We start from the raw sequence: 72,089 nt of genomic DNA on the forward strand, positions 1-72,089 counted from the left end.
GTTCTGTATGTTGTCCTACGGACTAAAACCCTCCGGTTTATATAGACACCGGAGAGGGTTAAGGTTACAAAGTCGGTTACAATGGTAGGAGATCTACATATCCATATCGCCAAGCTTGCCTTCCACGCCAAGGAAAGTCCCTTCCGGACACGGGACGAAGTCTTCAATCTTGTATCTTCATAGTCCAGGAGTCCGGCTGACGGTATAGTCCGGCCATCCGGACACCCCCTAATCCAGGACTCCCTCAGTAGCCCCTGAACCAGGCTTCAATGATGATGAGTCCGGCGCGCAGATTGTCTTCGGCATTGTAAGGCGGGTTCTCCTCCAAATTAAGTGTACCTGTTGAATAAAGTCCGGTTTCTTGTAAATGTTGCGCTCCTTGGCTTCTATGCCCAATAATGGCCGTCTCCCACGTGTCAAGCGAATATGAAAAGTTTGGGTGTTTTTTACATCCACACCCCTAGCCGCGTAAATGAGCCGCCCATTTAAGGGGACGAGGATTTAGATCCAAACCACACCTTCTCCCTTTCGCGAGTGTTCATCAGAGCGCATTCGACAACGGTCCATTCCACCATGGCCAGCCGTCGCAACTCCTCCTTTCGCCCTTCCAGCCCTCAGCCTGGATATTGGGAGAGATTCTCCATCCCGCATAGCGAGCTAGTGACGCTCCAGACCAAGGGATTTCTCCCCCTGGCCTATATGGTCCCGGTTCGAGCCGGTCTTGCCATCTATAATGGCGGAGAGCAAGCGGAGAGTGCCCCAAATCCCTCCAAAGGAGAGCGGGTATGCCTTAACCCTTATTTAATAAGAGGGCTCAGATTTCCAATCCATCCGTTTCTCCGGGGGCTCCTGGAGTTCTATGGCCTCCAGCTACACAATCTTACGCCTGCCTCCGTATTGCATATCGCGGGCTTCATAGCCCTCTATGAGCTATTTTTGGGTGTTGAGGCTCATTTCGGGCTGTGGAAAGAGCTATTCTGCCTTGTGCCCTGTTCTCAGAAGGGGTCAATATATCAAGTGGGAAGAGCCAAAGTGTGGTGCATCGCCGGGACCGGATATCTATCCGGAACCCCAAAGAAGGCGTCCGAGGACTGGCCTTCAAAATGGTTACATAGAGGACGTCCCGCTGCCGGATCCTGTCCGGATCGGCCTCCCTGAGTTCGACAGTGCTCCACTAAAGAAGCGCCTAAGTTGGCGTCCATAGAGCCCTCAGAGGGAAAGTGACAAGGACGTCCTTTACCTGATGGGCCGGATAAGATTGTTAGCTCATTCTGGACTGACCATGATCGGGGTTATGGCCGCATGCATCATGCGAGGGGTGCAGACGCTACAGTATAGAGGCCACGCCATGTGGGACTTCAACGGGGAGGACGACGCCACCCGCTACGGCCGTAAGGGACCGGATTCGGCTGCAGCTCTAACAAAGACCTTGTCCGCTTTGTACAAGGGAGAAGAGGAGGAATTTCTCCACGTCAACCCACATGGTGGATTTTCTATGTACAATCCCCCAAGCTGGGTAAGTGGTCACATTTACTGGCCCATCCGTTTTATATTCCCATTGTTAAATATTCTGTCTAACGACTTCAACGCAGGAACTGCGCCAGGCTGTTAAAGAAATAAAGAGCCCTCCTCCACAACCCTAGGACCCAGGACGGTCCCTTGACCCGGCCTCTCAAGAGGATCCGGACTTATCTGTGGAGCTGATTGATGGAGTGTTCCATCAATTGAGCAAGGACAACGCCTTGGTGGCCATTATGGCCGATTACCCAGGGCTAATCCCGGCCTCCCAGGTAACTGAGATCGAAGTCCCAGTACCCCGAATAGGGGTCCGCCCTCTCGTGTTTTCAGTTTCCTGATTACAACCGAGCTTTGCAGGGGAGGTTTTTGAGACGGGAGGCCGAACCTACGGAGACAAGCCAACGAGGGGCCGCAGGGCCCCGTGGGCAAAAAAGAGGTGCAGTCCGGGATCGAGGCGTCAGCGCAAAGGTATGGCGCGCCCCCTTATCCCAGGTGTTATACATACAAGGCATATTAACACTCGTGCTCTCTTCATGATAAAGACACCTCGCCGGACTATATCCGAAGAGGCTGCCAATCGCGCCTCCACCAGCCAGGCTCCAAAGCCTGGTCCGGAGGCGGAGGCGAACACAAGGCGCGCACCGGACGCTCCTCCGACGGAGGATGTGGACAGGTTGTCTGCCACAAACTCTGAGGTGGAGAGTGCCATGAACCACAAGCGTCGTCGGACAATTTATGCTTGTTTCTCCCAAGAGGCATTAGATGCCTTCAATTCGTGAGATGCGTACCTCCGTGCCGCTCAAAATGGTCTAGCTAGAGCCACGAAGCAATATGTAAAAGACATACGGGTAAGAAATTTTTGGTAATTATATATATATATATATATATACTAGTAGCCCCCGAGACTTGAAACAGTTAGAATAACTAATTTAAGGATCATTTGTTATGCAGGTTCTTACAGAAAAGAATTCCCTACTATCCCAGGAGCTGGAAGAATGCAAAGCCCAACTTGAGGCCGCACTAGCCGCGATAGGGGAGCCCAAAGAGACCCCCTATGGTAATATACACTTCGAAAGATAAGTATTTTGCGAAGCACGGCATGGGTGCGAATCTAACAAATAAATTGCAGATGGTGCCAGATTGAATCCGGAAAGGCAACAACTCCTACGCCAGCTGAAGGCTGGTGAGCAGGTGCTGACAAAGGTGAGGCGGGAGAAGAACGATCTCCAAGATGCCAACACCAAGCTGGGCGTCGACCTGAAAGATGTTCGTGCCCAGCTGTCACACTCCATTAAGGAGAATCAGCGGCTTCGGCACGGCATATTTAGTAAGTGCTTGAACGAACCTTTGAAAAAAAGTTCGGCCCGGAAGTTGACTAACAGAGTAATGTATGTAGGTGTGCTAACAGGTCGTCCTGCAGAGGAGATGCCCGGTTCTACGGGTGACCTTCTTCCCGAGCTCTCGCAACTGCTCAAGCGAGTTCGGCAGGCGATGCAAGGCGTCGCCCAGGCCTTGTGGCCATCCATCTCCATGCCCGAAGGTCTTGGAGAGCTTGCGGAGAAGCTAAAGGGAGCACGGCGGTGCTTCCGATTGTGGAAGATATCGGCATGCCGTCAAGGCGCTAGGGAGGCCTGGGCCATGGTGAAGACGCGGTACATAAAGGCTGACCCCAACCACATGGCCGAGGTCGGTCCTGTGGGGCCTGATGGGAAGGAGATCCCTGTAACCTTAGTATACGGCCAAGTAGAATTGGCCGCAAAGTATTCCCAGCAGGACTGTAAATTAGACAGCCTGTTAGATGGTATTGAAGAGGAATACAATCAGTCAGAATGACTATGTAATTTAATTGACATTTATAATGCCTTCTAGCCGGATTGTAGATCGTTTGTCATGTCCGACCTTTTCACTTCAGCCTCGGGACCTGACGGTCCGAAGTGTGTCCGAATTCCCATGCGGTTATATAAGAACCGGGGAATGCATGGAGACCAGGCGTAGGGGTCATTAGTGCGTGAACAGACAAGTGCCCGACTAGTTATGTTATATTACATGGTTAGTAAGAAACATCTTCCAGGGAGAATAGTTCCGTTAGGGGTTCCTTTCCCTGGGAGGCATGCCCTAAAGTGCATGCCCATTCTGCGAAAAAGACGCGGGAAAAAGCATCTGGGGCGCATAAATAAATAAGTGAAAAGATCCTCTTTTAGGTCACCGACCGAATATTCCCTTAAGAACGCTAGCTTTCGGCTTCACCCAGTCTGAGGTACACATCCGGCTGATCCGGCAGTAACAATCGCAGAGGTGCTCCCTTTACCGCCTAGCCGAATAATCGGGAACGTTGGGGTAAGCACAGGAGCCAGGCAACCCAGCTTGGCCAAAACTTAAGTCATATCGATGCATATAATGGTGAAATAAAAGGTACATGCAGAAGTGTAACACATGTGTTGGGCATGAAGCCCGTATAAATAAGCTTCTGTTAAAAGAAGCCCCCAGGTTTAATGAGTGCGAATAGCACGTCATTTGATGAGCCTTTAAAGGCTATAAGAGAAAGGAAGGGGAGAAGGAGAGAAATGTAAGACAGACAGTATATAAAAAATGGACAGAGGAAGGAGACGAACACAGAGTCCAGCGCTAGGCATAGAATCTTAGGAGATGGGTTGCGTTCCATGGGTTCGGCTCGAGTCGGTTATCCGATGCATCTTGCAGGGGGTAAGCTCCACCAGCCAGGACTTGGTCAATTATGAAGGGACCTTCCCACTTGGGCTTGAGTTTGTCCTTTTTCTTGTCCGGAAGGCGTAGAACTAATTCGCCAACATTGTAATTTTTGGCCCGTACTTCTCTACTTTGGTATCTTTGAGCCTGCTGTTGATAGAATGCGGAATGAGCTTTTGCCACGTCACGCTCCTCCTCCAATGCGTCCAAACTGTCCTGCCGATCGAGCTCGGCTTCTCTTTCTTCGTACATGCGCACTCGAGGTGAGTCATGAATTATGTCGCAAGGCAAAACTGCCTCTATGCCGGACACCATAAAGAATGGTGTGTATCTGGTGGTGCGATTCGGCGTGGTCCGCAGCCCCCAGAGTACAGAGTCAAGCTCTTCTACCCAGTGTGTGTTAGATTCCTTGAGGGACCGCACTAATCTGGGTTTGATGCCACTCATGATAAGACCATTTGCACGTTCGACCTGGCCGTTAGTTTGTGGGTGATAGACGGAAGCATAATCGAGCTTGATGCCCATGTTTTTGCACCAGAGTTTTACCTCGTCGGCCATAAAGTTCGTGCCGTTATCAGTGATTATGCTATGGGGGACGCCGTAATGGTGTACAACCCCGGATATAAAGTCTATCACCAGTCCGGATTCGGCCGTCTTAACAGGCTTGGCTTCTATCCATTTGGTGAACTTATCCTCCATGACCAGTAAGTATTTTTGCTTGTGGGTTCCGCCTTTAAGGGGTCCAACCATGTCAAGCCCCCAGACCGCAAAGGGCCAAGTGATGGGGATGGTTTTGAGGGCGGTGGGTGGCATATGGCTTTGGTTTGCAAAGAGCTGGCAACCGACGCGTCGTTGGACTAAGTCCTGGGCGTCTGCCCGGGCCCTCGGCCAATAAAAGCCTGTACGGAAGGCCTTGCTTACAAGGGACTGAGCTGCAGCGTGATGACCGCCGAGTCCGGCGTGAATTTCAGCCAGGAGGTTCCACCCTTCCTCTTCGGAGATGCACCTTTGAAGGACTCTGGTAGTGCTTTTCTTATAAAGCTCTCCCTCGTGGACTTTGTAGGCTTTGGATCGCCGCACTATGCAGCGTGCCTCATTTTGGTCCTCGGGGAGTTCTTGCCTAGTAAGGTAGGCGAGGAATGGTTCTGTCCACAGGGCAATGACAACCATTATTACGTGGTCTGAAGGTGTTATTTCATTGGCAGAGCCTCCGATTGTGTCAGAATGTTCGGTGTCGGGCAGTGCGGTTGGGTCCAGGCTGTTATTGTTCGGCTCCCCTTCCCATACTACGGATGGCTTGAACAGCCTTTCCAAGAAGATGTTGGGGGGACTACATCGCGTTTTGCGCCTATGCGTGCCAGGACATCTGCCGCCTGATTATTTTCCCGGGCTATATGGTGAAATTCAAGCCCTTCTAACCGAGCTGACATTTTTAGGACGGCGTTGCGGTAAGCTGCCATTTTTGGATCCTTGGCATCAAAGTCTCCATTTATTTGGGATATTGCGAGGTTCGAGTCCCCGCGCACCTCTAGGCGTTGAATGCCCATGGATACTGCCATCCGGAGACCATGTAAAAGGGCCTCATATTCGGCTGCATTGTTGGAGTCTGTGTACATAATCTGGAGTACGTATTGAACTGTGTATCCTGTGGGGGACGTTAAAATGATGCCAGCCCCTAGTCCGGCCAACATCTTGGAGCCGTCGAAATGCATGATCCAATTTGAATATGTGTTGTACTCTTTAGGGAGTTCGGCCTCTGTCCATTCTGCGACGAAGTTGGCCAAAACTTGCGACTTGATGGCTCGCCGTGGCTTATAAGTTATGTAGAATGGGAGGAGCTCAATGGCCCATTTTGCAATTCGGCCTGTTGCGTCATGGTTGTTTATAATATCGTTAAGTGGTACTTCTGAGGCTACTCTTATTGAACACTCTTGAAAGTAGTGTTGTAGCTTCCGGGATGCCATGAATACCGCGTACGCAATATTTTGATAATGCGGGTACCGTGATTTGCACGGTGTGAGGACAATGGACACATAATAGACCGTCTTTTGAAGGGGGAATTTGTGTCCGTCTGTTTCTCGTTCGACGACGAGCACTGCGCTTACAACCTGATGTGTTGCTGCAATGTACAATAGCATTGGTTCGCCAATGTTTGGCGCGGCCAGGACTGGGTTTGTTGCCAATATGGCTTTTATTTCATCGAGTCCAGCTGTGGTTGCATCCGTCCATTCGAAGTGTTCGGTGCGCCGAAAGAAGGTGGTAAAGGGGTAGGGCCTTTTCTCCCAAGCGGGAGATAAAGCGGCTTAGAGCCGCCACGCATCCGGTTAACTTTTGTATTTGTTTGAGGTCCTTTGGGATATCCAATTGTGACAGAGCTCGGATCTTGGCTAGATTTGCTTCAATTCCTCTACCGGATACAATGAAGCCCAAGAGCTTTCTGGCTGGAATGCCAAAAACACATTTTTCCGGGTTGAGCTTGATGTCGTATGTTCGGAGGCTATCAAATGTGAGCCTCAAGTCGTCTACTAGAGATTCGACGTGTCTTGTTTTGATGACCACATCATCTACATATGCCTCCACTATTTTGCCGATCTGGTTTGCCAGACATGTCTGAATCATGCGCTGATATGTTGCGCCGGCGTTTTTGAGCCCGAAGGGCATTGTGTTGAAGCAGAATGGGCCGTATGGTGTGATAAATGCCGTTGTGGCTTGGTCTGATTCTGCCATCTTGATTTGATGGTAGCCGGAATATGCATCGAGGAAACACAACGAATTGTGTCCTGCGGTAGCGTCGATAATTTGATCGATGCGGGGGAGGGGGAAGGGATCCTTTGGGCAAGCCTTGTTAAGGTCTTTAAAATCAACGCATAGGCGCCAGGATTTGTCCTTCTTTGGTACCATCACCAGGTTTGCTAGCCAGTCCGGATGTTTTATATCTCTGATGAATCCGGCCTCCAATAGCTTTGCTAGCTCCTCTCTCATGGCATGTCTCTTAGGTTTGGAAAAACACCAAAGAGCTTGTTTGACAGGTTTGAATCCTTTTAGGATATTTAAGCTATGCTCGGCCAGCCTGCGTGGGATTCCTGGCATGTCTGAAGGGTGCCAAGCGAAAATGTCCCAGTTCTCTCATAGGAACTCTCGCAGTGCGGCGTCTACATAAGGGTTTAACTGTGCCTCGATGGAAGCTATTTTATTGGGGTCCGTTGGATGGACCTGGAATTTGACTATTTCGTCCGCCGGTTTAAAGGAGGTGGACTTGGATCTTTTGTTGAGTACCACATCGTCCCTATTCACCGTGGAGCGCAGCGCAGTCAGTTCCTCAGTCGCTAGGGCTTCGAATAGTGCCTCGAGGGCCAGTGCGTCTGTCTTATTTTCGGCGCGGAGTGCTATGTCCGGATCACTAGCGAGAGTGATGATCCCGTTAGGCCCGGGCATCTTGAGCTTCATGTACCCGTAATGGGGTATTGCTCGGAAGATTGTAAACGCTTCCCGTCCTAGCAGAGCGTGATAACCGCTAGTGAACGGAGCCACATGGAACGTGACCTCTTCGGACCTATAATTATCCAGCGTGCCGAACACCACATCTAGTGTGATTTTTCCTGTACAGCGCGCTTCCCGACTGGGGATTATTCCTCTAAAGGTTGTGCTGCTTCGCTCAATGCGGTTCTAGTCTATTTCCATTTTTTGAAGGGTTTCCTCATAAATGAGGTTCAATCCGCTGCCGCCGTCCATGAGTACCTTGGTAAGACGAAAGCTGTCCACAATTGGACTGAGGACCAATGTGGCTGGTGCTCGTGCTGTTCGGAATTTAGGTTCATCACTGGCGTTAAAGGTAATAGCCGTGTCACTCCATGGGTTTATTGTTGCTACTTGGTAGACTTCGGCAAGGCTGCGGAGTGTCCTTTTTCGCATATTATTTGATGCGAAAGTCTCGAAGACTGTTAATACCGTATTGGTGTCTCTGGGTGGCTTTCTGTGGCCTCCGGAATTAGGAGATATTCGCCAATTTTGGCCACCTGCCGGAGTATCCAACATGCTCTAAGGTTGTGAGTTGGTGTAGCGCCCTCTGTACTATGAATTTTACAGGGTCCATTAAGCCATCCTTCCAATACGGTTCCATACCCTGTAGAGGGTTTTTGCTTTTTGGTGTTTGACCCGGGTGTCTGGCGATGATGCACCCTTTTATTTCGGACTGGGTTTGTATTCAGGGCCGGATAGTCCCAAAATTTTATTTCGGTTTTCCAGGCGCTTTCCATCGCACAGTACTTTTGTACAATGGAGGCCAAGTCAGCGAAGCGTGTAATATCACGGGGACTTATAGCGTTGAGGATTCCCTTGTCCGTGAAATTATTGCAGAAGATTGAGATTGCGTCTTCCTCACGGCAGTCCCTTATCCTGTTCCTAACCAGGAGGAATCTGGCCTAGTAATGATGTACTGTTTCTTCGGGCTCTTGCCTGATTTGGGATAGATCGCTTATGTTCGGGTGGGTGGGTGGAATTAAATCCGAAGTCTCACCCAATCTGAGGCTAAGAGGCCGAGGAATTTCTGAACTCGAAAATTTGGATTCCTCGATGTTGTCCAATGAATCCAGCCCGTCGCCTGAATCTAAGTTCAGGTCTTGAGTGACATCCTCCCCTCCAGGGGTATCCGGCTTGGAGGGATCGGGAATCCGGACGTAGCTAGTCCTTAAGATAGATGAAGGGTCGCCGCACTGTCCCTCTAACACGGCAACATGATGGGTGACTTGGGGAGAGTTAATCTCTCTCAGATCGGGTTTAGGCCCAATCTGGTCGTAATCCGTAGCGACTCCCAGGGCGGCGATGCGATCCAAGAGCTCGTTTATGGAGGAGAGCTCCATTGGATCTAACTGCTCGGCGAGTTCCGAGCTGACATGAAGATTGTTTTCGATGGCTCGAGAGGTCATCGTCGGCGCAGAAGCCGAACAGGCGGTCATAAGAAAACCACCTAGCCGGAGGGTTTGGCCGACAGCCAAAGCTCCCTGAGCAACGATGCCGTCTTTAAAGACGGGGCGAGGCATCCTTCCTGATGGTGACGACACAGAGGAACTCTCAATGAAAGCACCAATGTCGGTGTCCAAACCAGCGGATCTCGGGTAGGGGGTCCCGAACTGTGCGTCTAGGCCGGATGGTAACAGGAGGCAAGGGACACGAAGTTTTACCCAGGTTCGGGCCCTCTTGATGGAGGTAAAACCCTACATCCTACTTGATTAATATTGATGATATGGGTAGTACAAGAGTAGATCTACCACGAGATCAGAGAGGCTAAACCCTAGAAGCTAGCCTATGGTATGATTGTCGTTCTGTATGTTGTCCTATGGACTAAAACCCTCCGGTTTATATAGACATCGAAGAGGGTTAGGATTACAAAGTCAGTTACAATGGTAGGAGATCTACATATCTGTATCGCCAAGCTTGCCTTCCACGCCAAGGAAAGTCCCTTCCGGACACGGGACGAAGTCTTCAATCTTGTATCTTCATAGTCCAGGAGTCCGGCTGAAGGTATAGTCCGGCCATCCGGACACCCCCTAATCCAGGACTCCCTTAGGTCATCGCCCCGGCTTGTACATGAGGTTAGATGCAACTTCGACAAGGCCATGTACAATGGGTGGCTGTTGGGCAGGGCCCGGAAGCCTCTGTGCCTTACGGGTAGAACTTACGGAGATGCTCAATATTCCATGAGTTTTGCAACTGTGTGCCATCTCCAGTCTCCAGACGGACTACGCCAGGTCCAATGACTTGTATCACCCGGTAAGGGCCTTCCCACTTTGGTGATAACTTGCTTGTACCCTTCGCGGACTGAATGCGCCTAAGGACAAGGTCACCTTCCTCAAAACACCGGGCATGAACCATGTGGCTATGATAGCAACGCAGGGCTTGCTGGTAGAATGCAACACACGTAGCAGCCTAGAGACAGTTCTACTCAAGTAGCACAGCGTCGTCATGCTGGTGCTGATCTTGCACTACTTCATCATAGGCAAGCACTCGAGGAGACCCGTAAATGAGTTCCATGGGGATAACTGCTTCTGCCCCGTAGACCAGGGAGAAGGGAGTCTGCCCGGTAGCTCGGTTTGGTGTCATTCTGACGGACCAGAGAACTGTCGGCAACTCCTCGATCCACCGCCTTCCATGCTTCTGCAGCATATCGACAGTTCTTGTCTTGAATCCATGAAGCACTTCAGTGTTCACCCTCTCAGCTTGTCCATTGCCCCTGGCGTGTGCCACAGAAGCGAATGAGATTTTGCATCCAAGGGTGCGAACATATTGCATGAAGGCGTGGCTCATGAACTGGGTGCCATTGTCTGTGATGATCCTTGCCGGAACTCCAAAACGACACACCAATTCTTTCAAGAACTTGATAGCTGGCTGAGCAGTCACCTTTCTCATGGCAGTCACTTCTAGCCACTTTATAAACTTGTCGATGGAAACGAACAAGAATTCAAAGCCCCTGAATGCTCAGGGGAAGGGGCCGAGGATATCAAGCCCCCAGACCGAAAATGGCCATGATAGAGGGATTGTATGAAGGGCTTGGGCAGGCAGGTGTGTTCTCTTGGAATGGAACTAAGAGGCTTCATATTTCGTAATGAGCTCAACTGCATCTTGGAGGGCTGTGGGCCAATAGAATCCTTGTCGGAATGCTTTCCCAACTAACGCCCTAGATCCAATGTGTGAGCCGCACATTCCTCTATGAATGTCAGCCAGCAGTTCCTTTCCATCCTCCGGTAAACACACTTCAATTTCACACCATTGGGCCTCCTTCTATACAGAGTGTCATCGACAAACTGATACAGACTAGCCCTCCGGGCTACTCTTTCAGCTTCATCATGATTGCCAGGGAGTTCTTTGGTTTGGAGGCAGCGAACAATGTGCCTTGCCCAAGTGGGAGCATGAGGCTCGACAATGAGGACTAGCGGAACCTCCTCGGCTGTAGGAGCACCAGCCTCATTCGCGGGGTCCATAGGCCCGGCTAGAGGGGGTGGTCCGGCAGGTTGTGAGGAGTTGTTTCCGGCAGGGTCTCTACCGGGAGCGGATAGCTCTGCCAGGAGAGTCTTACCGTAGTCCATCTTTCTCCTTTTTTGAGCCACTGTGGCTGGTGATACGGAGGGTTGAGAGAGATGGAGAACAAAAGTTCCTGGTTCCATAGGAAGCTTCTGCGCAACACACTTTGACATGTGACCAGCTATGCTGTTTTCTGCATGGGGTATGTGCTCTGTTTGCAACCCGTCAAAGTGCTCCTCCAATCTCCTTACTTCCTCAACGTATGCTTCCAACAATGGGCTTTGGTAATCTTTGTTGACTTGTCTCACCACGAGCTGCGAATCACCTTGAATGATCTGCTTCTTAATTCCCAATTCTATTGCAATCCTGAGCCCGGCAAGGAGCCCTTCATACTCTGTTGTATTGTTGGTGGCTTCTTCCTGGGCAAAGTGCATCTGGACGACATACTTCAAGTGCTCCCTGGAGGGGGCAACAAGACGCACGCTAGCCCCTGCACCTTGTAGGGAAAAAGCACCATCAAAATACATAATCCATTCTTGGGGTGATTCCTTGCTGGGGAGAGTTGTCTCTATCCTTTCCTCATTAGGGGTTGGCGTCCGTTCTGCAATAAACCATGCCAATGCCCTGCTATGAATAGTTGAAGTGCTCTCAAACTTCAAGCCAAAGCTGGATAACTCCAAATCCCATTCCACTATTCTGCTAGTTGCCTCAGGGTTTCGGAGTATCCTTTGCAACGGCAAATGAGTGACAACCGTGATCTCATGGGCTTGGAAGTAGTAGCGCAGTTTCCTTGAGGCCATAATCAGACCAAATATCAACTTTTGCATGCCAGAGTACCTCGATCTAGCCCCATGTAATAAGGAGATGACAAAGTACACTGGGCGCTGCACCACTTTCTTCCTTTCCGCGTCCTTGGGGTTTCTCTCGTTGTTGTGCTCACTCCTGTCCTGGTCCTTTTCTGACTCTGCTGCGATCTGTCCACTTTCTTCTTCATCCACTTCTCGTTGCGCTACAAAAGCTACACCGACCACTTGATTGGTTGCCACCAAGTATAGCAACAATGGTTATTGGGGTTTGGGTGCAACCAAGGTAGGCACCGACGACAGGTAGGCTTTCAACTCTTGCAGAGCTGCATCTGCTTCCGGGGTCCGCTTCATAGGTCCCGCCTTCTTCAAAACCTTGAAGAATGGTAGGGCACACTCGGCAGACTTGGAGATGAACCTACTCAGCACGGCAGCGCATCCCGTCAAGCGCCTCACATCCTTAACTGTCCTTGGCACTTGGATCTGCTCAATAGACTTGATCTTGTCGGGATTGGCTTCGATCCCCCGATGGGACACGAAGAACCCAAGTAGCTTGCCGGAGGGAACACCAAACACACATTTCTCTGGGTTAAGGTTCAGACAGCGCAAATTAGCAAATGTCTCGTCCAAATCCTGGATAAGGGTGGCCTTATCCTTGGTTTTGACCACAATATCATCCATATAGGCTTCTATATTTCTATGCAATTGTGGCTCAAAACCAATCTGGACTGCCCTTGCAAAAGTGGACCCAACACTCTTTAATTCGAACGGCATGCGGACAAAGCAGTATGTACCACATGGAGTGATGAATGATGTCTTCTCTTCATCTTCCTTAGACATGAAGATCTGATGATATCCTGAGTATGCATCCAAAAAGGAGAGCAAATCACATACTGAGGTAGAATCCATGATCTGGTCGATGCGCGACAAGGGAAAAGGGTCCTCCGGGCAAGCTTTGTTGAGGTATGTGAAGTCAATGCAAAGCCTCCAGTTCCCATTAGCTTTGCGGACCACTACTGGATTTGCCAACCATGTTGGATGCAATACTCCTCTGACTAAACCAGCTGCTTCCAACTTCTTGATCTCTTCTGCAATGAACTGCCGCCTCTCCAAGTCCTGCTTCCATACTTTCTGCTTGACGGGTCGGGCATGTGGGTAGACATCAAGGTGGTTCTCAATTACCTCCCTGGGAACACCGGGGATTTCAGACGGTTGCCAAGCAAACACATCGATATTCGCCCACAGGAAGGCAACGAGCACGCTTTCCTATTTTTCATCGAGGGTGGTGCTGATAGTGAAAGTACCATCAACGCCAGCCAGCCCTGCTGGGACCTTCTTCACTTGGGTTGCGGCAACCTTGGATCTCTTGCTGTTGGAACACTCTGGCACGTCGTCAACGGGTGTCGTGCACTCGGAGGGGCACACTTCCCGGACTCCTTGCCGGAGGTCCTACAGTCCCTTTTCTTTCCTTTGCTTTCCTTGACAGGAACTACTGCCGCCGCAGCCTCTACTGCGACTACATCTTGATACATCTTGTCAACACAGATAATTGCATCCTTCTCATCTCACGGGATAGTGAGGACTCCCAATGGCCCGAGCATCTTCAAGGTGTTGTAAGCATTGTGGGATGCTGCCATGAACATGGCCAGGGCTGGTCATCCAAGAATCCCATTGCACGGCAGGAGGAGATCAACCACATCAAACACAATCTTCTCAGTATGAAAGTTCAGCTGTCCCCCAAACGTCACCGGCAACATAATCTTCCCCTTAGGATGACTCTTGCCAGGGTTAACTCCTTGAAACATGTCGGTGGCCTCTAACTCCTCTTTACTATCGGGAGCTTGCTAATAACTGCTGGGAAATTAGATTCAACCCAGCCCTGCCATCCACTAACATCTTTGTGACCTTGAGGTTGCGAATTGTTGGGGAGACCAACAATGGCAAACACCCTACCGCTGTGGTGCGGCAAGGGTGGTCCTCCTTATCAAAGATGATGGGCGTGCGGGACCACTTGAGCGGCTTCTGTCGGAGTAAATGACCATGGGTAGCCTAGCCGGCTCCCCCTGGCCCTTCTGAAAAAATTACGAGCCGATCCGGCCCTCAAGAATCCAAGACGTGGGGCCGCCTTCCCCTTGCCGGCTGTCTCCCAGGCCGACTATCGGAAGGCGGCCCGACTTTAGCCCTCATGAAGAAAGCCGCGGGAGGGCCGGCTCCGAGAAGCTGGCCACGAGAAGGCCGACTCCAAGAGGCCGGCTCCCACCAAGCGGTCAAGATCGTACCCTCGAAGTCTGCATCCACATAACGGCAATGTGACAGGGCGTGGCTACAGTCAAGCCTGCCACACCCGAATACCGGAGCACGCCTGGCACAGTGCGCCGTACGGGGTGGCCATGACCCGTCCGGCGCGACACTGTTGCCATGCTGACCCTGATGTCATCCACGGTGGGCTGCCAGCGTGGCCCACAGGTGGTGGGCCCCTTCAGGCAGAGAGACGCCCGAAGGCGGCCAGGCCTCCCCCAGTCGGCCCGAGATGGGGCCGGCTCCCCGCAGCCGGCTTGCCCCCTCCCTCGATGGAGACGCCCCATTAAGGAGACAAGACGCGGTGAGGCTACAGCGATCGCCCGCCGGGCAGCGGCGCTGTAGCCATGCTCACCTCAATGAAGGCCTCGTCACCAGGTCGAGGCAACTGTAACCAGCCATCGACAAGGCCCTGGACAATGGGGCCTGCCTCTCGACCAAGGAGTCGGCGGCCGGCGGGACCCCCCAGCCGGCAGGCCCCACCAGCCGGCGCAGAGGCCGGCGAGCGTAGACGCAGACGGCTGGGCCCCACGCCCAACCGGATTACCATTGTACCCCCGGGGGGTAGGCCTATATAAACCCCCCGGGGCACCCATGCAAAGGGTGGACCCAAGCTAGTCCTAGACACCATATAGAGAGGGGAGGAGAGCTAGCCGTGCCCTTCTTCTTCTTCTCACCAACAGCTCAAAGAGCATCGTGTAGCTACTTGTTCATCCAGTGATCATGCGGAGACCCCGCAGAGCAGCAGTAGGGGTGTTATCTCCACGGAGAGCCCCGAAGCTGGGTAAGATTCGCCGGTGTGCATGTCTTCGCCTCATCCCGCTTCCAGGCACCGGCGACGTCTTACTGGCACCCACAATGATAAGCCACCCGTTGGCATATGTCGCACCTACCACCCAACATTTGGCTCCCAACGTGGGGCCAGGTGCATCGTCGTTCGGAGACCTGTTCTGGACGGGAACCCTCTTCCTCCCCAGTGAGCGTAGCCAGCCCGCCACGCCCGATGGCGCTTGCCACGACGCGCTCCAAGGTGTCACCAACGTCTGCGTAGCGAGCAGCCTCGCCGATATCCTTGACAAGACCCTCATCTCCGACGAGCTCGCCTCTGACGCGGGCACCGACCACCTCGTAAACCTCCTCGGCTAGCTCTGCGTCTCCAGCGAGCCTGCTGCGGACATGGAGTCTATTGGCTCCACCGATCCGATGCCTATCGACTCCGACGCAGCCTCTCTCGACGCTTTCCCCACCGACGTCATGATCTTCAACGACCCGCTGCCCTGGGCCGATGGCTGCGACGCTGACACCACCGAGGTGATGGTCATCGGCCATGGCGGCGCTTCTGGCGAGAACGCTCTCGACGCCCCGCATGCAACGGTCCACGATTTGTCCATCCCCCTCCCGGCCGATGCCGATGGCCGAAGCACTGGAGGCTCGCCGCCTCGCCCTCCTCACGGAGGGCCGGAAGTTGGCTTCCATGAGATGCCTCACCGAGGCCCACCAGCGTGAAGCCGACCGCGCCGCCTTTGGCACTCCGCCCCCAGGCGGACCAAGCCGAGCCGGCATTGTCAGACAGCGCGGCGCTGCCCTCGCCGACACGCTAGGATTCGACCGCCCAGTCTACGCCACTCCGCTCGAGAACCTACGCACCGCCCAGGCGGCCGTAGACGAGCTAGATGGACTGGGGGCCGAAGAACTCCCCCACATGACCAGAAGCATCCAGCAACTAATCGATGCAGCCGCACAGCGGCACGAAGCCGACGCCCGCGCGGAAAACCATTCCCCGCTCCGAGAGCACGGCGCGATGAGCCGGACGCCGACTGCAGGTAAAACCCATGCGCGACACGAGAAAGAGCCGGCTGCCAGCCGAAGCCGAACTCTGACCTCCATCGAGTGAGACGTAGAAGGCCGTCCCCGGGCCGTGGAACAGCGGGGCAACCCGCCTCCGCCTCCGCCTCGCGGGGAGAGATATCCCACCCCACCACCTGTCACGCATTCGACTCTCAGCGGCCGACTAGGTCTCCATGAAGGAGTCGGCGAGAACGACGCGACCGCCTAGCGCGATCCCTGGCGCTAGAAGAAGAAGACGATGTCGGCCCGCCTTGCTTCGGCCCCCGCATCCGCGACGAGCCTTTCCCAAAAGGGTTCTCGCTCCCAAGAGACACGCCCAAGTACAACGGCTCCGTGAAGCCAGAAGATTGGTTGATCGACTACTCCACAGCGGTTCGCATAGCAAACGGCAACAGGCGCATTGCCGTGAAGTACGTGCCCCTCATGCTGCAAGGCACGGCGCGGACCTGGCTCAATAGCCTCAGGCCCTACAGCATCAACAGCTGGCTAGACTTCACGGAGGCCTTCGTCCGCAACTTCACCAGCACTTACAAGCGGGCCCCCAAGCCCACACAGCTCTCCTTGTGCGTACAAGGCCCCGCCGAGTCCACTCGCGACTACCTCACGCGTTGGGCCGAGCTCCGCAATTCTTGTGAAGGGGTGCACGAGGTGCAAGCCATAGAATACTTCATCGCCGGATGCCGAGAAGGCACCCTCCTCAAGCACAAGCTCCTCTACGACGAGCTGACTACCCTCGACGAGCTTCTGGTCATAGCGGACAAGTACGCCACCACCGACTCCTCAATGAAGACCGAACTCCGGGTAGACACGTCCGGGAAAGTACTCAACCCGGCGCCCAAGACGCCGACTGGGGACTCCGGCCGACGCCCACACTAGAACGACCACAAGCGCAAGGGCCCCGTGCCGCCTTCCACCAGTCGGCAGGTGGCCACAGTCAAAGACGAGCAGCCCGAAGGGCGGCCCGCACCCAAGAAGCAGAGGGGTAACAAGCCGGCTTGGCAGCCGGCCTTCTCCTACGAGCAAACTCTCGACGCCCCATGCAATTTCCACATCGGCGTGAAGCCGTCCAACCACACAACCCGGAAGTGCCACTGGCTCACCCGAATCTCCAAAGGCGAAGGGCTCGCGCCGCCTCTGCCTGCCGGTCCGCCGCCTCCGGCTCTGCAGCCACCGACCACTTGGCCTGCAGTCAGAGCCGTGCACGATGAGTTCCCCGACGAACATGCCACATATGTCATCTTTACAAGCCAGCTCGAAGACCAGCGCGGCAGACACCGAGAGCACCAGGAAGTCAGCATGGTCACTGCCAACCCCGCCGAGCACTTGCACTGGTCCGAAAAACCTATCAGATGGAGCCAGGCCGACCACCCAGAGGTGATGCCATCTCCCGGCTCTTATGCGTTGGTTTTGGATGCCACCCTTGCAACGGACAGACGCGCCGCCCGCTTCTCCCACGTGCTGATAGACGGCGGAAGCAGCATCAACATCCTATACCGTGACACCCTGGAGAAGCTGAACGTCAAGACGAAGCAACTCATGCCTACTCGGACTGTGTTCCATGGCATTGTACCTGGCCTGTCCTGCGCCCCCATTGGCAAGATCCAGATTGATGTACTCTTTGGGGACAAGGGTCATTTCCGCCAGGAAGTGATCTGGTTTGAAGTGGTGGACCTGGAGAGCCCCTACCATGCATTGCTTGGCCGCCCTGCCTTGGCCAGGTTCATGGCAGTTCCCCACTATGCTTACCTCAAGATGAAGATGCCGAGCACCAAGGGCGTCATCACCATAGCCGGCGATTACAAGAAGTCCTCCGAGTGCGCAGCAGCCAGCAGCCGGCTGGCCGAATCCCTTGTGATTGCCGAAGAAAAGAAGATGTTGGACCAAGTTGTGGCCATGGCCGGCAAACAGTCGGCCTTGTCCCCCGATCCCAAGGAGTACGATGCCCAAGGATCTTTCCAGCCGGCCAAGGAGACGAAGAAGATACCCCTTGACCCCGAGCACCCAGAAAGGTTTGCCGTCATCGGGGCAAACCTAAACAGCAAATAGGAAGGCGAGCTCGCCGACTTCCTCCATGAGAATCGGGATATCTTTGCATGGTCCCCTAAGGACATGCCAGGTGTTCCGAAGGAATTCGCCGAGCACAAGCTACACGTCCGAGAAGGCGCAAAACCAGTCAAACAACCCCTCCGCCGACTGTTGGAGGAGAAAAGAAGGAGTGTGGGAGAGGAGATAGCCCGGCTTCTGGCAGCTGGCTTCATTATGGAGGTTTTCTTTCCAGAGTGGCTCGCCAACCCGGTCCTCGTGCTAAAGAAGAACAACAAGTGGAACATGTGCATAGACTATACGAGCCTCAACAAGGCCTGCCCCAAAGATCCCTTTGCCCTGCCAAGGATTGATCAAGTGATAGACTTCACGGCCGGATGCGAGCTATTGAGTTTCTTGGATGCTTACTTAGGATACCACCAGATAAAGCTAGATCCGGCTGACCGCCTGAAGACCGCCTTCATCACGCCATTCGGAGCTTTCTGCTACCTAACCATGACATTCGGCTTAAGAAATGCCGGTGCCACTTTTCAGTGTTGCATGCAGAAGTGCCTCCTCAAGCAGCTCGGCAGAAATGCCCACATCTACGTAGACGACATCGTGGTGAAGACGAAGAAGCGCGACACCCTACTGGAAGACCTCAAGGAAACATTTGAGAACCTGCGCCGGTTCCAGATCAAGCTCAACCCCGAGAAATGCGTGTTCGGAGTGCCAGCCGGCCAGCTCCTAGGCTTCCTGGTCTCCGAACGTGGCATCGAATGCAACCCTGTAAAGATCAAGGCCATTGAGAGGATGGCGATTCCCACCAAGCTTCGCGGCGTCCAGAAGTTCACCGGGTGCTTGGCCTCCCTAAACCGCTTCATCAGCTAGCTCGGAGAAAAAGCTCTCCCCCTCTACCGCCTCATGAAGAAGACCACTCACTTCGAGTGGAATGACCAAGCCGACCAAGCTTTTCACGAGCTGAAAAAGATGCTGGCCACGCCGCCTATCCTGGCAGCGCCGACTGAGAAAGAGCCCATGCTCCTCTACATTGCTGCAACCAGCCAGGTGGTCAGCACCGTCATCGTAGTCCAGCGCCCAGAAGAGGGCCGAGCCCAGCTGGTCCAGAGGCCGGTGTACTATTTGAGCGAGGTGCTGTCTACCTCGAAGCAGAACTACCCGCACTACCAGAAGATGTGCTATGGCGTGTACTTCGCCGCCAAGAAGCTAAAGCCCTACTTCCAAGAGCATCCCATCACAGTTGTATGCACCGCCCCGCTTACCGAAATCATAGGCAACCGAGATGCATCCGGCCGGGTGGCGAAATGGGCCATCGAGCTGGCCCCCTACATGATCTTCTACCAGCCTCGCACCACCATCAAGTCCCAAGCATTGGCCGACTTCCTCGTCGATTGGGCCGAGACCCAGTACCTGCCGCCAGCTCTCGACTCCACTCATTGGCGCATGCACTTCGATGGGTCCAAGATGCGCACCGGCGTGGGAGCTGGCATCATCCTCACCTCTCCCAAAGGCGACAAGCTCAGATACACGCTGCAAATTCGCTTTGCCACCTCCAACAACGTGGCCGAGTATGAGGCGCTCATACACGGGCTCCGGCTTGCCAAAGAGCTTAGCATACGCCGGATCCTATGTTACGGCGACTCGTTCTTGGTAGTCCAGCAGTCATCCGGCGACTGGGACGCCAAGGACGCAAATATGGCAAGCTACCGCTTCCTTGTTCAGCAGATCAGCGGGTACTTTGAAGGATGCGAGTTCCTCCACGTACCGCGAGCCGACAACGAGCCGGCTGATACCCTGGCTCGTATAGGCTCCACTCGACAGGCAATACCAACCGGTGTCTCTCTACAACGTCTCCTCAAGCCGTCTATCAAGCCGTCTCCAGAGTCCGATTCCATCTTCGTGCCGCCTGACCTCGACGCGGCCAGATCCGGCTCGAAGAACCAAGCAGGTGACCCGGGGACTTCGATAGTCGGCCTGGGGACGTCAATAGGCGGCTCGGGGACTTTCGTAGTTACGCCCGACCCGGGGACTGCCACACCCAGCTCGGGGACTGCGATAGTCGGCCCGGAGACTGCACCAACACAACAGGCGGCGGCCGACTCTAGCATTTCACCACCCAGCCCGCCCGCCCTGGTCACAGTAGCCGTGTTGGCAATAGAAGAAGTCGCAGCTCCGTCATGGGCTCAGTCCATCCTCAACTTCCTAATAAACCAAGATCTACCGGCTGACGAAACAGAGGCAAGACAAGTCCAATGCTGAGCCGGAGCATACATAATCGTCAACAGAGAGCTCGTCAAGCGCAGTGTCACTGGAGTCCTCCAGCGATGCGTCGAGCAAGAGAAGGGCATTGCAATCCTCAGAGACATCCACCAAGGAGAATGCGGCCACCATGCGGCCTCAAGATCACTCGTCGCCAAAGCTTTCCGCCATGGTTTCTTTTGGCTGACTGCTTTGGATGACGCCAAGGAGTTAGTTAAACATTGCAAAGGGTGCCAACTCTTCAGCTCCAAGCAACACATGCCGGCTTCGGCACTCAAGACCATTCCCCTCACTTGGCCCTTCGCCGTTTGGGGACTGGACATGGTGGGCCCATTCAAGACGGCGCGCGGCGGCATGACACATCTGCTTGTCGCTGTGGACAAATTCACCAAATGGATTAAGGCAAAGCCGATCAAGAAGCTGAATGGGCCGACTGCCGTGACATTTATCGCAGATATAACAACTCGGTACGGAATGCCACACAGCATCATGACCGACAATGGCACGAATTTCGCCAAGGCAGCCTTGGCACGTTTCTACGCGATGCAAGGCATCCGGTTGGACTTAGCGTCCGTTGCCCACCCGCAGTCAAACGGCCAGGTCGAGCGAGCCAACGGCCTCATCCTTTCCGGCATCAATCCCCGACTGGTCGTACCACTGGAATGTTCAGCCGGCTGTTGGCTCGATGAGCTGCCGGCCGTCCTCTAGAGTCTGCGCACTACCCCAAACAAGTCAACCGGTTTCACTCGTTTCTTCTTCGTGTATGGTGTCGAGGCGGTCATCCCAACTGGCATCGAGTTCGACTCGCCTTGGATAACCATGTACACGGAGGCGGAGGCCAAGGAAGCATGAGAAGACGGCGTCGACCTACTGGAAGAAGGCCGGCTATTAGCCCTCAGTCGGTCCGCCATCTACCAGCAGGGCTTGCGCCGCTACCACAGCCGGAAGGGCAGGCCAAGATCCTTCCAAGAGGGCGATCTTGTGCTCCGGTTGATCCAGCGAACAGCCGGCCAGCACAAGCTCTCGGCCCCTTGGGAGGGCCCCTTCGTCATCAGCAGAGCTTTAGGCAACGACTCATACTACCTAATCGACGCGCAGAAGCCGAAGGCACGCAAGAGAGATGATTCCGGCAAGGAGTCGGAACGACCATGGAACGCCAACCTCCTCCGAAGATTTTACAGTTGAAATGCAGTATGTATCATGCTCACTTTTGTACTAAGTACAAGACAATAGGCCCCCCAAGGAGAACTCAGGGACTGCCGTCTTTTATCTATAAATGAAGAATATCATGCTTATGACCTTGTCATTACATTCACTTTTTTCGTCCGGCACCGGGTTCGACTAGTCGGCCCGGGGACTGGCCGCCTGGAGTTATATTAAAAGTCCTACTCATGGTCAGACAAGTAGTGTGCCAGCACCCAAGCCTTCTCTTGCCAAAAGTCGCAGTTCGAAGAACCGGCTGTCCAACTGGCAAGAGTTAAAGGCAGGAAAGGACGCCCACACGAAAAATGGCTAGGGACTAACGGACTAATATAACAAAAGCCGGTTTTTCTCCCACCGCCGACCGACTACCAGAGTAGCCGGCCGGCCGGCTTCCATTCACCTCGCTTCAATCTAAGAAAGCTCGAGTACTTGCCTTCCCAAAAGGGGAAGGCGGCAAAGGAAACAACCTAAGGATAAAAAGCATACGCGAATGGAAACCAAACACACACACGATCATATTTACACAAAAGGCCTTCAAAAGGCCAGCATTCAACATAGTTCGAATACACCCCCAGTGGCTGGAATTGCGCAAGTTTAATAAAAATTGTTCAAAGGGTAACAAGCAGGAAAAGCAAGGACGGCAGTTTAAGCCAAGGGAGCGACTGGCGAGTCGGGCAGGTCGGTGGAGATGGCAGTGCCGGCTGGAGTAGTGGCCGGCTAGCGAACCTCGGCATGATCACCGCCTCCTGCAGAGGGTGCACTAGCATGCGCCTCGTTGCTGGAGGCACGGTCAGGCTGAGGCTGGCTGGCCGCTTCACCGGCCGGCTCAACATCTTCGCCTTCCTCTCCTTCATCGTCTTCGCCTTCATCGTTGGAGGCGATCTCCTCTGCCGAGTCCTCACCCGCTGCTGGGTCTAGCCCGAACCACTCCTCCGCCTGGGCAACGCCGTCGTCATTTATTTCAGCAGCGAAGACGCTGATGTCAATGCACTCGGCGATCGTCGAGGCACGCTGAGCGATAACCGGCCGCACCTCCTCCATCTCCTCGTCGGCCTCCAGCCGCCAGGTGCGCAGCTGGTCCAGGTTCAGCCCGGGATACCAGGCTCGGACAAACTCCAGCGCCCGCCCAGCTCCAAGCCGGGCCGCCGATGCCTTCCAGGCCTTGAAGCGGCCAACCGCAACCTCCAGCCAGTCGGCAGTCCGACTCGGGGTGCAGGGAATCGTTTCGCCTGGCCAGAGGGCGGCCAACACCTGCGCCCCGGCGCGCTGGAGGCGGCGGAGCATGCGGTGGCCGGCTGCAGCTGGGCATGGACCGCCAAGGGTTGCTCCTCAAGCGTCCGGCTCACGTCCAGCGTGATCTCAGCCCCCGCCTGTCAGCGCGCCTCGCGATGGGCCTCGATGGTTTGGGTGGCGAAGACGGAGTAGCCGGGAAAGTAGTCTGCACAGAGAACAAAAGCAGCACAAGTCGGAACACAAATCAGGGGGCAAGGGTCAAGCAAGGAATGAGGAAGGCGGCTTACCATCAGTCAGATCCTCGACACGACCGAAGCCCTCGCTCAGCACTTTTTTTGCCTCAGCCCAGCCCGCCGCTTCGGTCTCGAACTTGGCCTTCAGGGCGTCCTCGCTGTCCTACGCCTTCTTCAAGGCCGCCTTGTGTCTCTCCTCCTGGTCGGCCAACTTCTTGGCCAGGCGGTCACGCTCCAGGACCAAGGCGTTGTACTCGGCTTCCTTGGCGCGAAGGGCGGCCTGGGCCCCGCTGAGCTGCCCCCTCAAGTCGGCTTTGGCTCCTGTAAGCATGAAGACAAAGGAAAAATCAATAAGGAAGAAGTCGTCAAGGAAGATCCGACCCGACTGCTCAGCAGTCGGCGTGAATCTCGGGGACTACACCCAGTGGGTGCGCTGACATGTCCCCACAGGAGATGAACGAAACAAAGCACGCACTCCAGCTGCTGGTCAGGTCCTCGGTTTTCCGGCCCAGCTCCTGAGCCTGGGAGTTGAAGGCAGCAGCGCGGAGGTTATGATACTCCTGGAAGATCAGACAGGAGGAGAGGATAAGATAGTTGTCAGGACCTAATAAGTTCCAAGCCGCCTGTGCAGCAGCCGACTCGGAACTCGGGGACTACACCCAATGGGTGCGCTGACGCGCCCCCACGGAAGAAATCAAAAGAGCAAAATAACCAAGGCCAGAAGGCTCACCCGGATGATGGCCCGCGTCGCGAGGAACTCTTGGGTGTATCGCTGCAGCGAAGCAGCCTGGGCTTGAAGCCGGTTCCGGACCTCTTGGGCCGCCGCCTTCAGCTCGCCCGTCCCCCCGCTCGGAGTCCACTCGGACGTGCTGACGCTGGCCGCCTCCAGGGCCTCCGCCGTCTAGCTGGCGCCCGCAGCTCGGTGCGGCTCCGACATGGAGGTGCCTCCCCCCGCGCGCCGGCGCAATGCTGGCTGCACCTCGAGGCTGGCCCCTGCCTCCGGCTCACCCCCCTCCGGCTGCTCCGGCGCCGCGGCTGAGTGGCCGCTTTGGCCCGCTCCAGTCGGCGCCGTCTGTGGCGCCCCCTCCACGAAGACCACGTGGTCCTCCCTCCTCTCCATCACCGGTGGGTCTTGGTCGACCTCCTCTGACGGGGGCACGGGGATGTCGGGGGCCACGGCGCGCAGGGGAACGACGAACAGCGGAGGCTGGTTGTGCGAGGCCTCCGCCTCCGTCTCCGTGGCTGCCGCCTCCGCCCGGGCCTTGGCCGCCGTGTTGGCCTGCTCCTTCGCCGCCTGGGCGGTCCTTCGCTCCACCGCCTCACGCTCCTCCCGCGCCTCCCGTGCGTTCCGCTCCGTGGCCTCCCTAAGGTCGGCGCGGGGATCCATGCGACGGGAGCCTGAGGACCCTCCAGTCGGCCGGACTACGGAGCCACCAGGACCTCGCTCAAGGGAAAGGGGTGCCCTGCCCGGCGAGCAAAGAAAGGTTTACAAGAGCTTCAATCGAAAAGGACAAAAAAATATACAAGACGTTCGACGACTTACGCCAAGATCGCCTGCGGCTGTTTCACCGCCTTGCGGAAGCGGGCCGCCTTCACGTCCGCCTCCTCCCACTTGGTCGCCGCCGTGGAAGCCTTGGATTTCTTCGGCCGGCTGCCGAAGAAGGTCGACGCGGCCCGGCGCTTCTGCGCGCCGCCACGGGCAGCCGGCGCGGCAGACGGGCCCGCGCCTTGATGATCAAGCGCCGGCTGGCGGTGCGGGGCGGCTTCGACCTCGTCGTCGTCCGGCCAGTCCTCGAAGCCGGCCCCGAGCCCCGCGCCTCCTGCCTCGTCGCCTTCGCCCATGATGGCATCTTCCATGGCGGGCGCTCCCAGCTCCGGATCATCGACGTCGTCCACCGTGCGATCAGGGAGGAACTGGCGCTCTACCCCTGCGGCCCCGGCCGTCGGCGGAAGAAGAGGGTTCTGCTAAGGGCAAACCAACTGATCAGAGGTCGGCCATCATGAGGCCGACTACAAAAAGGAAGAAAAGAAGAAAAACTTACGGCAGGCGGAGGGTTGGCGCGAGAATACGACCCCTTGCCATATCGCCAATCCTCGACGAGCTTGCAGTTGGAGATGTAGTTCACCATGTAAGACACCTCTGCATGAGGCATCTCCCTGGTGCTCAGCCGGCACAGGTCGAAGCGGCCGCTCATCTCGCAAATCATGTGAGGCCGGCCTTGGAGCGGAAGTACTCGGCGCTCCATGAAGGCGGCCACCAAGTCGGCTCCGGTCAGGCCCTTCGACTGGATCATCACCCGGAGCCGGGAGACGGCTGCGTTCCCGGCCTGAGATAACGACCTGGCCCGATAGATCCACGAAGGTTGCCTCCTAGCCGGTGGGCTGGATACGTAAGCTGGCAGGTTGATGTAGTCGCCTTGCTGGGCGACGTTCTTCACGTAAAAATAGGACTTCTGCCAGAGCTTCACCGACTGGATCAGCGGGATGGGCGGGAACGGATTGTTCTCGCCCGTCCGCCTCATGGCAATGAAGGCTCCGCAGGGGGCGGGCACGCCCGCGACAACAGTGCCGAGCTTGCTCTGGAAGAATTCTCCCCAGAGCTCGAGAGTGGGAGAACCCCAAGGAAGCCCTTGCACAGGGTGACGAAAGCCGACAGCAACATCACCGCGTTGGGCGTGAGGTGATGCGGCTGGAGGTGGTAGAATTCAAGGAAAGCTCGAAGGAATCCGCTTGCCGGGAGGCCGAAGCCGCGCAGGCAATGCGAGCGGAAGATCACCCGCTCGTCCTCCTCCGGTGCTAGCGAAATCTCTCTCGCCGGTGCCCAATGAACCCGCACGAAGTTCTCGCCCGGCAGGCGCCGCGTCCGGCGGAGGAACTCGACGTGGTCCTCGTGGACGTTGGAGCCATCCCACGAGCTCGACAACGCCATGGGAGCGACACGGCGAGGAGCAAGACGATGCGACGGCAGAACGGCGCGGCAATGGGTTGCTGCGGCGGCGAAGGGAAGAAGAAGGAAGGCGAGAAGGGGCGGAGCGAGGGAGAGTGTGCGAGCCTCTGCCGCTCCCCCTCCCCCCTACTTATAGACCCGCGCGGCAGAGCTGAGGAGGCGTGGTATGGGGGAATGTGGGATCAGCTGCGCCCACTCCCCCACGTCCCGCGATTATTGCGCCCTGATGGCGTAATAAAACCGCCACGGGAAGGCGAGTGGTCCGTGTGGGCCGTAGAAGATCCGCGCTTGGGTCGAGGCCTAGGAGTGGCGGGCCCGGGCCTGCGGCGGCATCCCATCGCACGCGTGCGTTGGCAGGATTTCCTTGCCACGTGGCCCGTAGGATGGTGCGCGGTCAGCTCACAGGCGACCCGCGTTCCCGCCTATGAGAAACGGAGCTTTCCGAAGACGGCGCGCACAAGCAAAGCCGGCCCCTCAGGATAGGAACCTGACCAAGCTTCTCGTCCCTTTGTCAGCCTCGAAGCTCGATCAGCTTCAGGGACTACTGTCGGAGTAAATGACCACGGGTAGCCTAGCCAGCTCCCCCTGGCCCTTCTGAAAAAATTATGAGCCGATCCGGCCCTCAAGAATCCAAGACATGGGGCCGCCTTCCCCTTGCCGGCTGTCTCCCAGGCCGACTATCGGAAGGCGGCCCGACTTTAGCCCTCATGAAGAAAGCCGCGGGAGGGCCGGCTCCGAGAAGCCGGCCACGAGAAGGCCGACTCCAAGAGGCCGGCTCCCACCAAGCGGTCAAGATCGTGCCCTTGAAGTCTGCATCCACATAATGGCGATGTGACGGGGCGTGGCTACAGCCAAGCCTGCCACCCCCGAATACCGGAGCACGCCTGGCACAGTGCGCCGTACGGGGTGGCCATAACCCGTCCGGCGCGGCACTGTTGCCATGCTGACCCTGATGTCATCCACGACGGGCTGCCAGCGCGGCTGATGGGCGGTGGGCCCCTTCAGGCAGAGAGACGCCCGAAGGCGGCCAGGCCTCCCCCAGTCGGCCCGAGACGGGGCCGGCTCCCCGCAGCTAGCTTGCCCCCTCCCTCGAAGGAGACGCCCCATTAAGGAGACAAGACGCGGTGAGGCTACAGCGATCGCCGGCCGGGCGGCGGCGCTGTAGCCACGCTCACCTCAGCGAAGCCCTCGTCACCAGGTCGAGGCAACAGTAACCAGCCACCGACAAGGCCCTGGACAGTGGGGCCTGCCTGTCGACCAAGGAGCCGGCAGCCGGCGGGACCCACCAGCCGGCGGGCCCCAGCAGCCGGCGCAGAGGCCGGAGAGCGTAGACGCAGACGGCTGGGCCCCACGCCCAGCCGGATTACCATTATACCCCCGGGGGGTAGGCCTATATAAACCCCCCGAGGCACCCATGCAAAGGGTGGACCCAAGCTAGTCCTAGACACAATATAGAGAGGGGAGGAGAGCTAGCCGTGCCCTTCTTCTTCTTCTCACCAAACAGCTCAAGGAGCATTGTGTAGCTACTTGTTCATCCAGTGATCATGCGGAGACCCCGCAGAGCAGCAGTAGGGGTGTTATCTCCACGGAGAGCCCAGAAGCTGGGTAAGATTCGCCGGCGTGCATGTCTTCGCCTCATTCCGCTTCCAGGCACCGGCGACGTCTTACTGGCACCCACAATGATAAGCCACCCGTTGGCATATGTCGCACCTACCACCCGACAGATTCCGTGCCTCCGGCGCCGGTTCAACAACATTGACTTCTCGTGCCCATCGCTTGAGTTGAAGATGAGAGGTGTGCAAAGATGTACCTCCATTAATGCATAGGGTGTCAATGGCCTTTTGAAATTCATGCTCACTAGTTTCCTCTTCATCACCTCCATCACTGACATCGTCACTGGTCTCCTTCTCTTGGCCCTTGGCAGGCTTTCCTTGGCTCCAAAAGGGCTTGCCGGGGCGATTTGCTTCACCGCCTCGGCCTTTACCGCCAGCGGCATTCTGACCTCTCTACTTATCACGCTTATCATATTCTGCCCTCTTTCTCTTGACAAGCTGCTCGACATGATAACACTTCTGAAGGTCGTGGCCTTTGGTCTGATGGATCTTGTAGTACGGCCCATCACCTTTCCCAAATTTTTCCGCGGCAGCGGCCTCCTGGCAGGCAGTGCACGCGACACCTTCCTTGCCGGGGGCCTCAGCTTTGGCCTTCTTGCCAGTACTTGGTGTGCCCAAACCTTCCACACTCATCACTGCCTTGTCTCTTGGCTTCTTACTACACTTCTTGCCCTTCCTTTGACTAGTTGATTCATCTTCATCCTCTGAATCAACATTAATGCAATCTTCCTCTCTGGGCAGCTTCCTTCCTTCTTCCATCCGGGCACATTTGTCCACCAGTGTATATACTTCTTTCATAGTCTTGGGCAACCGCACCTTCATTTTGGAATGAATGTGGCGGTTGTTCACATTAGACTGGAAAGCTGCTATAATAGCCGCTAGATGGATATTTAGAATATTTCTATGAACTCTGCTGAATCTCTGTAAATACGTATGGAGGGTTTCTCCTTCCTTCTGCTGGAGAAGCTGCAGGTCGTTGGGCTTGCCGGGCTCTTGGTGGCCATGTGTGAAGGCACCGTTGAACTCGTGGCACAGGTCTGTCCATGACAAAATGGAGTTCTCCGGCAGGTGCATCAGTCAAGACCTCACATTGGACTTGAGGGACAAAGGGAAGTAGTTGGCGAACACCTTCTCATTTCTTCCCCTGGCAGCCTGAACATCGATGGTGTAGATGCTCAGGACCTCTGTCGGGTTCAGCCTCCCATCGTACTTCTCAGGTATCTCTGGCTTGAACGTGCGAATGGACGGCCAACGGACTTGCCGCAACTCTCATTTAAAGGCAGGGCAGCCAACCTTGAAGGGTAGGCACCCGCCAACACCGGGCACAGGCTCGTCGATGTTGAGGCCGTCGCACCCGTCGGGCTAGCAGGGATCATTGCCGCGTTGCTCGGCGATGACACGCGCGTCCTCCCATTGCCTGTCTTCTGGGGTTCGACGTTGGCTCGGACGTGCTCGAGGGTCAGAAGAGGCCATCAATACGTCATCGGGGTCTTGATTCTACCGCGTCCTCACTGGCTGCCGCGGCGGGGACTGAACCGTGGGGACGGCACCCCCCGTACGGCTAGCGGCGCGGACGGTGGCTGTTGCTTGGGGAGGTTGCAGCGGGCTAGCTCGTCGCGAGCCCCCAACTTCGGCGAAACCGAGCAGGCTCTGGATGGTGGCACACCACTCATCCATCTGCTCGGCTGCTGGCAGGAACCTCAGTAATAACTGAGATCGTGCCATGGCCTTCGTGGCCGTGCTTGGCATGGATGTCGATGACGTTGACCGCACTGTCGGCTGGCTCCGGATGGTGCCAGTGGTGACGGCGATGGTGCTGCGCCCATGCTGCGGTGTGGCGACCACCGAGGCAACGAGGTCGTGCGGCAGTGGTGCTCAAAGATTAGCAGCACCATTGAGCGCAGCGGCCTGGTTGGCTCGTCCGGGAGGAGGCCCATGCGCCGCGGCCGCTCCCGTGATGGGGGCGACCAGAGGGTGATGGCTCACCCCAGATCAAACGTTGTTGTTGCAGCTGTGCTCGTCGGCGAAAGGAGGGGCGCGAACAGAGTGACCCCCTCGCCCGTGCCATGTGGAGCTTGTCCTTTGAGATGCTGCTGATGTCGTTCTCCTCCGATAGATATGGCTCCTGTGTTGGCCACGTGGGAGGCGGTAGCGGAGCCACCTACTCCAACCACGCCCCCAGCAGCGTCCACGTCCTCGCGAGCTCCCGTGTTCCCCGCAGCGTTGGAGGTCGTGGGCAGAGGAGCCTTCGAGGTGGAAGGATGGGCTGAGGTGCCAGATTTCTTCTTGGGTGCCATGGTCGATGGCACTGTCGAAGATGAAGATGACGATGAAGATGACACACGACGTATGCCTTCAGGTTTGTGCAAGCGCTCCCCCTACCCGGCGCGCCAAAGATGTCGCGGGATTTTCGTGACCACCTATGGGACCGGGCGGCCCCTTGTTGGTTTGGCAGTGGGACGACACGTAGCACAAAGAGCAGACCAGCGCACGGCCACGCGGCAGGGATCGCACACTCGATTTACCCAGGTTCGGGCCGTCATTAGGCATAAAACCCTACTCCTGCTTTAGTGGATTGATGGAAGAACGAATTTGGTAGTGCGTAGTACACTCTCCCGGCAAGGCTTGCCCGAGGCGACTACACATATGTGGTGACTTGGGGTTGTCAACTTTCCAACCTTCTAACCCCTCCTACAAGTGCCATGGGCCTCCTTTTATTGATTAAGGGGTCACCATAGTGGCAAAGTGGTCATTATCCACTGATATGATAGCAAACAGTGCTATCATACCTAACTCTACGGGCTGACAGGGTGCATTTAATGCACCTCTTAGTGTCACATCACTGGGCGCCAGGCAAGGCCTGTCGGGCTATCTTGCCAGCTCTGCTCCTGTTCTCTTGACACGTCGCAAGACGGGTGTCATCTGTAGGCTTCTGTGTAGGAAATGGCTGCCACTTAATCATCCTATGGCTTGACACCGCACTGATTGACGATGTGAGTCGTGCTTGAGTGGTTGCTGGGGTGATTCTATGTCCACGAGCCCTGGCAGGCTCTGCTGGGGAACTTTGGTTGCTTTGCTTCTGGTGGTGGCCTCGCCCCTTGCCGGGATCGCCTGCCCGGCAAGGGAGGCCCTTCTTTTGCCGATATCTTTCTCCTTAGGCTCAATCATGATCCATCTGAGTTGCATGTTGGTTCTTCAAATCTCTTGGTTTTCTAATCTCTAGCTTAAGTTGCTGCTTCAATCTTGATCTTGTGCCTGTGCACGGTTGGTCAACAGACCCGGGGGTTGTTGCACTAACTATGCTTTGGAGATAGAGATCAAAAGCGCAAGATGATGATGGCCATATCATGTCACATATTTTGATTGCATGTGATGTTTATCATTTCTGCATCTTATTTTGCTCAGAACAACGATAACATTATAATATGATCCCTTCACTTAATTTCAAGATAAAAGTGTTATCCCTGAGTATGCACCATTGCCAAAGTTCGTCGTTTTGAAGCACCTCGTGATGATCGGGTGTGATAGACTCTACGTTCACATACAACGGGTGTAAGACAGTTTTGCACATGCATAATACTCGGGTTAAACATGACGAGCCTAGCATGTACAAACATGGTCTCGGAACACTGGAGACTGAAAGGTCAAACATGAGTCATATAGTAGAAATGATCAACATAGAGATGTTCACCATTGAAAGCTACCCCATCTCACATGATGATCAGACATGGGTTAGTTGATTTGGATCATGTATCACTTAGACAACTTGAGGGATGTTGATTTAAGTGGGAGTTCTTTAGTAATTTTATTATTTGAACTAAAATTTATCATGAACTTAGTATTAATAGTTTTTGCATATCTATGTTGTAGATCAATGGCCCGTGCTACTGTTCCCTTGAATTTTAATGCGTTCCTAGAGAAAGCTAAGTTGAAAGATGATGGTAGCAACTACACGACTAGGTCTTTAACTTGAGGATTATCATCATTGCTGCAAAGAAGAATTATGTCCTTGATGCACCGCTAGGTGACAGACCTACTGTAGGAGCTATTGCAGATGTTATGAATGTCTGGCAGGCTCGATCAGATGACTACTCAATAGTTCAGTGTGCATGCTTTATGGCTTAGAACCGGGACTTCAAAGACGTTTTGAACGCCATAGAGCATATGAGATGTTCCAAGAGCTGAAGTTGATATTTCAAGCTAATGCCTGGGTTGAGAGATATGAAGTCTCCAAAAAGTTCTATAGCTGCAAGATGGATGAGAACAGTTCTGTTAGTGAACACATACTCAAAATGTCCGGGTATCATAACCCCTTGACTCAGCTGGGAATTGATCTTCCAGTTGAAAATTTTATTGACAGAGTTCTTCAGTCACTGCCACCAAGCTACAAAGGCTTTGTGATGAACTATAATATGCAAGGGATGACAAAAACGATTCCCGAGCTCTCCGCGATGCTGAAATCGGCGGAGGTAGAAATCAAGAAGGAGCATCAAGTGTTGATGGTTAACAAGACCACTAGTTTCAAGAAAAAGGGCAAGGGAAAGAAAGGGAACTTCGAGAAGAATGGCAAGCAAGTTGCCGCTCCCGTGAAGAAGCCCAAAGCCGGACCCAAGCCTGAATCTGGGTGCTTCTACTACAAAGGGAATGTTCACTGGAAGCGGAACTGCCCCAAATACTTGGCAGATAAGAAGGATGGCAAAGTGAACAAAGTTATATTTGATATACATGTTATTTATGTGTACCATAATAATGCTCATAGTAGCACTTTGGTATTTGATACTGGTTCGGTTGCTCATTTTTGTAACTCGAAACAAGAGCTGCAGAATAAATGAAGATTGGCTAAGGACGAGGTAACGATGTGCGTCGGGAATGGTTCCATGGTCGATGTGATCGCCGTCGGCGCGCTACCTCTACATCTACCTTCAGGATTAGTTATAGACCTCAATAATCATTATTTGGTGCCAACGTTCAGCATGAACATTATATTTGGATCTTGTTTAATGCAAGACGGTTATTCATTTAAATCATAGAATAATGGTTGTTCTATTTATATGAGTAATATCTTTTATGGTCATGCACCTTTCATGAATGGTCTATTCTTGTTGAATCTTGATCCTGGTGATACACATATTCATAATATTGATACCAAAAGATGCAAAGTTGATAATGATAGTGCAACATACTTGTGGCACTATTGTTTAGATCATATTGGTGTAAAGAGCATGAAGAAACTCCATGCAGATGGACTTTTGGAATCACTTGATTATGAATCATTTAATACTTGCAAACCATGCCTTATGGGTAAGATGACTAAAACTCCATTCTCCGGAACAATGGAGCGAGCTAATGACTTAATGGAAATAATACGTATGGATGTGTGCGGTCCGATGAGTGTTGAAGAACGCGGCGGGTATCGTTATTTTCTAACCTTCATAGATGATCTAAGTAGGTATGGGTATATCTACTTAATGAAACACAAGTCTGAAACATTTGAAAAGTTCAAAGAATTTCAGAGTGAAGTGGAGAATCACCGTAACACGAAAATAAAGTTTCTACGATCTGATAGCGGAGGTGAATATTTGAGTTATGAGTTTGGCCTTCATTTAAAACAATGTGGAATTGTTTCACAACTCACACCACCTGGAACACCATGGCGTAATGCTGTGTCTGAACGTCGTAACCATACTTTATTAGATATGGTGCGTTGTATGATGTCTCTTACCGACTTGACTATATCATTTTGGGGTTATGCATTAGAGACAGTCGCATTCACGTTAAATAGGGCACCTTCTAAATCCGTCGAGATGACGTTGTATGAACTTTGGTTTGGTAAGAAGCCTAAGCTGTCGTTTCTTAAAGTTTGGGGATGTGGCACTTATGTCAAAAGGCTTCAGCCTGATAAGCTCGAACCCAAGTCGAAGAAGTGCGTGTTCACAGGATACCCTAAAGAAACTATTGGGTACACCTTCTACCATAGATCCAAAGGCAAGATCTTTGTTGCTAAAAATTGGTCATTTCTAGAGAAGGAGTTTCTCTCGAAAGAAGTGAGTGGGAGGAAAGTAGAACTTGATGAGGTAATTGTACCTTCTCTTGAATTAGAAAGTAGAACATAAGCGAAAACTGTTCTCGTGATGCCTACACCAACTAGAGAGGTAGCTAATGATAATGATCATGAAACTTTGGATCAGAAGCTATGATGAGAACACATACCACACAAGAGTGGTACGGTAATCCTATTCTGGAAGTCATGTTGTTAGACAACCTACGAACTATGAAGAAGCTATGATGAGCCAATATTCCGAAAAATGGCTTGAGGCCATGAAATATGAGATAGGATCCGTGTATGAGAACAAAGTATGGACTTTGGTGCACTTGCCCGATGATCGGCATGCCATTGAGAATAAACGGATCTTCAATAAGAAGACGGATGCTAATGGTAATATCACTGCCTACAAAGCTCGACTTGTCGCAAAGGTTTTTCGACAAGTTCAAGGTGTTGACTACGATGAGACTTTCTCACTCGTAGCAATGCTTAAGTCTGTCCGAATCATGTTAGCAATTGCCGCATTTTATGATTATGAAATCTAGAAAATGGACGTCAAAACTGCATTCCTTAATGGATATCTTAAAGAAGAGTTGTATATGATGCAACCACAAGGTTTTGTCGATCTTAAAGGTGCTAACAAAGTGTGCAAGCTCCAGCGATCCATTTATGGACTGGTGCAAGCATCTCGGAGTTGGAATATACTCTTCGATGATGTGATCAAAGCATATGGTTTTATACAACCTTATGGAGAAGCCTGTATTTACAAGAAAGTGAATGGGAGCTCTATAGAATTTATGATATTATATGTGGATGACATATTATTGATTGGAAATGCTATAAAATTTCTTGATAGCATAAAAGGATACTTGACTACAAATTATTCAATGAAAGACCTCGGCAAAACTACTTATATATTGAGCATCAAGATCTATAGGAATAGATCGAGATGCTTAATAGGACTTTCAGAAAGCACGTACCTTGACAAAGTTGTGAAGAAGTTCAAAATGGACTAGTCAAAGAAAGGGTTCTTGCCTGTGTTGCAAGGTGTGCAATTTTGTCAGACTCAAAGTCCGACCATGGCAGAAGATAGAGAAAAAAATGAAAGTCATTCCTTATGCCTTAGCCATAGGTTCTATTATGTATGCCATGTTGTGTACCAGACCTGATGTGTGCCTTGCCATAAGTTTGGCTGGGAGGTACCAAAGTAATCCAGAAGTGGATCACTGGATAACGGTCAAGAAAATCCCGAAGTACCTGAAAAGGACCAAGGATATGTTTCTCGTTTATGGAGGTGACGAAGAGCTCATCGTAAAGGGTTACATCGATGCTAGCTTCAACACAGATCCAGATGATTCTAAATCACAAACCGTACAAGTATTTATATTGAATGGTAGAGCTGTCAGTTGGTGCAGTTCCAAGCAGAGCATCGTGGTGGGATCTACGTGTGAAGCGGAGTACATAGCTGCTTAAGAAGCAGCGCATGAAGGAATCTGGATGAAGGAGTTCTTATCCGATATGGGTGTAATACCTAGTGCACCCGGTCCAATGCCAATCTTTTGTGACAACACTTGAGCTATTGCCTTGGTAAAGGAATCCAGGTTTCACAAGAGAACCAAACACATCAAGAGATGCTTCAACTCCATTCATGAAAAGGTTAAGGATGGAGACACAGAAATTTGCAAAATACATACGGATCTCAATGTGGCAGACCCGTTGACTAAACCTCTTCCACAGGCAAAACATGATTAGCACCAAGACTCCATGGGTGTTAGATTCATTACTATGTAATCTAGATTATTGACTCTAGTGCAAGTGGGAGACTGTTGGAAATATGCCCTAGAGGCAATAATAAAGTGGTTATTATTATATTTCCTTAATCATGATAAAGGTTTATTATTCATGCTAGAATTGTATTGACCAGAAACTTAAATACATGTGTGGATACATAAACACATACCGTGTCCCTAGTAAGCCTCTACTAGACTAGCTCGTTGATCAAGAGATGGTTAAGGTTTCCAAACCATAGACATGTGCTGTTGCTTGATACCGGGATCACATCATTAGGAGAATGATGTTATGGACAAGACCCATCTATTGGCTTAGCATATGATCGTTCAGTTTATTGCTACCTCTTTCCTATTGTCAAATACATATTCCTTCAACCATGAGATCATGCAACTCCCAAATAACGGAGGAATACCTAGTGCTATCAAATGTCACAATGTAACTTGGTTATCATAAAGATGCTCTACAGGTATCTCCGAAGATGTCTGTTGATTTCGCATGGATCCAAATTGGGATTTGTCACTCTGTGTATCGGAGAGGTATCTCTGGACCCTCTCGATAAAATAGCATCAAAAGAAGCTTGCAACCAAAGTGACTAAGGAGGTAGTGTAACATCCCAAAATTTCAATTTGGATGTTATACCTAGGTCATCATATGCCTATCATATTTTATTTGCATTTCTGTTGTGATCCTAGAAATCCTAAGCAACTCAAGGACCCACAGAGAGAGTAGGGGATTTCGTTTAATTTCATATTTGAATTTTATCAAATTTGAAAAGACGATCATTTTGGGTTTTAATACTTTTCTCTCTGAATATTTTAATGTCCAAAATAAATGAGAGGAGATAAAATGACTTCTCCAAAACAAATTAAATATTGGAGGAAAAATGTTAAAATCAAATAAGTATTTTATTTGGAATTTTATTGCTATTTTATTTGAATTAGAAAAAAATATGCATTTTTCAAACTTGCATTTCTAGGCCAGAAAAATGTTCACTTTTTCTAAATGTTATATTTAGACGGTAAATATTGTTTTAGGAATTTTAGAATTTTTTTATTTAGGATTTTTTCGGAGGAATTTATTTTAAAAAAAAAGTTTCGCCCGGCTGGGCCAACGTCCCAGCCAAGCCTAGCGTCGCACCGCTGCCGAGCCTTTGTCCGCGCCGGACTCCAGCGAGAGTCCGGGTCGCTACTGCCCCGCGCCGACTCCCTCTCTAAGTCAGAGACCCGGAGGGGATTTATAAGCCGCCCGAGGCCGCCGCCTCCTCCTCGTCTCGCTAGCCGCCGCCGCCGCATCCCCAAGCAGCAGCGGCCCGCGCCCGCCGCCGCCGCGCTGCTCCGCCGCCTCCACCTGCTGCAGCCGCGCCCCGCAGCCTCGCCGTCGCCGCCGCCGCCGCCGCTGTTGACCGGTATAGAAACCGCCCGGTTCGTCGGTTCTTTCGGTATTTCTTTAGGGTTAAGGTATTTCTCACTTTTCTTTGGTTAGATCTATTCTGCGAACATTCCTTCATTTATTTCTTATAACAAACAAATTCGTTTGTTTGTCTCTGTTAGCAGACGTTCGTCCGATAGATTTCTCTTTTTTTGTTTTATTTTCGCCAGGGACACATCCGTGATTATTTTTATCGCAGATTAGCCCCTGATCTTCAAACCCTCGCAACTTTTTAACCGTTCGTCCAAATCCAGTGAAACCAATGACAAAATCTTCGTCTCGAATCCCTGTTTCCAGTTAATCAACTTGAATATGATTTTGACAATTGAAAATTTGGTTTCAAGAAGATTTGAATTCGAATTTCTTTTGATCGTAGTTTGAGTTTTGTAGCTCCGATTTGATTGATTCTTTTCGCTAATTGAAGCACTTCAGTTGAACTTTCAGTTCAGAATTTCTTATCTGAGTTTTACCCTCACACCTATGCTTGAGTGCTTATGTATGCTATTGCTTGTATGTGATAGAATTTCCAAAGTGCGAAGCATGCCACTACGAGTCTCTAGGGTCTGCGGATCGTCAGCAAGGCAAGTAACACTTTGATCATACACCCTTAATTACCCCATTTTTTGCATTAGTTTCAACCCTCAAACATTGCATTAGTAGGATATGCTTAACTTGTGGGTATTGGGAAGTAGTAGTTGAGGTAGTACCTATTGCCCTTTTTGTTCAAACCATGGGAGTTACTTCTACGTTGTGCGTATACTGCTATGCTATGCTCGTAGACGTGGATTAGTTTGAGTGATTCATGACAGTGGTGAGTATTATTATGAACTAAGGGTCTATTTAAGGTGGCTACTTTAACACACATCTGGGTGGATTGTTTGTGGGCACCTGGGGCAATCCAGTGTTGTCCAAGGATATCTCGGGGAATCCGTGTGATCACCCTATGGTTCGCCACCCAGGCTCCAAGGGATCATATTGTTATTCATGTTGGAAACTTTCGTGTGCAGCCATAAGCCATTATGGGTTCTGGCATAGTTGCGTAGGTTGTGTGATCTCTTTCAGTGGTAAACTAGCAGATGTAGGGGATGTAGGTGGTACGGTTTACCCGTCAAGAGAGTTAATGCTTCTGAAAGACTGTGTCTCGGTCATCCGTTTCTAAAACACCATGTAGTGCGAGAAAAATCAATGGAGGAGATCGAGTCTTGTGGGGGAAAAGTGTGCAAACCTCTGTAGAGTGTACAAACTAATCATGATTAGCCGTGTCCCCGGTATGGACATTCTAAGTATCTGGTATTTGAATTATTATGTTGACCTCATCACTTTATTTAATTAACTTGTTGGGTTAATGATTACTTTAATTGGAATTGAGATGGGGTTTACCAATCTCAATGTTTATCAAGTACCACGATAGTTAAATAAAATATATTCCTTTCTTGTAGGAAAAAATTGGCTTTTCGCAAAAACATAATAAACATGGAGCCTCCACCAGCCAAATATGCATATAGTTGTAGGTGGTACATGTTCATTGCTCTACATTGTTATTTTGGCAGCATATTCCATGTGCTAACCTGTTTTCGGGTTGCAACGTATTAAGTTGCAGACTTTTCAGACGAAGAGTAAGGTGCGCTAGGTCGTTGTCGTGCACTTAGCTATGCCGTTGGAGTTGATGGACTCGCTTTATCTTCCAAGCCCCCCGCTGTTATCTTATTAGATGGCCTTCAGCCATATTATTGTAATAAGTATTCTCTTATGAGATATTCAATGTAATAAGTGTGTGATTGCAACTCTATTATAAATCTTTCAACTACTGTGTGTGTCAGCATTACCGATCCAGGGATGACACTTATGCATAGAGATTTGACCGTTTGAGGTTAGATCTCTACAAGATGGTACCAGAGCACATGCCGATTGTAGGACGCGACCACTAAGATGAGCCATAGGTCAGTCTTCTCTCCTCATTTCTGACTCCTCTCCATTTTCCACTCTATAGATGGCGGACCCAAGAACAAGTTTGCTCAACCGGATGAAGACACACCTTTTGGACGACATTTGAAGGAAGTCACTAGGTACTTGAACATTGGAATACCAAGCTTCGCCGGGACCTACACCGCCACTTTACCAGAAGAGGAGCGTTGGATGATTCGAGTCCAGGAAGGACATTCACGCCAGTTACTGAACCCATAGAGATTTCCTTTGATGCACCAACCTGGAGTCTAGGAAAGAGCATGGCACCCCGCATCGCCATGGGACGCATCGGCGAAGTATACAACAAGGATCTTAAGGACATATTCTACCAGATATGTGGGCGCCAAGATGAGCAACGGGAGATGATCAGCACCAGGAGGGACAGATCCATTGCAGCCTTCATCCAGGAGTTAAACTAGCACATTCGTCGCCAGGAGAACCAAATGTGCGAAAGCATGATAGATCTGAAGAAGTTGATGACTAGGAACATGGATCTTGAAGAGGAACTCAAGTCTACACACGACGGATACGAGGAGCAAATCGCAATACTAATAGAAAAGAATGACGACCTGACCAGGAAGCTAGGAGTATTCATGGGAGACCCTGCGCTAGGAGGAAATGACGACCATCCCAAGGACTACATCATCATCGACGACACCGACTCTGACCCCAACGGTAGTGATGAAAATTATGAAGATGAAGCTGGAGCGGATATCATGGAGTCTTCCACCGATCAAAATTTCTAGATGACCCCCATATTATCAGTAGTATTCCCCCATGTATATAGTGGTAGTTCGAGTATTTTGTAACGGTAGCTAGATCGATTATATGCCCTTGTTTGAATTGAGTGGTGTGATATGAATGTGTTTGTCTCATGTGCATATGGGTAGTGTTTTTCTCCTTAGACCTCATTCTATTCTAATCTCTCCCCTCTAAACCCATCAGATGCCTCCGAGACGTGACCCCGGATTTTCTTCCCACCGGAGCTCACTCAGTTGATCCAACAGAAGAATGCCTTGATGCAACTACTAGTCTAGAACCAAGGCAACAACAACAATAACAACAACCAACCGCCGCCACTCCAGTGGACAACTTAGCCCGTTTTCTGAGGTTGAATCCGCCGGTGTTTTCCAGTAGCACTGAGCAGATTGTTGCTGATGATTGACTACGCAGGATTGGAAGGGAGTTGACCACCGCAGGTTGCACAGATGCGCAGAAGTTGCGCTTTGCTGCACACCAACTAGATGGACCCGCAACCTCATGGTGGGAGAATTACACAACCACTTTTCGCATAGCTAATGTCACATGGGATCAGTTTCAACAAGCATTCCACAAAGCCCATGTCTCAACTTGAGCTATGAATATGAAGAAGCGTGAGTTCCGCAACTTATGCCGGGGAAACCGTACTGTGGGGCAGTACGTGGATGAGTTTAGCAAGTTAGCCTGCTATGCTCCGGATGATGTGGCCACAGATGCCGCGAAGCAGGAGAAGTTTATGGAAGGGCTGAATAATGAGATGAGTATGCAGTTGATGGTGGCAACATTCACTAACTACCAGGAGTTGGTAGACAGGGCCCTTATGATTGAAAGCAAACAATAGCAAATAGAGAGCCACAAATGGAAGTATGGACAGGGGAAGTACAATTCTCGAGCTCAGCAGAATCCTCGCTTTACCCCTAACCTCGGAGGTTACACCCATAACCATGGAGGCCATACTCACAATGGAGGAAGTTCCCATAGCCACAGTGGGCCTAAGAATGGAAATGGGAATGGAGCAAGCAGTAGCCAGAACCGCCCCAACCTAGCAATGCCCGCCAAGAAGGACGTGAGCCATGTTACCTGTTACAAGTGCGGGAAGACATGGCACTACGCCAATGACTGTTCTGAGTTGAAGAATGGCAATGGAAATGGAAACTCTGGGAAGAAGCCCAATCCCTTCACCAGAGGTCAGGTGAACCACATCAACATGGAGGAGGTTGAAGAACAGCCTGACGCAGTGATCGATAAGTTTTTGATTAAGTCATTTACCGCACTCGTTCTTTTCGATACTATTGCATCGCATTCATACATATCAAGGGGATTTGTGGACAAGTTTAAGTTACCAACCTTAGCCCTTAGGTCACCCATGTTAGTAAGCTCACCAGGAGCAGAATATATGGCCAGCCGGTGGTGTGATCGGTTACCCTTGACCATTGGTAGCCATGTTTTCCCCTCAAACCTAATAATTTTGGAGTCACAAGGATTGTATATAATAGTAGGCATGGATTGGTTATCAAAGTATGGAGGAAACATTGACTGTGCTAGTAAGTCAATTCTGCTCACCACCCCGGAGGGAAAAAGGATCAAGTATGTATATAGACATGCGCCGAAGAGGACCCAAGTGAATTCCCTCTCAGGAGTTGTACAGGAGGAAGTACCTATTGTGAAGGATTACCCAGATGTATTTCCAAAGGAACTACCAGGCATGCCGCCGGATCGAGACATAGAATTTTTGATAGAGCTGTTGCCAGGCACCGGACCGATATCAAAGAGACCGTATCGGATGCCCGCAAATGATTAGGAGGAAGTTAAGATGCAGATTAAGGAGCTATTGGATAAAGGTTACATTCGACGGAGTTCATCACCGTGGGGAGCCTCAGTGCTCATGGTTGAGAAGAAGGATGGATCTTTGAGAATGGTTGTTGATTATCGTGCTTTGAATGAAGTGACGATCAAGAACAAATATCCACTACCGATGATCAACGATTTGTTTGACCAGCTGCAAGGAGCTAAAGTATTTTCCAAGATCGGTCTATGATCAGGATACCACCAGCTGAAGATCCGAGAAAAGTATATACCTAAGACAGCTTTCACCCCAAGGTATGAGCTATATGAGTACACGGTCTTGTCCTTTGGATTGACCAATGCCCTTGCTTACTTCATAAGTATGATGAATAAGGTGTTCATGCAGTTTTTGGATAAGTTTGTAGTGGTGTTCATTGATGATATTTTGGTGTACTGGCGAAGAATGAAGAGGAACACAAGGAACATTTGCGCTTAGTTCTCAAGAAGCTCAGGGAACATCAATTGTATGCCAAGTTCAGCAAGGATTTCCAAGTGTATTGTGACGCTTCTCGCTTGGAACTTGGAGGAGTACTTATGCAGGACGAAAGAGTTGTTTCATATGCCTCACGACAACTTCGACCGCTTGAGTTGAATTATGCCACGCATGATTTGGAGTTAGCAGCCGTGGTACATGCGCTCAAGACCTGGAGGCATTTTCTTATTGGAAAGCGATGTGATGTGTACACGGATCACAAGAGTTTGAAGTACATTTTCACGCAGAAGGAGTTGAATCTTAGGCAAAGGAGATGGTTGGAGCTTATAAAGGATTATAATATGAAATTGCATTACCACCCAGGAAAGGCCAATGTCGTAACAGACACTTTGAGCCGGAAAAGTTATGCCAATACCCTGGTAAGCAGAGGATTACCGCAGGAGCTAGTCAAGAATCTCGAGGAGCTTCGTTTGGAGATAGTTCCAAGATTTTTTGTGGCAACAATGGAGGTTCAGTCTACATTATTGGGAAAGATTTGAGAAGCTCAGAAGGATGATAAGGAAATTGCTGAGACAAAGGAGAAAATGAGCAAAGGAAAAGCCAAGGGTTTCCGTGAGGATGAGCACGAGACCTTATGGTTCGAGGATCGTATTTATGTACCCAATAATGGTGAGATCAGGAAGTTAATACTTGAGGAAGCTCATGACTCACCATACTCGATCCACCCCGGAAACACCAAGATGTATCTGGATTTGAAGGAGTGTTTCTGGTGGACTGGTATGAAGAAGGATATTGCTGACTATGTAGCAGTGTGTGATGTATGTCAGAGAGTGAAGGCAGAACATCAGAAACCAGCAGGATTACTGCAACCTATGTCGATACCCGAATGGAAGTGGGACAAGCTTGGCATGAATTTCATCACCGGATTGCCCAGGACCCGATCGGGATACAATTCCATCTGGGTAGTAGTTGAATGCTTGACCAAGGTAGCTCACTTTATCCCCATGAAAACCACCTATAAAAGCGCGAAGTTGGCCAAAATATATATTGCCAGGATTGTATGTCTGCATGGAGTTCCGAGGACCATCGTATCAGATAGAGGGACACAATTTACCTTGAAATTTTGGAATCAGCTGCACCAGACTTTGGGTACTAGGCTAGAGTTCAGTACAGCCTTTCATTCGCAGACAGATGGACAGACAAAGAGAGTCAATCAGATTCTGGAAGACATGTTGAGAGCTTGTGTGCTAGATTATGGATATAGTTGGGATGAAAGTTTACCTTATGCTGAGTTCTCATACAACAACAGTTATCAGGCTAGTTTGAAGATGGCTCCTTTTGAAGCCTTGTATGGAAGAATATGCCAGACACCGTTAATGTGGGATGAAGTTGGAGACCGTCAGTTGTTTGGACCAGATTTGATCAAAGAGTCCGAAGAGAAGGTTAAGTTGATTCGAGATAGACTGAAGGTAGCTCAGTCCAGGCAGAAGAGTTATGCAGACTCAAAACACAAGGAGATAGTATATGAGATTGGAGACCGAGCATATCTTCGTGTGTCACCTCTGCGAGGAGTTAAACACTTTGGAGTTAAGGGAAAGTTAGCCCCGAGATTAGTAGGACCGTACCGAGTTTTGGAACGTATGTGAGAGGTTGCCTACAAGTTGGAATTACCTGAAGGATTGTTAGGAGTTCATGTTGTGTTTCATGTTTCCCAGTTGAAGAAGTGTCATGCAGAGATGGCCGATATTCCTTTGAGAGATACAGTGCCCCTGGAAGCAATTCAGTTGGATAGTGATTTGACCCACGAGGAGAAACCCGTCAAGATTCTCGAGTTTGTCAGCTGAGTTACACGCAACAAGGTTATCAAGTTTTGTAAAGTTCAGTGGAGCCACCATACCAAGGATGAAGCCACCTGGGAATGAGAGGAACATCTACGAAAAGACCACCCACACCTATTTTCTAGCCAACCCGAATCTCGAGGGCGAGATTCATCTTAAGGGGGTAGGTTTGTAACATCCCAAATTTTCAATTTGGATGTTATACCTAGGTCATCATATGCATATCATATTTTATTTGCATTTTGGTTGTGATCCTAGAAATCCTAAGCAACTCAAGGACCCACGGAGAGAGTTGGGGATTTCGTTTAATTTCATATTTGAATTTTATCAAATTTGAAAAGAGGATCATTTTGGGTTTTAATTTTTTCTCTCTTAATATTTTAATATCCAAAATAAATGAGAGGAGATAAAATGAGTTATCCAAAATAAATGAAATATTGGAGGAAAAATGTTAAAATCAAATAAGTATTTTATTTGGAATTTTATTGCTATTTTATTTGAATTAGAAAAAATATGCATTTTTCAAAATTGCATTTCTAGGCCAGAAAAATGTTCACTTTGTTCTAAATATTATATTCATACGGTGAAAATTGTTTTTGGCATTTTTAGATATTTTTATTTATTTAGGATTTTTTCGGCGGAATTTATTACAAATCCAAGCCCAGCGCCGCACCGCCACCGCGCCCGTGTCCGCGCCGGACTCCGGCGAGAGTCCGGATCGTCGCCGCCCCGCGCTGATCCCCTCTCCAAGTTGGAGACCCGGGGTGGACTTTATAAGCCGCCCGAGGCTGTCGCCTCCTCCTCGTCTCGCCAGCTGCCGCCGCCGCACCCCCAAGGAGCAACAGCCCGCGCCCGCCGCCGCGCCGCTCTGCCGCCTCCACCTACTACAGCCGCCACCGCCCCGCAGCCTCGCCGAAGCCGCTGCCCCGCCTGCCGCCGTAGCTGCCGTTGACTGGTATAGAAACCACCCGGTTCGCTAGTTCTTTCGGATTTTTTCGGTTTTTCTTTAGGGTTAGGGTTTTTCTTGGTTTTCTTTGGTTAGATCTATTCTGCGAACGGTCCTTCATTTATTTCTTATAACGAACGAAGTCGTTCATTTGTCTATGTTAGCGGACGTTCGTCCGATAGATTTCTCTTTTTCTGTTTTATTTTCGTGAGGGACCCATCTGCAATTATTTTTATCGCAGATTAGCCCTTGATCTTCAAACCCTCGCAACTTTTTAACCGTTCGTCCAAATCCAGTGAAACCAACGCCAAAATCTTCATCTCGAACCCCTCTTTCTAGTTAATCAACTTGAACATGATTTTGACAATTTAAAATTTGGTTTCAAGAAGATTTGAATTCTAATTTCTTTTGATCATAGTTTGAGTTTCGTAGCTCCGATTTGATTGATTCTTTTTGCAAATCGAAGCACTTCAGTTGAACTTTCAGTTTGGACTTTCTTAACCGAGTTTTACGCTCGCACCTATGCTTGAGTGCTTATGTATGCTATTGTTTGTTTGCGATAGAATTTCCGAAGTGCAAAGCGTGCCACTACGAGTCTCTAGGGTTTGCGGATCGTCAGTATGGCAAGTAACACTTTGATCATACACCCTTTATTACCCAGTTTTTATGCATTAGTTTCAACCCTCAAATATTGCATGAGTAAGATCTGCTTAACTTGTGGTTACTGGGAAGTAGTAGTTGAGGTAGTACCTATTGCCCTTTTCGTTCAAACCCTGGGAGTTACTTCTACGTTGTGCTTATACTGCTATGCTATGTCCATAGACGTGGATTGGTTTGAGTGATTCATGACAGTGGTGAGTATTATTATGAACTAAGGGTTTATTTAAGGTGGCTACTTTAACGCACATTTGGGTGGATTGTTTGTGGGCACCTGAGGCAATCCAGTAGTGTCCAAGGATATCCCGAGGAATCCGTGTGATCATCCTATGGTCCGCCACCTAGGCTCAAAGGGATCATATTGTTATTCATGCTGGAAACTTCCGTGTGCAGCCATAAGCCATTATGGGCTCTGGCATAGTTGAGTAGGTTGTGTGATCTCTTTCAGTGGTAAACTAGGAGATGTAGGGGATGTAGGTGGTACAGTTTACTCGTCGAGAGAGTTAATGCTTCTGAAAGATTGTGTCTCGGTCATCCGTTTCTAAATCACCATGTAGTGCAAGAAAATCCAATGGAGGAGATCGAGTCTTGTGGGGAAAAGTGCGCAAACCTCTGCAGAGTGTACAAACTAATCATGATTAGCCGTGTCCCCGGTTGTGGACATTCTGAGTATCTGGTATTTGAATTATTATGTTGATCTCATCACTTTATTTAAGTAACTTGTTGGGTTAATGATTACTTTAATTGGGATTGAGATGGGGTTTACCATTCTCAATGTTTATCAACTACCATGATAGTTAAATAAAATATATTCCTTTGTTGTAGGGAAAATTGGCTTTTCGCAAAAACATAATAACCATAGAGCCTCCACCAGGCGAATATGCATATAGTTGTAGGTGTTACATGTTCATTGCTCTACAGTGTTATTTTGCTAGCATATTCCATGTGCTGACCCATTTTCGGGCTGTAACATATTAAGTTGCAGACTTTTCAGATGAAGAATAAGGTGCGCTTGGTCATTGTCGTGCACTCAGCTATGCCGTTGGAGTTGATGGACTCTCTTTATCTTCCAAGCCTCCCACTATTATCTTATTAGATGGCCTTCAGCCATATTATTGTAATAAGTACTCTCTTATGAAATATTGGATGTAATAAGTGTGTGAGTGCAACTCTGTTATAAATCCTTCAAGTACTGTGTCTGTCAGTATTACCGATCCAGGGATGACACTTATGCATAGAGATTCAACCGTTTGAGGTTGGATCGCTACAATTAGTTAAGAGATGATGTATTAAGGAAAGATTAAAGAGACTTGCCAGTAACAAGATTGAACTAAGTATGGAGATATCGATGATCGAATCTGTGGCAAGTAACATACCGACAGACAAAGGGAACTATGTATGTTGTCATAATGGTTCGATCGATAAAGATCTTCGTAGAATATGTAGGAACCAATATGGGAATCTAGGTCCCGCTATTGGTTATTGACCGGAGAGACATCTCAGTCATGTCTACATCATTCTTAAACCCATAGGGTTCGCACACTTAACGTTCATTAAAGATATAATATTATATGAGTTATGTGAGTTGGTGACCGAATGTTGTTCGGAGTCCCAGATGAGATCACGAACATGACGAGGAGCTCTGGAATGGTCTGGAGGTAAATATTGATATATAGGACGATGCTATTTGGTCACCGAAAAGGTTTCTGAATGAATCAAGTATTCATTGGAGTGCCGGAAGGGGTTATGGGAGGCCAGCGGTAAGTGGTGGGCTTTATGGGCCAAAGGGGGGAGCACACCAACCCACAAGGGGAGCAGCTGACCAATTGGGGTACGCCTTAGGGATGCCTCCTCTTCCCCTCCACCTATATATATGAGAGGAGGGAGAGGGACAACACACACCACGATTCTGAAGAAGTGTGCGGCGCCCCTCTCCCTCTAGTTCGTCCTCGGTCATAATTTTCGGAGTACTTAGCGAAGGCCTGCGAAGGTAGTTGCACTAGCACCTTCACCACGCCGTCGTGCTGCCAGAAATCATCTAGTACTTCGCCTCTCTTGTTGGATCGAGAAGGGGAGGACGTCGTCGAGCCGAACGTGTGCTGAACACAAAGGTGCCGTGTGTTTGTTACTTGATCGGTTGGATCATGAAGGTGTACGACTACATTAACCGCGTTGATAAACGCTTCTGCTAAATGGTCTATGAGGGTAGGTAGACATACTATCCCCTCTCGTAGCTATGCATCTCCATGGATAGATCTTGCATGTGGCATTGATTTTTTTGTTTTCGATGCAACGTTCCCCAACAGTGGACAACCTATATGGTAAGGATAACAACAAATGCAACCACAAGATAAATACACAATATAAGCTTGCGCAAAGAAAAGGCACGAAGTAACCGCAAGTGGAGTTGATGGAGACAAGGATGTGTTGCCGAAGTTCCCTCCTCATGGTGTCCTGGACTAGGGGTACTAACCTAGTTGGCCCATAGTCCTCCGGCTGGGCCGATGGGCCCTCATTCCCATTGAGATGGAATTCAGAAGCTACATGCCAGGATGTGATCAAGATTGTGCCTGCCGAAGACTTGACGTATACACCAAGACATCTCCTACCGCCACCATACGATCCTCCTAATATTGACCATGTAACCCTAGATGCCTTAGCTGGCATGTATATAAGCCAAGCGGTTTAGCCCGTAGAGGGGACCGAATCTCAATCTCATTCACCTAGCCCTAGAGGTAGAACACAACTTACGATCTCGAGGTAGATCAACTCTATACTTGATACATCTCCATCAATATAAACAAGAGTAGGATGTATGTTTTACCTCCATCAAGAGGGCTCGAACCTGGGTAAACATCGTCTCCCCCTGTTCTTGTTACTACCGATCCGAGATCCACAGCTCAGGACCCCCTACCCCGAGGTCTGTTGGATTTCACACCGACACTGGTGCTTGTACTGAGATTTTCACTGTGTGATCACCGGAACGATCATGGCTCATGTGCAGACCAACTGTGGCATCAGCCATTGGAACATTTACGTCCTCAGCCAACTTTTTGCGTTCGGTAGCATGATCTTTTGCGCCGACTCGGCAGGCCATATGGCTTCCATTGATAACTATGACCCAGGTCAGATCATAACTTTCGGAGGCCTGGAACATACCGCAAACTCCCATGATGAGCTTGTCCTATCAGGCTAGATGCCTGGCCGGGTAGAAGGTCTATCAGACATCGGAGGCTCGACTCTGGAACCGATCTCCTTCGACGACATCGTACCAGGATCCCTGTCCTTGCCGGAGGAACCTAATATGATGACCCCGAGCTTTCTCACCTTGCCACCAGGCCCGGATGCTAGTCTAGTCCCCATCTCAGAAGTTACATCGGGTTTATAACTAGCCATGGTGCAGGATCTGGAGGTTGCTTTGGATCCTCATCACGCTGAAAACACGCCGAGTTATACTGGGTGTACTTTGAGTTAGCCCCGCCTATAGCCAAGCCATAACCCCAAGGAGTTGTCTCATCTGCATGAGATGCTCGGCCGCATCCAGAGCATATCAATCTCGGATCGAAAAACCTCGGCTTATGACAAGATCGGACTTAAAGCCGATGATAGGAAAATTTATGTCCTACCCACCACCCATCCAGTCAGCATGGTCGACGACTTAACTGATGTGCTAGACTACGACGAGGCCACAGACATGGATAAAGATGTCGTCAAACCTATGATGACCCACAAGTATAGGGGATCAATCATAGTCCTTTGATAAGTAAGAGTGTCAAAACCAATGAGGAGCAAAAGGAAATGACAAGTGGTTTTCAGCAAGGTATTTTCTGCAGGCACTAAAATTGTCGGTAATACATAATTTGATAGCAGGATAATTTGTAACAAGCAAGTAATAGTAATGGTAACAAAAGTGCAGCAAGGTAGACCAATCCTTTTTGTAGCAAAGGACAGGCTGGAACAGTCTCTTATAATAAGCAAAGCGTTCTTGAGGACACAGGGGAATTTCATCTAGTTACGTTCATCATGTTTGTTTGATTCGCGTTCGCTACTTTGATAATTTGATATGTGGGTGGACCAGTGCTTGGGTGTTATTCTTACGTGAACAAGCCTCCCACTTATGATTAACCCCTCTCGCGAGGATAGCAACTACGGAAGAAGAATTAAGATGAAATCAAACCATAACATTAAACATATGGATCCAAATCAGCCCCTTACGGAATAGCGCATAACCTAGGGTTTAAGCTTCTGCCACTCTAGCAACCCATCATCTAGTAACTACTCCACAATGCATTCCCTTAGGCCCAAAGATGGTGAAGTGTCATGTAGTCGACATCCACATAACACCACGAAGGGAATCACAACATACATATCATTAAAATATCAAATGAATACCAAATTCACATGATTACTTATGACAAGACTTCTTCCATGTCCTGAAGAATAAAAGTAATTACTCACAAAACATATTCATGCTCAAGATCAGAGGGATATTGAATAGCATAATAGATCTGAACATATAATCTTCCACCAAATAAATCATCTAGCATCTACTACGAGATGTAATCAACACTACTAGTCACCCACAGGTACCAATTTGAGGTTTTGATACAAAGATTGAACACAAGAGATGAACTAGGGTTTTGAGATGAGATGGTGCTGTTGAAGATGTTGAGGAAGATTGGCCCTCCCACTATGAGAGGGTTGTTGGTGATGACGATGGCTTCGATTTCCCCCACCCGGAGGGAAGTATCCTCGGCGGAATCTCTCCATCGGAGAGCAAAAGTGCTCCTGCCCAAGTTCTGCCTCGAGACGGTGGCACTCTGTCCCGAAAGTCCCACCTTACTTTTTCTAGGGCAAATGGGCTTATATACCAGAAGATGGGCACTGGAGGCTGGCTAGGGCCCCACTACCCACCAGTGTGCGCCAGGGGGGTAGGCGTGCCCTAGTTTCTGGTTGGCACCTGGGTGGCCCCCTCTGGTATTTCTTTTCTCCAATAATTTTTATACATTCCAAAATAAATCCCGTTAAAATTTCAGCACATTTGGAGATGTGCAGAATAGGTATCTTTGATAGAACTTTTCCAGGTCCAGAATTCCAGCTGTCGGCATTCTCCCTCTTTGTGTAAACCTTGCATATTATGAGAGGGAAGGCATGAGAATTACTCCACAAAGTGTTATATTGAATAAAAAACTATAAATAATAGTAGGAAAACATGATGCAAAATGAACGTATCAACTCCCCCAGGCTTAGACCTTGCTTGTCCTCAAGCAAAAGCCGATATCAATAATCATGTCCACATGTTTAGTGAGAGGTGTCGATAAAGAATACAGACATAGTAGTGTTTGCAAATGAATGTGTCACTGTATACCTCCAATGTCGAGGGTGATGCACCACAGCTCACGTCGAAGGAGACCCGCCCGGAAGCGCAGTACGCAAGCAATACGGCGGACAATTTTGAGCACCCGAAACCTCACGCACCTGGGAGGGACCCCGTATGGACGTGTGGCGGCTATGGGCTGCCCTAGGTTGATTCGCTCGCCCTAGAGCCTCGAGGATTGCTGCCCTTTAACATGAAGAACGAATGAAAAACGAGAGAGAAAGAACAAGGAAGAGATGTAAAACTAGGGTAAAAGGTATATGGGTTTTGCGATTGTGTGTTGTTCAATCGGCCCTCACCCCTTAGGTATATAAGAGGCGGCTGGACTTCCCATGCAAGGAAAAGGCTTGGATCCATGTCCAAAACCCTAGTCAAATTTGGATGGTTTTCTCTGTTTCAGCGAGACGAAGAACTTTATGTTGATTGTTTTTTGATCTGAGGCCATCTTGAGGGTGTATTGGGATGTTTTCCGAAGTTTGCAACGGAGAAATCTTAAACACGGATGGTTGTCCCCGGAGTGTTCGACCATCTACTGCAACAGCGTCTCGTACTGGCTATAACTTTTGCATACAACCTTGGATTAAGACGATTTTTATATCAAAACCATCCTTTCGATGAGATGAAGAACTTTCATGCTAAAACTTTTTCCACACTGGGCCATCTTAGTTATGTTTCATGCCATTCTATAATCTGATGTCAACACAGTTATCTCCAAAATCGTCATACTTTTCGCGTCTGAGTTCCGTTTTGGACCATCTTTATATCAATTTTGATCTTCTATAAAAGGGTCATCCAATGGTGACTTGCAACCATAATTTTGACTTCATCTTGATATAATTTCATGCTACTCTTTATGATTGTGCCACTTTTGAGCGTCAATACATGCCCCTTTGTTTTTTGGCAAAGCAAGCATGCCAAAAAATAACTTGTACCATGTTGATTCTAAGGATGATGTCAACACACCATCAGCCATTTTGCATGTGCTTAGGGTGATAAGCATATATCAGCCATTACTTGTTTGAATCCTTGATGCAAACTTGGGTGAAACCTTCTTAATTTCATTAACAACCCGGTGATAAAGTTCCATAGATATGTATCTCAAAGCCATCCTCCAAACCATGTTGTTCACCCTTCTGCTAAGTTCTTGGAGGTAATCAACAATGAGTTTTCTCGAATCCTTGCTTTCTAGTGCATAATAATTTAATTCTTGGCAGAAGCGGTGGGCTTTGGTTTGGTCTTACCTATGTCGGTGAGACCAATCATCGGCTATTGATAGATATGCAATACACCATGATCAACATGGTAGCCGGATGGCTGCTGTGCCAACTCATTTGCTCTCCAATTGTCATTTCTAGATATATGAGTCATATTAAAGCAACCAAGGTAAAATTTACATCTAAACATACCCCAAGATAAACTATAAGTGATTCATCAAAACATTGATAATCCTTGGATATTTGTTCATTATGCTCTTCAACAACTTTTTTTATTTGAAATCTTGATCCTCTCACTTGCGTTTTTTACCTTCTCTTTAAATGGATCAGCTTGAAGCAGCTGATGCAAAAAGTTTTTGCCATTAGGACCAATCGTATTAGACTAGTCATCCTTTATCAATCATCCTTTGGTGTTTCAACAAATCTCAACCATCCTTTATCAATGGCCGATTTGACTATTTAACGAAACATATTGCAATCCTCAAAATTACGTTTGAATGAATGATGTAGCCTACAGTACATTTGTCCTTGGATAGATGGCTCAACATGGTGATGAAGATTTCAAATATAATTATTTCTCAATAACAAATCAAAGATTTTATCACACATGTTTGAAGTGAAGGTATACCTTTTATCTTCTAGCCGATCTTGCTGTGAGAATGGCTTTGGAAGTAAGCAAACAAATGGTTCAGATTTTGCATCCCCATATTCATCCATGCATCGTGTTTTGCACTCTATCTCCGACGTCTTTAAATAAGAAACTATACTAGCATTGGTTTTCTCAAAAGATTTAAACCTTGGCTTTAAATTTCTGAAACAAAAATAGTTAGAACACACATGTCTCAACTGAGAACAAGCGTAAGCCAAGTATGAAACAAGCAAAGCTACCCAATTAGATATGAACTTTAAATAAAACAATGACAAAAGCTTTGGCTACAATAAGTCATTATCGGTCTTTATGGATGGTACAATGTGTTGACCGATATGCTCGATAATGGTTTTATTGCTAACAAATAAATTACCCTTCTTCATTGGTCTTTCAAAACTACTTGTGAGAATTTTTCTAATAGGAACATCAATAATAAAGTCACGACCAAATCAGAAAATAGGTAAATTACTTGCTAGACATACCTCTTCAAATATGTTAGAAGATAAAGATGGTTGCATGACATGAGTAATATTGTGCTTCACTTCCAGATGGCTTCCCAACACCTCGTCACCCTCTTTTCTTGGTTCCACGCGTCATTACATTGAAGATCTTTATCAACCGAAGTTTGTTCGACTACTTGTTCTTGTCCTTGAAGCTCATTAATTTCTATTGCACGAAACTCATAGGGCAGGAAGTAGGTTTCATTAACTTTATAAAAGTCAAGCGTGGTTGTTTTCCTATGATTTCCATGCCCTTTCTCAATGATGCTTGCCTCTTTGGATTTGATGGATTTGGAACATCCTCTATTTGATTAGGCTTTCTCAACCGAAGCACTTTTAGTTTCCGAATCACCATTCTTTTTAGCAAACATATAAATTAGCAAGGCTTCTTTTCTTCGAGCCAATTCCCAATTAATACTCTCCCGATGAAGTACTTGCACCCTATCATGCAAAGCTTTAACTCCCCTCTCAATTTTGGCCTGCTCTAGATCAGTTTGCCACCCAATGCTTTTAGGATGTTTTGGCAATGAATTGTCAGTGTTGCCAACATTTTGCAACTGTGTACAGGGTGTATAATATGCTGCGGTATTAGGTGGAGGTGTATGCACTACTGTATAACCATATGCTCTCCCCAATTCTATGAATTGCTGAAGTTTCATCTTCTTGCAAAACTCTAGCCTTTATTGCAGCATAATCTGGAAACAACCCCTTTTCATATTGTTCAAGGCAAAGAGCACTAATACTCTTGTTTTGTGCGAAGCACTTTTTTAACGTAGCCACAACCACTTCTGGAAGGGATTGCTTCACAATACTTCCATATTCTTTCGGCAATGATTCGTGAGTGTTGCCAAAATTCTCGAATAGCATAGAGCATTCATTATATGCTATAATATTAGATGACGACACATGTGTTCCAGTAAATTTTTCACTTATTCGGCTATGACCATGAAGATGCGGGGCCGAATTATGAACATCTATAGTTGTGTGCGGTGCTGAAAAATTACTAAAAAGAGGTGTAGGATATGATGGTTGAGAGTAACTGGCCGAATAGCTAGTAGTAGCATGGCCAATTCTCCCATCCATCGGCAAGGTTGGATTCACATACTTCAAATTAGTTGCCGATGAATAAAAGGGTGAAACACTTTCTTGTATGCTATTGGAAATTTTAGCATGAGGTGTTTCAAATTGATTACCCAAACCCATCATGTTGTTCATCGATATATGGATTTGTGGGGTGATACATGAGGGAGTCCTGGACTAAGGGGGTCCTCGGGCGTCTGACCTATTGGACATGGGCCGGACTGATGGGCTATGAAGATACAAAGACCGAAGACTATTCCCGTGTCCGGATGGGAGTCTCCTTGGCATGGAAAACAAGCTTGGCGTCCAAATATGAAGATTCATTTCTCTGTAACCGACCTTATGTAACCCTATATCCCTCCGGTGTCTATATAAAATGGAGGGCTAGTTCCGTAGACATATCTCCTCATAATCAACTCAGACGGGCTAGACTTTTAGGGTTGAGCCATTACGATCTCGTGGTAGATCAACTCTTGTAATACTCATATTCATCAAGATCAATCAAGCAGGAAGTAGGGTATTTCCTCCATAGAGAGGGCCTGAACCTGGGTAAACATTGTGTCCCCTGTCTCCTATTACCATCGACCTTAGACGCACAGTTCGGGACCCCCTACCCGAGATCCGCCGGTTTTGACACCGACATTGCTGCTTTCATTGAGAGTTCCACTGTGCTGTCGTGAAAAGGTTTGATGGCTCCTTCAATCATCTACAACAATGCTGCCCAAGGGGAAACCTCCCTCCCCGGACAGACCTTTGTGTTCAGCGGCTTCGCACTGCGGGCCAACTCGCTTTGCCATGTGGAGCAGATTGAAAGCTACGCCCCTGGCCATCAGGTCAGATTTAGAAGCTTGAACTATGTCGCGGATATCCGTGGAGACTTGATCTTCGACGGATTGGAGACCACGGCGCCACACCCTGCCACCATGATGAACATGACGTAAATCTGTCATCGGACCATACCCAGGAGATAGTACCTATAGCTGCTCTGGCCCTAGATCCGGAGCAGATCGTGCCATCCGAAGACAGGAAGCTCAACCCCACCGCAGAAGCCACAGACTCAGCGGCGTTGGAGCCGCACATAGATCTATCTTCAAGTGACATCTGTGTCACTAGAACCATGTACTCATCTCTGGCTACAGGCTCCGAACCTTGTGCATCCGCGTACGTTGAGCTTGATCGGTTATCGATCATCGAATTTAGCTCCGCGAACATCTTCCGACACTCGCCTTTGGGCGACGTGCTAAACTCACTAAAAATCTGTCCCTAGCTGTGGACTCTTAGCCGAATTATATCCGGTTCGAACTGGAGGCTGATGACAGAGAATGTCGTTGCCCACCCACTGCCCACTTCATAGCCACTATCGAGGACATAACCGACATGCTCGATTACGGCTCCGAAGACATCGACAGTATGAGCGACGTTGCAGGAGAAGAGGAGGCCCAAAACCTGTCGTTCACCGGACGATGGACGGCCATGTCCTCATATGATGTATACATGGTGGATGCACCAAAAGAAAATAGCAGCAATGACAAAGAGAATATAGTCGAGGATGAACCTCCTAAGATAGAACCAAAGTGCCGGCATCAGCGGCGCCGCTCTAAATCACGCGGCAGCAAAGACAGCAACACTGGCACGAGAGACAATAACACTCTGGACGGTGCCGAAGACAGAGAAGATCCTGACGAACGAACTGCCGAACAAGACGATCAGGAAAATGGGCAGGTTAGCTCTGACGAACAGGCCATAAATGATGACTCAGAGGACAGTAATTATCTTCCCCTCTCCGAGGATGAGGTGAGCCTCGGAATCGAGGAGTTTATCGTGCCTGAGGAACCTCAGGAACAGGAGCGCTTTAAGCGCTGGCTAATAGCCACTGCAAGGAGCCTGAAAAAGAAGCAGCAGCAACTTCAAGCTGACCAAGATCTGCTCAACGATAGATGGACTGATGTCCTAGCAGCCAAAGAATACGGCCTCAAGCGCCTAGCCAAAATTTACCCGAAGCACAAATTTCTACCTTAGTTCAATGACGAGGCACCGGAGCCCATACCAACATCACACAATGCGGCTAACCGACCACTACATGGTCGGGACAAAGCGGCAACTCAAGCCGAACACCAGCCCGCCCCACCTCACCGTAAAGGCAAAGATAATACAGCTCGTGGTTACACATATTACCTTCGGCAGGACCTGGACAATAGAGCAAGACATACCAAATCGATCTACGGATCACGAGGATGTGCCCCGACACGTGACGACGGCTGTCTATTCAGACGTAACAAGACTAGTCACACCCGGGCCGAAAACTGCAGACGGACTCCATCGGAGCTATGTCACAATGTGGCCCAATATAGAGGCGCCGCACACCCTCTTTGCTTCACAAAGGAAGTATTGGAGCACAACTTCCCAGAATGGTTTAAACCCGTGAATATCGAATCATATGATGGAACAACTGATCCCGCGGTATGGATCGAGGATTTCCTTCTCCATATCCACATGGCCCGCGGAGATGACCTTCATGCCATCAAATACCTCCCACTAAAACTCAAAGGGCCAGCTCGGTGCTGGCTAAACAATCTTCCTGAAAACTCCATTGGCAGTTGGGAGGATTTGAAAGACGCCTTCCACGACAACTTCCAAGGTACATATGACCGGCCACCAGCTGCCAATGACTTGAGTCACATTGTCCAGCAGCCCGGAGAGTCAGCCAGGAACCTCTGGACTAGGTTCTTAGTTAAAAAGAACCAAATCGTCGACTGTCCGGACACGGAAGCCCTAGCGGCCTTCAAACACAGCGTCCGGGAAGAGTGGCTCACTAATACGTCTCCGTCATATCTATAATTTTTTTATTGTTCCATGCCAATATTATACAACTTTCATATACTTTTGGCAACTTTTTATACTATTTTTGGGACTAACATATTGATCCAGTGCCCAATACCAGTTCCTGTTTGTTGCATGTTTTTTGTTTTGCGGAAAATCCATATCAAACAGAGTCCAAACGGGATAAAAACAGACGCAGAATATTTTTGGAATATTTCTTAGATATGGGAAGAAGAATCAACACGAGAAGGTGCTCGAGGGGGCCACAAGGCAGGGGGCGTGCCCCTGACCCTCGTGGGCCCCCCGTAAGGCGGTTGGTGCTCTTCTTTGGCCGCAAGAAAGCTAATTTTCGGAGAAAATCTGGGCGAATGTTTCAATCAATCAGAGTTACGGATATCCAGATATATAAGAAACGGTGAAAGGGCAAAATCCTAGAACGCAGAAACATAGAGAGACAGAGAGACAGATCCAATCTTGGAGGGGCTCTCGCCCCTCCCATGCCATGGAGGCCATGGACCAGAGGGGAAACCCTTCTCCTATCTAGGGAGAAGGTCAAGGAAGAAGAATGAGGAGGGGGGCTCTTTCCCCCTCGCTTTCGGTGGCGCCGGAACGCCGCCGGGGCCATCATCGTGTGACGACGATCTACAACAACACCTCATCATATTCACCAACATCTTCATCACCTTCCCCATCTATCTACAGCAGTCCACTCTCCCGCATCCCGTTGTACTCTCTACTTGAACATGGTGCTTTATGCTTCATATTATTATCCAATGATGTGTTGCCATCCTATGATGTTTGAGTAGACTATCATTGTCCTGTCGGTGATTGGTGAATTACTATGATTGATTTAATTTGCTTGTGGTTATGTTGCTGCCCTTTGGTGCCCATCATATGAGCACGCGCATGGATCACACCATAGTGTTAGTTGTATGTTGATAGGACTATGTATTGGAGGGCAAGAGTGACAGAAGCTTCAACCTAGCATAGAAATTGATGCATACAGGATTGAAGGGGACCAATATATCTTAATGATATGGTTAGCTTTTACCTTAATGAACGTTAGTAGTTGCGGACGCTTCCTAATAGTTCCAATCATAAGTGCATAAAATTCCAAGTCAGAGATGACATGCTAGCAGTGGCCTCTCCCACATAAAACTTGCTATCGGTCTAGTAAAGTAGTCAATTGCTTAGGGACAATTTCGCAACTCCTACCACCACTTTTCCACCCTCGCTATACTAGCTTTATTGCCTCTTACCTAAACAGCCCCTACTTTTTATTTACGTGCACTTTATATTATTGCAAACCTATCCAAAAACACCTACAAAGTACTTCTAGTTTCATACTTGTTCTAGGTAAAGCAAACATTAAGCGTGCGTAGAGTTGTATCGGTGGTCGATAGAACTAGTGGGAATATTTGTTCTAACTTTAGGTCCTCGTTGGGTTCGACACTCTTACTTATCGAAAGAGGCTACAATTGATCCGCTATACTTGTGGGTTATCAAGACCTTTTTCTGGCGCCATTGCCGGGGAGTTATAGCGTGGGGTGAATATTCTCGTGTGTGCTTGTTTGCTTTATCAGCACGTAATTTTTATTTGCTGTTCTAAGTTGTTCTCTATCTTTAGTTATGGATATGGAACACGAATACCAAAAAAATAGGTGTACCTGCTACTCATGGAGATGGGGAACCTCCTAAAACCCTCAATGCTGGTTATGTGAAAAATATTATGTACTACTTTGATAATCCTGAGAAAAACCCATTCAATTAGGTAATGGGAGATATGTTGGATAAACATGAATACTTTAGGGATTATCGCTTGACTCAAAAAGGGAAACTATTATGGGATCAAATTCATATGTTGCATTGGTATGCTCGGGAACTATGCTTGAGATATGACTATACTTGTTGCTCTAGGATGAAGGCTCCACACCTTCCCTTTTCATGCAAATTTAACGATGATAAAACCTTGACATCTTATGCTAATGGTATATATGATTACTATGATGTCGATCAAATAGAAGAATTTGTTGCTTTTATGGGTGCTTATGAAATTGAATCTTTGATTAAAGAGTGTGAAAATTTTGATGATGCTGTTTACAGACCTGGAAATTTTGCTATACTTAAATATTCCTATGAGAATTGTGAATTCAATTCCGATATTGATGATTTTATTGATAGAGTCTCCACTGTCCAAGAAGAGACTCATATTTTGCAGGAGTCTATGGAAGAAGAAATTAATGACATTGTGAGCTCATTGGATGAAAACGATGAGGAGGAGAGCGAACAACAAAAGGAGGAAGAGTGGATTGATCAACTGTGCCCACCTTCTAATGAGAGTAATTCTTCAACTCATACATTGTTTAATTTCCCTTCGTTCTTACCGAAGGATGATTGCTATGGTGACTGTTATGATCCTGTTGATTCTCTTGAAATGTCCCTTTTTGATGATGCTTGCTATACTTGTGGCCAAGATGCCAATACGAATTATGCTTATGGAGATGAACTTGCTATAGTTCATTATGTTAAACAAGAAATTGTTGCTATTGCACCCACGCATGATAGTCCTATTATCTTGAATTCTCCCAACTACACTATATCGGAGAAGTTTACCCTTATTAAGGATTATATTGATGGGTTGCGTTTTACTATTACACATGATGATTTTGATAGATATAATATCCATGTGCTTGCTGGTCCTACTTGCAATTATTGTGAGAGAGGAACTACATCTCCGCCTCTTTATGTTTCCAGTATGATAAAATTGCAAGAAACTGTTTATACTATGCATTGGCCTTTACTTTGTGTGTATGAATTGTTCTTTTATGACATGACGATGCATAGGAAGAGAGTTAGACTTCATTATTACATGATATATGTTACTTTGTGCTCACTACTAAATTACAAATCATTGTTAATTAAAATTGGCTTTGATATACCTTGGGATCCAGGTGGATCCATTACTTGAGTGGCTTTAAAGAAAGCGATGCCAAGGAGACAACCCGTAAGTTTTAGAGATTCATTTATTTTTGTTGTGTGCTTTTATAAAGTTTAAAAATAAAAATAAGGTGCTAAGGTTTTCCTTTAGGATGTTTTAGATTACTTGTTGGTTTGTGCGGTGCAGGACAGAAACTTTGGCAAAAGTGTGTGATTTTACGTTTTTTACTGGAACGTCAAACGGTTATGAAACGTTTTCCACTGTCTTTATATACAAATCTTTTATTTTTCCTAATTTTGTTAGAATTTTTGGAGTACCATAAGTATGGTGAATGTTCAAATTACTACAGACTGTCCTGTTTAAGACAAATTCTGTTTTTGATGCATAGTTTGCTTGTTTTGATGAAACTATCGATTTATGTCAGTGGATTAAGCCATGGAAAAGTTATATTAAAGTAGCTACTATTCAAAAACAAAATATGAATTGGTTTGCAATAGTACTTAAAGTAGTGATTTGCTTTATTATACTAACAGATCTTACCGAGCTTTCTATTGAGTTTTGTGTGGATGAAGTGTTCGAAGATCGAGGATGGATCAATGTGAGGATAAGGAGGAGAGACAAGAGCTCAAGGTTGGGGATGCCAAAGGCACCCCAAGTAAATATTCAAGGAGACTCAAGCGTCTAAGCTTGGGGATGCCCCGGAAGGCATCCCATCTTTCTTCAACAAGTATGGGTATGTTTTCGGATTCGTTTCGTTCATGCGATATGCGTAAATCTTGGAGCATCTTTTGCATTTAGTTTCCACTTTTCTTTTATGAACCATGCTGGAATGAGATAGTACTTTGTTGATTTATACAATGCTCTTTGCACTTTGCTTATATCTTTTGAGTATGGCTTTATAAAATGCTTCATGTGCTTCACTTATATCATTTGAAGTTTGGATTGCCTGTTTCTCTTCACATAGAAAACTGCCATTTTTAGAATGCTCTTTTGTTTCACTTATATTTGTTAGAGCGTGGGCATATCTTTTGTAGAAAGAATTAAACTCTCTTTCTTCACTTATATCTATTTAGAGAGTTGACAGGAATTGGTCATTCACATGGTTAGTCATAAAATCCTACATAAAACTTGTAGATCACTGAATATGATACGTTTGATTCCTTGCAATAGTTTTGCAATCTAAAGGTGGTGATATTAGAGTCGTGCTAGTTGAGTAATTTTGAAATTGAGAAATACTTGTGTTGAGGTTTGCAAGTCCCGTAGCATGCACGTATGGTGAACCGTTATGTAACGAAGTTGGAGCATGAGGTATTTATTGATTGTCTTCCTTATGAGTGGCGGTCGGGGACGAGCGATGGTCTTTTCCTACCAATCTATCCCCCTAGGGGCATGCATAGTAGTACTTTGCTTCGAGGGCTAATAAACTTTTGCAATAAGTATATGAGTTCTTTATGACTAATGTGAGTCCATGGATTATACACACTCTCACCCTTCCATCATTGCTAGCCTCTTCGATACCGTGCATTGCCCTTTCTCACCTCGAGAGTTGGTGCAAACTTCGCCGGTGCATCCAAACCCCATGATATGATACGCTCTATCACACATAAACCTTCTTATATATTCCTCAAAACAGCCACCATACCTACCTATCATGGCATTTCCATAGCCATTCCGAGATATATTGCCATGCAACTTCCATCATCATCATATACATGACTTGAGCATTTATTGTCATATTGCTTTGCATGATCGTAAGATAGATAGCATGATGTTTTCATGGCTTGTCCGTTTTTTGATGTCATTGCTATGCTAGATCATTGCACATCCCGGTACACCGTCGGAGGCATTCATATAGAGTCATATCTTTGTTCTAGTATCGAGTTGTAATATTGAGTTGTAAGTAAATAAAAGTGTGATGATCATTATTATTAGAGCATTGCCCCAGTGAGAAAAGGATGATGCAGACTATGATTCCCCCACAAGTCGGGATGAGACTCCAGACTTTAAAAATAAATAAAAGAGGCCAAAGAAGCCCAAATAAAAAAAGAGGCCAAATAAGCCCACAAAAAAACAAAAAACAAAAAATGAGAGAAAAAGAGAGAAGGGGCAATGTTACTATCCTTTTACCACACTTGTGCTTCAGAGTAGTACCATGTTCTTCATATAGAGAGTCTCTTGAGTTATCACTCTCATATACTAGTGGGAATTTTCATTATATAACTTGGCTTGTATATTCCAATGACGGGCTTCCTCAAATGCCCTAGGTCTTCATGAGCAAGAAAGTTGGATGCACGCCCACTTAGTTTTAGTTTGATCTTTCATACACATATAGCTCTAGTGCATCCATTGCATGGCAATCCCTACTCCTCACATTGACATCAATTGATGGGCATCTTCATAGCCCGTTGATTAGCCGCGTCGACGTGAGACTTTCTCCTTTTTTTTCTTCTCACACAAACCTCCATCATCATATTCTATTCCACCCATAGTGCTATGTCCATCGCTTGCGCTCATATATCTGCATGAGGATTGAAAAGGCTGAAGCGCGTTAAAAAGTATGAACCAATTACTCGGCTTGTCATCAGGGTTGTACATGATTTGAATGCTTTGTGTGGTGAAGATGGAGCATAGCTAGACTATATGATTTTGTAGGGATGAGCTTTCTTTGGCTATGTTATTTTGATAAGACAAAATTGGTTGGTTAGTATGCTTGAAGTATTATTGTCTTAATGTCAAATGATAGACTATTGCTTTGAATCACTCGTGTCTTAATATTCATGCCATGATTAGATATGTGATCAAGATTATGCTAGGTAGCATTCCACATCAAAGTTTATCTTTTTTATCATTTACCTACTCGAGGGCGAGCAGGAATTAAGCTTGGGGATGCTGATACGTCTCCTTCGTATCTATAATTTTTTATTGTTCCATGCCAATATTATACAACTTCATATACTTTTGGCAACTTTTTATACTATTTTGGGACTAACATATTGATCCAGTGCCCAGTGCTAGTTCCTGTTTGTTGCATGTTTTTTGTTTCGCAGAAAATCCATATCAAATGGAGTCCAAACGGGATAAAAACGGACAGAGAATATTTTTGGAATATTTGTGAGATATGGGAAGAAGAATCAACGCGAGAAGGTGCCCGAGGGGCCCACGAGGCAGGGGGGTGCGCCCCTGCCCTCGTGGGCCCCTCGTAAGGCGGTTGCTTCTCTTCTTTGGCTGCAAGAAAGCTAATTTTTGGAGAAAAATCTGGGCGAAGGTTTCAATCCAATCGGAGTTGCGGATCTCCGGATATATAAGAAACGGTGAAAGGGTAGAATCCTAGAACACAGAAATAGAGAGAGACAGCTCTAATCTTGGAGGGGCTCTCGCCCCTCCCATGCCATGGAGGCCATGGACCAGAGGGGAAACCCTTCTCCTATCTAGGGAGAAGGTCAAGGAAGAAGAATAAGGAGGGGGCTCTCTCCCCCTCGCTTCCGGTGGCGCCGGAACGTCGCCGGGGCCATCATCGTGTGATGGCGATCTACACCAACACATCCGTCATCTTCACCAACATCTTCATCACCTTCCCCCATCTATCTACAGCGGTCCACTCTCCCGCATCCCGCTGTACCCTCTACTTGAACATGGTGCTTTATGCTTCATATTATTATCCAATGATGTGTTGCCATCCTATGATGTCTGAGTAGATTTTCGTTGTCCTATCGGGGATTGGTGAATTACTATGATTGATTCAATTTGCGTGTGGTTATGTTGCTGTCCATTGGTGCCCATCATATGAGCGCGTGCGTGGATCACACCATAGGGTTAGTTGTATGTTGATAGGACTATGTACTGGAGGGCAAGAGTGACAGAAGCTTCAACCTAGCGTAGAAATTGATGCATACGGGATTGAAGGGGGGCCAATATATCTTAATGCTATGGTTGGGTTTTACCATAATGAACATTAGTAGTTGCGGACGCTTGCTAATATTTCCAATCATAAGTGCATAGAATTCCAAGTCAGGGATGACATGCTAGCAGTGGCCTCTCCTACATAAAACTTGCTATCGGTCTAGTAAAGTAGTCAATTGCTTAGGGACAATTTTGCAACTCCTACCACCACTTTTCCACACTCGCTATACTAACTTTATTGCTTCTTTACCTAAACAACCCCTACTTTTTATTGATGTGCACTTTATATTCTTGCAAACCTATCCAGAAACACCTACAAAGTACTTCTAGTTTCATACTTGTTCTAGGTAAAGCAAACATTAAGCATGCGTAGAGTTGTATTGGTGGTCGATAGAACTTGAGGGAATATTTTTTGTACCTTTAGCTCCTCGTTGGGTTAGACTCTCTTACTTATCGAAAGAGGCTACAATTGATCCCCTATACTTGTGGGTTATCACTCGCCCGCCACATCGGTCAAGAAAAACAAAATCCATGTCAGCCCGTACCGCTCTGATGACCCGCTTTTGCGTAGGAGAAGACAGATGGCTCGCTCGTAGAAGCAATAGCGCCAGCGATCCAGGCACTTCCAAAGTCCGAGATGGCAATGGCACACCTCGACGCAGCAAACACAAACATCATAATGATAATGAAAGAACGCGTGACACAATGGTCAACGCCGGATTCAGCGGCCCCAAACCCGGTAAACGGAAGAAGCAATTCAAGGCAAACAGAGATGGACAATCCAATTTAGACAAGATATTGGATCGGCCCTGCCAAATTCATGGCAACCCCGATATACCAGCTAATCACACCAACATAAGTTGTTGGGTCTTCAAGCAGGCCGACAAGGTCAGCGCCGAACACAAGGGGAAGAGGCCGCCCGGTGATAGCGATGACGAAGAGAATCACCAACCAAATACCGGGGGTCAGAAGCAATTTCCCCCCGAAGTAAAAACAGTGAACATGGTATACGTGACACACACCTCTACAGGGGAGCATGAGAAGCACTCCCTCCAGACTAAGGATCATACTACGGTTACTTCAGCCGAAGAACAAAGCGGTCTTATTAAACCGCATGCCTTGTCGGCCATTAAGCCGCCAGTCTCCATTCAGCAGGACCGACCAATTTTGGAGCGGGACTAGCAGCTCGGCTTCCGCCGTCCGCCTCATACACCCGCGAAATCTGTATCGCGCATACATAACTATGCACTTAAAATACCATCGGCATCGGCGGAAGCACAATACGGACGGGCCTACAAGTACTCCCATAACCTCCTTCTTTTCTTTTCTAACTAATCTTTCCTTTTTCATTATCCTTTACCATAGATGACTCACAGGCTGGTCATTTCACTAACTCTATCGAAGTTTAGGTTTGTACATTCACCCAAAGGCTACTCCTGTTAAGGAGCTGCTTCACTGAGGAAAGCCGGCGCAGGCATGCGACAGGAGGTCCGAAACAACTTTTTGTAGACCACACTCTCTATTTTGCGAGCTTGTAAAGTGCCTTCTTCCTCAGCCGCCGACCCCTGGCATGTCAAATAGCCAGGGTCGCGGCGTTATTATATACAAAATAATGATTGGCATATCACTCAAGTTCTAGTGAACATAACCTATATCCAGTATTCACTTTTCTCTAAAGAACTGAATTTTGCTCCTTGTGTTATCTCACACACCTCGACAAAACTCGCCAGGGGCTCGATATGGGAACAAAATAAATTTCCAACAAGTCCGAACAGCTTTATAGCATACTTCGGCATCGCGAGTTTGGCCTTATATGCATCAGCTCTGAATCATGTGTTGGGTCAACAGTTGGATTGCTCGGCTCCTGTGCTTGCTACCTTACGTTCCGCTCTATCGGCTAAGGTAGTAAAGGGAGAACTACTGCGATTGTGTTTCCGGTTTATCTGGTCAAACACCTCAGTAGAGAAAGCCGAAAACTGACTGTCATGATGCAGTGAGAGCTGGTCAACTACTCAATGACTTATCGGAATCTTTCGCGATTCCCTATGTATTACACGAAGGACCTTTCTTCAGGTCATGTATGTAACGCACCATATTGGGATAACCGCGTACATACAAGGGTCTATATTGTAGACCCACTATTAAACTCCTATGGCTAAGTGAAAGTGTTAACGCCCTATAGTCTGATTGCCTCGTTCACCGCATTGACACCTCCATCATGGACCAATAGGTTGGGTTAAGAGTGATCAAGTGCTTTTCCGAACACCCCCATATTTTCTATGAGGGGGCTGAAGCCGACAACTGGAAAACTTTCAGATTATACAAAAACGGCCGCACAGGAGGAACCAAAGCTTTTAAGCGAATATCATAATATTATCATAATATTGTCTTTTACAATTTCAACACATTTCATTCTAATATCATGTCTTTCGAGCATTGACCCTCTATCAAGCGTGCACCCTCTAAGACGTCCTCGAAATAATGCTCTGGTGCGTGATGGTCCTTGCCCTTGGGGGGACTCCTCACTGCAACGTCGGTGGCCTTCATCTTCGCCCAGTATGTCTTGACGCGGGCAAAGGCCATCCGTGCACCTTGAATGCATGTTGAGTGCTTAACGGCGTCGATACACGACACCGCATCAACAAGCCACTGCACCAAACTGAAATAACTATTCGGAATTGGCTCAGTAGGCCACAGCCGGACTATGACGTCCTTCATGGCAGAATTCGATATCCTGTGGAGCTCGACCCACTGGGCCATCTGTTCGTTCAGTAACAGTGGACGCTTTGGCACGCCGAACTGTGACCAAAAAAGCGTCTCCATGGCACACCCTTCCCGCGCTTGGTAAAATTGCACCGCGTCGCAGGTGCTCTTCAGCAGGTCCAAGAATGCGTCTGGAAAGCTCCACATCTGATTAAGCGGGGAATACTTCGGATCACGGAATTTAGTCTCTAATAAGAAGGGCTTCCCAGCCGCTATCTCCCTAGCTTGCCGGATCTCCTCCCGAGCCGGTCTAGACTCGGATCGTGCTTCTCTCGCCTCTTGTAAGGCCTTGTCGACATCGGCCGCTTTGGCTTTGTTATCCCTCTCGAGGAATTCACATTGGACAGTGGTTTCCTTTAGCTCGCGTGCCATGATAGAAATTCTCTCCTCACACTGGCACTGAGAAGCCTATTCGTTTTTTATTCATCCGCTGCCTTATTGGCAGCCAAATTACTCATCCGGGCTTGCTCCTTGGCTAGAGCAAGTTCAGCCCGAAGGGCCTCCACCGCGGCAGCACCATCTACAGTTATGCGTGTCTCAGTATACAATTCTAGCTTCGTGCATTTGTTATCATACATACATATGCTGACTGCCCCAAAAATATACCTTGCGCCTCGTCAAGCCGCCTGTTGATAAGCGTGATGTCATCATCCGCCTCATCAATCTTTCGTTGCAGATCTGCAACCTCTGTGGATCGGGCAGTAGCCGGGGAGGTCACAGCCTGTGCTCCAAGTAGTTAGATTATTTCCTGGACATATCTTTTTCATCCTCTGATCACCTCCCTTGGGAGGCTGATCAGAGTCTCTGGGGCTACTATCTATACACAGGAGTATTTTGTGAATAAAACATAATTGAAAGCTTTACAGTACAAACCTCGAAGCCTCTTAGCAGGATCGTGAAGGCCTCATTCAATCCGCTTTTCGCGGACAGGACCTTTTCAACCACCATACCTATCAAGGTACGATGGTCCTCGGAGACGGATGCCTGTCGCAGCATGTTCGTCAATATATCCGGCGCTTCTGGATCTCCGGAAGCTGCTGTAGCAGCACGGCCTCCCTTCCATGGGATCCATTCATTCGTCCCTAGAGTTGTCTCTGACTATAAGCCAGACAGTCTGTGTCCTTTATTGTTGGCCCCCGGACCCTCAGCTACCGAAGTATCAACTTCGGTTAGTGTTTTCATCATCCCTTGCATCACTTGTTGATCAGGAGAGAACCTCCGGGACGACACCTCGAAGTCGTCTGCCCTATTGGGCGAGGAGACCGGTGGAGGCGTCTCGCTTTCCATCATCTTTGGGAGAAGATCCCCAGAGGAAGAGGATTGTTGAAGAAGACTATGTGCCGAGCTGCAAAAACATATATTCTAGATGTTACCCTGGTCACAGGAAAGGAACGGGATATGTTTAAAACACCCTTGTTCGCTTACGATTTAAGCTTTCCCTCACCGGGGGACTGCGCGATGACATCGTCCTCCAAGCCCGAGCCGCCCAACAGGGGCATCTTCCCTCGCTTAGGAGCCTTTTCCTCCCAATCTTCGGAGACGGCCCTTTTCTTACCATGAGGAGAAGGGATGTTGGCTTCTCCTTTACCTTTGTCTCCAGGCGATGGGATTTCGATCTCCCCAGACACAACGTCTAATATACCTTCGGGATGGAGGCCACATTTGGTCCTCCCGCTCTTCGTCTTGTCCTCCTTCACAGGCATCTGGTACGGTGCCGGGCCCAGCATCCTCGTTAATACGGGATCCGCTGAGTCTTCAGGAAGTGGGGCCGAACACCTAATTTGCTCTGTTTACTTTATCCAGCCCTGGAAGGAGATAGTGTGATTAGTATCGCACTACGGCATGCATAGCTAGAAATTGTTCAGGAGTTGAGTGCTTACCGGGGTATCTGGATGGTTGCGGTCAAGGCTGATGTCCTCGGTGGTGTCCGGCCACTATTTTTGTTTCCTGATAAACAACTTCCACATTCCTTTGTGCGTAATACCGAAGAATTCTTGGAGGGTCCGTGGTCCTTCCGGATTAAACTCCCACATACGGAGAGGATGTCCCTGGCACGGCAGGACCCGGCGGACCAGCATTACTTGAACCATGTTGATAAGACCGACGTCCTTCTCAAGGAGGCTCCGGATGCGGCTCTGTAGAGTCTGCACTTCATCAATTGATCCCCAGTCCAGCCCCTTATTAATCCATGATGCAAGCTGTAATGGAGAGCCAGATTGAAACGCAGGTATAGCCGCCCACTTGGTACCGTAGGGTTCAGTGACGTAAAACCACTCCCGCTGCCATAGGTTGGGAGTTTCGGTGAAAGAGCCTTTTGGCCAGGGAGCATTGGTAAGCTTGCTCAATATAGCACCTCCACACTCCGTTTGTTCCCCGTCGACTACCTTTGGCTTCACACTAAAGGTCTTGAGCCATAAGCCAAAGTGTGGGGGAATACGGAGAAAGGCCTCGCATGTGATAATGAACGACGAGATGTGAAGGAAAGAATCTAGGGCTAGACTGTGAAAATCTAGTCCGTAGTAAAACATGAGCCCTCGGACGAAGGGATGAAGAGCGAATCCTAGCACTCGCAGGAGGTGGGAGATGAATACAACCCTCTCGTCAGATATGGGAGTAGGAATAACCTGTCCTCAAGCAGGAAGCCTGTGGGGGATCTCTGCGGTCAGGTATCTGGCTGCACGAAGCTTCGTGATGTCCTCCTCTATAACAGAGGAAGCCATGCATCGGCCCTGTGGGCTGGGTCCGGACATGATTGGGAAGCTTGAAGCAATGTAGTCGAACCTTGGGTGCTAGAACTGGAAGTTGGACAGGCTGAGGAAATGGTCGACATAAAATAAGACGGCCCTTGGCTCCTTTATAAAGGCAACGGATATCGAACGCCTCCTCCTAAGCCTGAAAACCTGCCTATTCCTTAGGAATCATACCAATGGAACAGTTGGGTTACCCACGCTCGTATTTATGAGAATCCCGCAATAAGGGAACGTGATCTCTGTTTTGACAAGACGTGCCAATAAAAACGCGCCTCGAAACATGGAACGGCAGGACAAGAAACGATTTGAAATAATGACCGGGAAAACGTAATGTCACATTACAAAAAGTTGTTGGCGGATTGGACTCGTGATATATTATACTCTCTGCGGTTGTGCGTGGTACATGTGTTGCAGATTCGGACACGTTCATCACGATCGAAGACTATCTTGGAGTATTCGGAATGGGGAACCCGCCTTGTAATGCCGAAGACAATCTGCGCGCCGGAACCTCGTCATTGAAGCCTGGTTCAGGGGCTACTGAGGGAGTCATGGACTAAGGGGTCCTCAGGCGTCCGACCTATTAGACATGGGCTGTACTGATGGGCTGCGAAGATACAAAGACCGAAGACTCTACCCGTGTCCAGATGGGACTCTCCTTGGCATGGAAAGCAAGCTTGGCATCCAACTATGAAGATTCCTTTCTCTGTAACCGACCTTATGTAACCCTATATCCCTCCGGTGTCTATAAACCAGAGGGCTAGATCCGTAGACATATCTCCTCATAATCATAGTCAGACATATGCTAGACTTTTAGGGTTGAGCCATTACGATCTCGTGGTAGATCAACTCTTGTAATACTCATATTCATCAAGATCAATCAAGCAGGAAGCAGGGTATTACCTCCATAGAGAGGGCCCGGACCTGGGTAAACATTGTGTCCCTTGTCTCCTGTTACAATCGACCTTAGATGCACAGTTCAGGACCCCCTACCCGAGATCCGCCAGTTTTGACACCGACAATACGTCTCCATCGTATCTACTTTTCTGAACTCTTTTGCCCTTGTTTTGGACTCTAACTTACATGATTTGAATGGAACTAACTCGGACTGACGCTGTTTTCAGCAGAATTGCCATGGTGTTATTTTTGTGCAGAAATAAAAGTTCTCGGAATGACCTAAAATTTCACAAAGATCATTTTTGGAATAAATACAAAATATTGGCGAAAGAATCAACTGAAGGGCGCCCACACCCTGTCCACAAGGGTGGGGGGCACGCCCACCCCCTGGGGTGCGCCCTTTGTCCTTGTGGGCCCCTGGACCTCCAACGACCTCAACTCCAACTCCTATTCTTCCTCCGAAGGGCAGATCTGGAGTACGGTTTGGGCTCCGAAGAAGGGAAATCGTCGCCATCGTCATCATCAACCATCCTCCATCACCAACTTCATGATGGTCACTGCCGTGCATGAGTAATCCCATCGTAGGCTTGCTGGATGGTGATGGGTTGGATGAGATTTACCATGTAATCGAGTTATTTTGTTAGGGTTTGATCCCAAGTATCCACTATGTTCTAAGATTGATGTTGCTATGACTTTGCTATGCTTAATGCTTGTCACTAGGGCCCGATTGCCATGATTTCAGATCTGAACCTATTTTGTTTTCATGAATATATTTGTGTTCTTAATCCTATCTTGCAAGTTATAGTCACCTACTACGTGTTATGATCCGGCAACCCCAGACTGACAATAGTCGGGACACTTCCCGGTGATGACCGTAGTTTGAGGAGTTCATGTATTCACTAAGTGTTAATGCTTTGGTCTGGTACTCTATTAAAAGGAGGCCTTAATATCCCTTAGTTTCCAATAGGACCCACTACCACGGGAGGGTAGGACAAAAGATATCATGCAAGTTATTTTCCATAAGCACGTATGACTATATTCAGAATATATGCCTACATTATAGTGATGAATTGGAGCTAGTTCTATGTCACCCTATGTTATAACCGTTGCATGATGAATGCCGTCCGACATAATTATCCATCATTGATCCATTGCCTACGAGCTCGTTTCATATTGATGTTTGCTCAGTTACTTTTCCGTTGCCACTGTTACAATTGCTATAAAACTGTTAATGTTACTTTTGCCACCGTTACTGCTAGTTCCATAGTACTTTGCTACTTAATATTTTGCTGCAGATATGAAGTCTTTCAGGTGTGGTTGAACTGACAACTCAGCAGCTAATACTTGAGAATATTCTTTGGCTCCCCTTGTGTCGAATCAATAAATTTGGGTTGAATACTCTACCCTCAAAAACTGTTGCGACCCCCTATACTTATGGGTTATTAAGACCTTTTGCGGGCGCCGTTGCCGGGGAGCATAGCTCTATTCTCTGAGCCACTTGGGATTTATATATATTTATCACGATGCGGAATTTTAAATATCAAAGAACCAAGATTTGTCCCTCAACTACGAGGGGAGGTAAGGAACTGCTATTTAGCTCTGCACTTGATTCACCTTCTGTTTTTTGTAAACTTGCGACACCTATACCTGCTATTGATTCTGATATGTCGCATGTTATTGATGATGCCACTTCCGCTATGCATGATGCTTATGATGAAACTACTTCTCTGCTTGATAATACTGTGCCACTAGGTGAATTTCTTGATGAACATCTTGCT

Source organism: Triticum dicoccoides, chromosome 4A (assembly GCF_002162155.2).
Source record: "Triticum dicoccoides isolate Atlit2015 ecotype Zavitan chromosome 4A, WEW_v2.0, whole genome shotgun sequence".
NCBI lineage: Eukaryota > Viridiplantae > Streptophyta > Magnoliopsida > Poales > Poaceae > Triticum > Triticum dicoccoides.